The sequence below is a fragment of the Dermacentor silvarum genome, chromosome 2 (genome assembly GCF_013339745.2).
Source record: "Dermacentor silvarum isolate Dsil-2018 chromosome 2, BIME_Dsil_1.4, whole genome shotgun sequence".
NCBI lineage: Eukaryota > Metazoa > Arthropoda > Arachnida > Ixodida > Ixodidae > Dermacentor > Dermacentor silvarum.
This window is the reverse complement of record NC_051155.1, coordinates 44,704,847-44,776,935: the sequence shown is the minus strand read 5'-3', so window position 1 is coordinate 44,776,935 and position 72,089 is coordinate 44,704,847. Positions and strand designations below refer to the sequence as shown.

Sequence of the window (72,089 nt, the reverse complement as noted above, 5' to 3'; positions counted from 1 at the left end):
TGTGCTTGTGTATGTACTATCGACCAAAAAAAAAGTTTATGGACCAAGGGATCTTACAAAAGCTGAATATCTCCGCAGCCTCAAAACGCATTTACATTTCCAGCCTCTACTGGTATATGCGAACAACATTGTGATGTACGCTTTTACTGGCTACTTTTAAAGGCTGCTCGGATATTTGGCGTTTTCTGAGATCCCGTGGTACGTAAACTTTTTTGATCGATAGTACATGGAAACTAAAGATTTCCGGTGGTTGCGAACTCAGCGCTTGCGAACAATTGCCGCGCGTAGCTCGCGACCAGCAGAGACAGAAACGAAATGGAACACCGCGCGGCGTTCGCCTTCTGCGCGCGCGAGGAGTGGCTTCACTGCATAGCTGGGACATAATGGCGGAACTATGCGCAACTCTCCGCCCTGCGGGAGCATATACAGGGACACTAGCGTGCGCAGCGCGCTCCTACGTACTTTCCCCGGCGCGATTCTCTTCTCCACCTGCAGGCGCCTTCCTCCTCCGCTTCTTTCGCAGCTTCACACTGCCCCTCGAGGGCCCTCGGTGCGTCTAGCCATTTACGCTTGCGCGATATAAAATTGAGCGCGGTCAATGGCATTCATGGGGGAGTAATGCGTAATCATTAGGTTTCCCGAGTTTTGCCACTTCTGCGCATTCCCGCTTGCGCGGGATGATGAGACGTGCTAGACTCTTCATCGCATACCCGCGGCATTCTCTTGTCGACGACCTGGTACAGGATGTTTCTTACCACGCCTAGAAGGCGCGACGTCATCGCTACTATCAGCGCATATACAAAACAAACGAAACCACTAACCCGACTTTCTGAACGCAAGACAAAATTCCGGACTCACCCGGGATCGAAATGCATCGACTAGATAGTGAAACTTCGAACGGGAACAGTGTCAAAACCTAGTGGCAGAGACGCCATGTAGTGCACCACGATTAAAGCGCGACAAGAGACCAAGCGGACCCACACTGAAACAAGAAACCCTATGTGATAACAATTGCAACAATATTTACTAATGCGAAATAATTACAGTTCCGTTCTAGATAACTTTGTTCTTTGTCGTACAAAAACTGTAAATGGAAATTTTTTTTTCTGTTTTCTAATATAATAGCTGACTCTTGGTGACCTCTACCGTCCAGTACTTCTGTCACAAGAGATAAATGACCTGTGAAAGCGTGTGTACAGCTGCAGCGGAAAAAATTAGCACAAGTGACCGATGACCGGAGCAGGGAAATTGCGGTACGCGGCGCTCTTGTTCCCGTGCACACTGGTATCTAAAGTGCCACATCGTTCATGTGTGAAAGAGCGACTGCCTGGCACTCTCGTTTTAGGCGCGCTATAGGGTACAACAGCGTCGCGCACCGCAATTTATATGCTCGGGTAATCGGTCACTTGCGCTAATCATTTTCCGTTGCAGCTATAGCTATTATGTCGTGCGGAATGGCATTTCTCACTTGAGCGCGGCGGTTTCGTCCGAGATTTCTTATTTCACTTGTTTGCGCGTTTCTTCAGGGTGTGGCGTGCGCGTCACTTCAAGTTTCGCCTGAACTAGCGCACAGCATTCGTTGGCAAAAGGTGTGAGTGCAGACTGTTCGTCATCGTGCATGTTCACGCTTCTGTGTCCGACGTTCCGTTCCCCGCAGCGACTATATGAATACGGGGTGCTGCACGAAGAAATGTCGCGGTATGCTCGTTAACTCGCTATAACACAAGCTCTGAGTGCACTACAGACAGCAAAATATGTAAGTGGAAATGCTTTCTAAGTAATATTGTCACGACTAAAGAAGCTAACCGCCACGGAAGACAACGAAGTGAGGGACAAGAGAGCAAGCATATCTCTTGATACAAAGTTGGCGCAGCCAACTATTCTTCACCCTCTGAATATACGAATAGAGCTTGTGTTTGTTGTCTCGCCGTCGTCCTATGTGCTGTTCTTCGCGTCTTGCGACACTATGGTGCAACGCTGTCTTTCTTGTCTGATAGCAGTTACTTTATTTATTTATTTATTTATTTATTTATTTATTTATTTATTTATTTATTTATTTATTTATTTATTTATTTATTTATTTATTTATTTACAATACTGCCAGTCTCTACTGAGACCATAGCAGTTGGGCACTATATACATGTTCAGATACAAAGAACGCTCCTCACGTTGACGATCAAGCAATACACATGGATATGAATATATGGTGTCGCACACAATTATGAGTGCTTCAAGCTGCCTTTTAAAATATTTCGCATAAACCGCTATATTGGGACTGCGTGTTGACCATACTACTTCCATGCATCAAAACTAGTTTTTTTTTTTTTGCCATGTATATTGAGTGCGTAATTCTAGGTTAATAAATGTGAAGTGGATTTTTACACCTTTGTGCCAACGCCATTCATCGCATCCTATTCCCTCACGTTCTTAAGGAGCCTGCCGAAACAATTGTCATAATTAGCAACCTAATTATGCTAACCTTAAACACAGGACACTCTTAAAGTTTGACACGCTGACACGTCAGCGGCGGCGAAGTTCCAAGCTCAGAGATGAAAAATAGCCGCTCGCTTAGCGGGCGAAATGCCGGACCACAATAAAATTCAAATAGTGGGGCGAAGCAGCATATTATGATCTCAACCTCACCAAGACTTACGTTTGTTGCGTCATACTTCTTTCTTGAAAGGGTCTGAAGGCGAGCTCGTTGGTATGCATTCATGATTTCTTTCTATTTTTTTTTCTTGACAGAAGTTTTTACCACGACACACAGTTGCCGACGGTTGCAACATCCCACAACTTTCTAGACTGGTGGGCTTCTATGGAAGCTTCTACTAGTTTTCATCTACCTTGGTGCATCTACTGATGGCCGAGCGCCAACTGTGCTGGCCGAATTCCTGCGCGCTTAACCCTCGCCCCCTTTTCTATTTCATTGGCTACGCATCAGGTGACACGCCATTCCCCCTGGGTCCGGACAAGCATAGAGACCGTAAAGTTTGTTACGGAAAGATGCAGGGTTGTCGCAAGAAGGATAAATAGCTGGACATTCAAACGCCTGCTGCATAACGAGACTGTTTGCGTGTACGCCCTGACCAAAACGCATCTACGAAATTTGGAGCAGGCGCCTTTTATTGCCAATTTTGTCTGGCAAGGGGGAAACAGAATGACTGAGTCATGGAAAGGCAGAGCTGCAGGCATGCTAATCAGGCAAGGTATGAAGTGGCAAAGGGTGAAAGAGAAGCGTAAGGAGCATCCATAGATTAACTGCACATTGGAAGGAAAAAAACGTCTGTGCGAGCTGCTTACCTATGGGCGGGTAGTGACAGCGGAGATCAAAAAAGAGAATTGATTGACATTAGTAAGATATATGAATGCGCACATAGAAGATCTAGACGGATGTATTGATTAGAACGGTCCTTTAGTACTGGATCTGTGCAAGGACCAGAACCTTGTAGTAGTTAACCGGGAAAATAAATATCACGGTCAAGTAATAGACACTCATGTATCGACTACACCTTGGTCTCAGAACCAGTTTACGAACTACTGGACCAAATGATGAGAGATGAACACGGAACAAATAGCCTTGGTAGCGGTCATGAGTGTATAACTTTAACTTTGGGGAGAAAAACCAAGGCAAGACATGAATCAACAGCCGGAGAAAACTTAAAACTAAATGAAAAGCTCATAGCAAATATGGCGATAAGGGCAAAAAAGAAAATAGAGGCCTTCCCAATACCAGTCTAAGATCGCAAAGAACTCACACACATTTCGCAAGAGGAGATTAGACAAACACGACTAAAACATCGTTTGAATGAAAAAAGAAAACCACGCAATTGGTACAACTAAATAAAGCAAGCCATAGCGGAGCGTAAGCAGGCGTCTAGGGATGATCGAGAAGCTAAAAAGTTGGGCTTGCACGAAGAATACGTACTGCTTAGATGGAACAAATACCGGAAAAGAAAAGGCTGGTGAACGAACTCAACAGCCTTTTGCCTGAAAGACGAAGCAACGATTATGATAGCAAATTATTAGACAGGTATACGAAGTAAGGATAATAGTTTTATCGGTCGTACAAACTCCTAAGCATGGCGCGCACACTCGCTCTCAAAACGCTGGCGTGAGGAAGAGCGGCTGCAGCAGCGATCGAATCGACCTTCGTGCTGCCTCTCCCTTGACCGCGAACTAAGCGGCGCGGCAGCAGCTTTCTGCACACGAAGCTACGAGCCCTCGGCGCAACTCAACTGTGCACTCATCGCAGATCGCTTTCAAGCTCGTGCTCGTGCGGCCGTGCTCAGCCGCTGTCATTCGCATGCAGCCGTCGCCAGAGTAGAAATATTACCGGGCGCGGGCAAGTGTATAACACCTATAAGCCTATAAGCAAGTTCTTTACAAACACTGTCGATTTGATCTTTCCACTGTAGATGACAGTCTAATCTGACCTCTTGGTATTTCAAAGTGTCAACTCGCTCTAGCAAGCGATCGTCTAAGGTTAAGTTGAAGGACGTATAGTTCATTTTTTTTCTATAAGAATGAAGTAGCATATACTTTGTTTTGCCAGTGTTTAGCATTAATCGACTTTGCAAAAAACCATCCAGATACGGCTAGCAGTTGATAATGTATTTTAGCCTGTAATTCTGAAAGCGACTTGCCAGTGTTCGCTAGTGCTGTATCGTCTGCGTACATTATGACATTCGTAGATGGAAGGGTTAGGGGGAAATCATTGATATAGAGGCAAAAGAAAATGGGGCCTAACACGGACCCTTGTGGCACCCCATAGTTTACATCGATAAATTGCGAAGGATATTTATCAATTATAACTTGCTGTCCACGTGACTGGAAATAACCGGTATAAAATTGGCGCGAGCTTCAAACAATACCGTAGGATTTATCTAAAATTGGGACTTGGCAAAGCGCATCGAAAGCTTTTTTTAATATCTAAAAAATGTAAAGTACAATGTTCTGCCCATTAAGCGCTCCGTTAATTATTTTTGAAAGGGGCAGGATGGCGATGCCCGTGGATTTACCGAAGAATCTACTTCCCTAATCGCTATAGCAATAAAAATAAATGTACAAGTGAAAATTCGGCGCATGACATTCGCAAACACACACACACACACACACACACACACACAAAAGCGCACCAAAGAGATTCTGGCACCATGTATGTAAGAGCACTCGGAGCTCCACCTAAACATTTTTCAAACAGCTGTACTGGATGAAGCCGATAACATCTTAGAAGGATATGGCCAGCACCGGTGCATCAGAGACGTTATTAGGGATAACTTCGGCAGGAAAGAGAATATTGTATGAACTTAAACACATCCAGCAACAGAGAAACCTAAGAGTTCAAAATTAAGCGCAGAAATTTTTTACTGGGAAAAAGCAGATGTCCCTAATGACACGGCAGCAGGACCCGATGAAGTCGCAGTTCTGCTAATCAAACAACTGGGTCCAAAGACGCAGGCACAGCTGACTAATGCTATTCATCAAGTGATTAAAACGAAAACATTCCGTTTGGGTGGCGTGAAAGCAGAATGAACCTTTCTATAAAGACAAATGTGATAAGGATAAGACAAGCTCGTGCGAGCCAATTAGACAGACCACGGTAATATATATAATGGCAATGGAAGCTATAAAATTACAGCTGCCGAAGTGGGTGAAGAAAAACGATATAACGGGGGAACTGCAGATTGGGTTCAGACCAGGCAGACGCTTAGAGTATATCTTTATACTAACGCAGTGTATATAGATTCCAATAGATCGAAATAGACCTTTATGGATAGCGTATCTTGATCTTAAGGGGCTTACGACAACGTAGGCAGGGAATTACTGCGGAATATTCTCAAGCACGATGTATAGGCGACGATTTCGTGGAGCTGTTGATGGCGATATATAGGGGCAACCGAGTACAAATCGTATGGCAAGGCCGGAAATGCAATCAAGTTGTAGAAAATCGCCGAGGACTGACACCTGGATGTCCTCTGTCTCCATTGTTGTTCACGCGTTACTGTCAGGGCATAGAAAGACGAATGGGCAGCAGAGCTTTAGGTTTTGATGTATCTTACATCCGTAATGACAAATGGTGCAACAGACGGTTCCTGGTTTGATGTATGCAGACAGCATAGTACTACTAACAGCCAATGTAAGGGATTTACAGAGACTTGACAATAGTAGTGGCAATGCAGCGACGAAACGAGGCCTTAGGTTTAGCGTAGAGAAATCGGGAATCATAAACTTTAATAAAGAGACGAGTTGTAACGTGGTATCAATTCAACAGGATGTAATACCCTTAGTCAAGGAATAAAAATATCATGCAAATCCAATTTACAATCGTAATCGATGTAAGCGAAGCTTTCTGTGCTGTTTGCTTTGATTGACGATAATTAGCGGTAATGTTGACGGCGAATGTTTTGTTCGGCTTCCTCCCGGAGTCACAACTTCTGCATACTGCCACTTTGTGACGTTGCAGCAACTGAACAGAACGCGAAACGAAAAAAAAAAAGATCTCCGATCGCGCCCTTGGTGTTAAACGTTACCTTGCGTGCAACACTGCTGCTTGTCTCCGTAGTACACACAGACACAGCAAGACGTGTTTGCTTGAGGCGTTGTTGTGTGCCATTGTGCTCACCCCGAAGAAGCTTTGTCATTGTCTCCAATGGCACACTGCATCATGGCGTCAATATTAGACTTTATTTAATGTATGTATGGCTGTATGACAGGGGTAATTGGAGATCGCAGGGAGAGGCCTTCGTCCTGCAGTGGACATAAAATAGGATGATGATGATGATGATGATGATGATGATGATGATGATGATGATGATGATGATGATGATGATGATGATGATGATGATGATGATGATGATGATGATGGCTGTACGCGGCCAGAACCCCAATCGAATTATGAGGCATGCCGAAATGGCGGATTCCGGATGAATTTTGACCCCCTGGGGTTTTTTAACGCGTACCTAAATCAAAGTACACGAGTGTTCTTGTAGCTACCCCCGCCCTCTTCCGTCGAATTGCGACTGCCGCAGTCGGGATTGAACCTGCGACCTCGAGCAACACACTCGCCGCAAAGCTACCGTGGCGGGCACAGACGCGTTGATTTGACGTGTGGCCATTTCCGTAGTGTCACCTACACGCTACACTGCTTTAATTCGGCTTCGCGCCAACATGCTCTGTGGCACTTGTGCGCTTCACAAATAAGCATCGTGCTTATTTTTCCCAAATAGCAGAAATGTACCATACTGCTTCTTGAACTTAGATTTGTCCAGTTTGTCCGCAACCGCTGTCATGTCTAGTAGTAGCGTTTTCCTTGTTTTCTAACGTTGCGTTTTCCCTCCCTTTCCCTTTCCCTCCCCCTTCCCATGTAAGCGACCTCGGAAGAAAGAGTGGCAGCACAGGAAGTTGGGCGAGTTGGTAGGTTAACATTTTTACGTATATGTGCAGCGCTACAATGAGGAGGGACAAGGAATGTGTCAGCGCTCGTGTCGTCCATTCTTGAGCCCTTGTCTGTGGTGCACTGCTACACATACGTAAAACAAGAAGAGTGGCAAGTCTGTTTATTCACTCGTTTCGTGACTGCGTCAGTTCTACCAATGCTCTGCCTCATATCCCTACCTCATCTGTACCATAATATCTACCTCCACCCGGGAATGTTGCACGTTAGTACAAAGGTAAGCGCTGCATTTCTTCATTGCTTCTGCGGGGAGGTCACGATACTTACAGCAGAGTTGGGAGGCTGTTGTGGCTACGTTCAGGCAATACCAAAGGAAATTGTGACGACCGTCGATGGAAGGGGCAATGAGTTTCTCACAACGCCTTTCCTCTCTTCCACGCTCCTGCTATGTATATACACGCTCTGAGCTACCCCCCGACGCAGCAGGCAATACAGATACGTACAACAGCAGCAGTAGCACCACCACCAGCAGCGCCAGTGGAAAAGTTGAAAGAAGAGCCAAAACAAGCTTCGCTTTACTGCCTAGGTGTACACATAAACGAAGGAAAGACCTACTCAAACGTTTACCAAGGTAACCTAAAGGTGAAAGTTAAGCGGAATGCAGCAATAATAAAACATGGAGTACTTCAAGGCCACAATAAATATTAGTTGGTGCGAGGGATTTGGAAAAGTGCATGTGATGGTATCAATGCTAACGCTAGTAAATATATTTGTGCGCTATAAGTCAGAAATCCTGTCGGGGTCGCAGAATAACCTGAGGGAGGTGGGCCGACTGGCTTCGAGGGCCTACAATAAAACCACGAATGAGGCAATGCAGCACGACATGGTTTGGGTAGAAGCGCAGAGTAACATAAGAAGGCCGAGTAAGATTAGTTTTGAAGAGAGACTAAGCAACATAGATGAAAATAAATGGCCGGCTGAAGTGCACAAATATCTGCACCCCAAGAGCGCGGACACGGAATGTAGGAGGAGGCCAAGAAAGTTGGCAACCAAGTGGAGGATAATTGAAAGTATAAATAGACAGCCAGGGGTCTCAAAAATAAAGGGTGAGAAACACAAAGAATAAGTTGGATTTAAAATATGTAAACCAAAAAATACCATGGAGAATTATCGAAACGGCAAGGAGGAAATCAGCAGCAAAAATCTGTATGATAGCGCAAAGGGGAGTGCCTCACCAATTGAGGCCAAACACATAGCGGAAACAATATACGCCACAGCATGAGGCAGGTCGCTGCTGCAAAAAAAAGCCCCGAAATAACTCGGCACATCGTAAGGGAATGCGAAGATATTCACCCACCATGAGCCGTATGGGGTGTCCACCTTCCAGAAGGGTTGGGATTCAATGAAGATGGCACGGTTATCTGGTCAGTGGTCGAGATACGTAAAAGACAATTAGAGCATCGGTGAAAAAAATGTGGTTGATCCCTCTTATATAGGAATCGGTATAGAACACGAAAGTGAAACGTGTCTTCACAGAAGTAGTGTAATGTTTATTGCACATTGATATATAATGTCTATTGGTGTTTTGTGGCTAAAGCGCCCTTAGGCGTTGATGCACCCACGCTGACGCCTGGTGGCACGTCTCCTCCATCACGACTACCAACGTCGATGACCATGAGCAACCGTCGTGCATATGGAAGCTGCACTACGCTGCACACGCTAGCACAACGCGAAAGACGAAGCACGTAACTGACACACTAATACAACGCGCAAGACAAAGCACGTAACTGAATCGTCACCGAGTCAAATCAGCGCGTACAGCGCGTCGTAATTGCAGCCTCCGCGATCAACTTCAGAAACATTTTCAGAGCTAATTGCGGAGGCCACGCTCCGCTGTGCTGAGTACGGTGAACGCCACCTAGGTGGCGTTGGTAGTGCTTCTTGATGCCAGCGTCCCTTCGAATGCTGGCATCGAGGCGTCGTAGTGCTGAGACCACCGAAGCGTTCACTGTCGGTGCGCGTTAGTGTCATAATGCAGTACTTCTCTTTTCTGCTCGTAGGCGGCGGCACCGCCCCGAGCAAGAGCGCGGGTACACGGAGGAGTGTTAGATATATAAGGCGCGTCTGTGTAGCTCTCTGCAAATGCGTTTGTGGCGCAATGGGTTAAACGCTCGGCGATCTATCGTCGCGGACCGAGAGGTAGTGGGTTCGATTTCCAAATTTTGCATGTTTGTGGAACTTTTTCTTCTGGTTTCTTTCTTTGTATTATGTTCTATGACGTATTTCCGTGACGGAAATACGTCAGTAAAGTCTTGGTGGACCCCGGCATAAAACACTCTCGTGTTAAAAATTGGCCGCCATCCCGCCCTGCGAGCGTGAATGTCCAGTATCAAACACCACACATGGTCGAGCATTGTATTCAAGCTGCTCTTCTGGTGTCTTTAATTTACGTGGTCAACCCATGGCAATCTCAGAATGAACTGAATGAGTTGCTAGACGGGCTCCCTTCTATATATGGAATCGTGGTGACGTCACCAAGTATATATATATATAGACGCATATATATATATATATATATATATATATATATATGCGTCTGATTGCAGAGTAAGATATGTCGTTTGCCTTCAATTGTTAACCTGGAGTTTGGGGTTTACACCACGAAAATTTCCGACCAACGCTAGGTATACAGCTTGGCTGTAAAAAATCACCGCATATCCACGAAGTGAATGATGATGAGTGGGCGAAGCACCGGGGGATCATTCGGGTAACCGTGAATCCCCCGTACATTGCCCACTCGAACATGCAAATGAGTGACAACACATGCGTACAGTATATACAATGTTGTTTTATTGGTCGTATATGGTATTGAGGTGCAGACCTCGTTTTCCCTTCATTAAGACTGCGTTGTGATCAATGCAGCAGCACGGCGGCGCCAGCAAGCGGACCTAGAGCTGGCGAGAGCGCGGGAAGTTCGTCACACCGGAAGTGCGGTTTCCATCGCATGTGACGAAAATCGCAGTCGCAGTGCCAACTCTGCAATTTTCGGCTGCGACCAACCGGTTGGTCGCAGCGTCGCAACGTTGCAGCGATCGCTGCGATTTTCCGTCGAAATTCCGCCGAGAGCTATTCCGCCGAGAGGAAAATGGCTTCCGTCGCTCAACACAACATCTATAGATACTTTTTTGTCGAGAAATGTTGGCTCCACAAGCCTCGAACAGTGGCCTCGAACAGTGGAGCCGTGTATTGGGCAATCGGAACGCGCCATCCCACCGACACGCGAACAGTGCAGACAAAAACTGGTAGGTCAGATTTGGTTCTGTGATTTCGATACGTTTGTTGACACGCTACATTGCTAATCACGCGACGCTTTTGTTATGTTGGCTTCGGGTGCTGATAGTACGTACTTTTGCGTGCTTTTCCGTTATTCACACGCGCTGCGAGTTGGTAAATACTACAAGGTGTCCCTCATGGGAAGACATGACCTTCGGATATCGTCCCAATTTTCTGGCTGTACAAGCTGCTTACGAAAACGCCACGGTTGTAGCGCGGTATGCTACGGAACAATTTAAAGAATATGCAACTACGGACAAATGCTACGGTCAAATGGTCACGCTATATGCGGGACAATTTAGTTGCAGTCGGTTTGTTTGGGCTTTCGTCCGCATTTTTCTCAATGAAATTTTCATTTGAAAATTTCATTTGAACGTTCTGTTACTTCCGCTGCGAGACGTGACTGCTTATCAAGCTCGCGAAGCGAACGTGCAAAATGTATATCCTAATGAATGTTGTGCAATGCATGTGACTGGTAATAAACGGCATTAACAATTTGTTTTCGGAGCAATATTTAAACACTTGTTTCTCATTTTTCTGTTGTGTCATTTTACTCCTGCACAAAAACCAATACACCTTCAGTGTGTTGCACCCTTTGTATCTTTACTGCACCTGTATTAACCCTCACAGTAAAAGGTCATTGCATATTTCACTTACTTGAATGCATCGAATTTCTTTTGTTTATGCTGGTCATAACACATCACAGTATTCTAAGAAAATACTTCACCATAAAAATCCTTGCCTTTCCTTGCTTCCCTGTCTCTACTTCCTGTAAAACACATGCAATAATGCGAAAAGCGGTCAAACACATTGTTTTTATAAGCAGTAGATAACACATTAAACAAAAGCAGATCAAAATTGTGCAGTCAACTCAGCCGGTTGCATTCCTTCCTGTGAGTGATAGCATCTTTTCAAGTGTGGGTCGTTCTTGCATGTCCACAGCTCATAAAGTGTGCAGACTCATCACGAGGCGTACGCCTTGCCCATCACGATGGAGTCAATGTTGCTATTGAGTCTGTAATTACATGTATTACTGCATGAACTCGTACAACCATATCTCATCATTACTCAACCGAGCTTGCTCCGAGTTATATTCGCCAAAATTCTGCTTATCCGAACTTGCTCTAACTCATATTCACCAAAATTATACTCAGCTGAGCATGCTCTGACCCATGTTCACAAAAATTCTACTCAGCTGAGCTTGCTGAGTCGGGTGCCGGAAGCATCTCGCGCAGGCGCAGACGCTCGAGCCGCGTTATCTTGCGTCGAGCTGTCGACGCGGTTGGCGGCCAGCCGCGTCGAGCACTCGACGCCGGTTCTGATAACGCACCTCGAGCGTCTGCGCCTGCGCGAGCTGCTTCCGGCACCCGACTCCAGCGCTCGCCGCATCGCGATGCAATGCGCTCCGAGATTTCCCCTAAGTGTGAAACAGACTGTACACTGTCATTGTCACGGAGCGGCATATTTTCGAATGGTTTGGACGCTGATTAACGACACGCCGAATTACGAGCGTCAAACACGTGGGCTCCTGACTGTGCAGCGTATAATGCATTCGACATCGACACGCCGAATTACGAGCGTCAAACACGTGGGCTCCTGACTGTGCAGCGTATAATTCATTCGACATCGACACGCCGAATTACGAGTGTCAAAAACGTGGGCTCCTGACTGTGCAGCGTATAATGCATTCGACATCGACACGCCTAATTACGGGCGTCAAAAGCGTCGTGGCTGCTCGGGCTGCCATCTCGATTCCAGACTCGTCACGCCGATTACGGACCCCGAAGTGTGCGCGTACGGTCACGTGGTAGTGCCGGGCTCAACCTTGGCCCTTGACATTGGGAGAGAGGCTAATCTGCGGTTCTTCGTCCATAGTGAAAGGGCGCGGCCAAGATTGTTGGGAGCTAAGAGAGCTGAATTCGGAGAACGCTACATAGCGGCAGTTTCCCTACCTAGGGAACTAGGGAAAGGAGAGGCTATTTAGGCGCATGTTTTGGGCCCTGCTGATTAGTCTAGAAGCTGAACCTATGCGCTGCTGAGAAGCCGTTGGGGGCCTAGTGCCGTCCAGTATCGCCTGGGCCGCCTGGCCACGTCGGAACTCCGAGGAACTTGTTGACGTACGAGACGTCAAACCAGCGTCTGCAACGAAGCTCACGGTAGTTCACCTCAAGTTAGCTCAACCTGCTTGAGGGAAGTCGTCAGATCTAGACTCCCGGGAAACCCAGCTCAGCAATTCGCATCCACCTCGACAAGATCGGACCGCCAGCATTCTTCGGGAAAGCTTTGTGCCCCGACTTCCACGGTTTATGGACTTGCTGCTGCTGCCCGGCCATGCGTATGACACCATTCGTTTTCTTTTGAACTTTGATTTCTTTTGGACGTTGTTTTAGCGAAATGTTGTTAAGTGTATTCTTGTGTATTTGATCCTCGCACTGTTTCATTTTGATATGTTCTGTTAATTGCTCGTATTTATTGCTCTTCATCATTGTGTGATATTAAGTTCAGGTGTGTTAGTCTGTCTTGTGTTTTCTTTATTATTGTATTTTATTAATCTCTGTGTATTTATCAGCCGATAAATATCTTGTTTCTTTGATTACTCCCGACTCTGACTCTTTTCACTGTGCTCGCTTGCGTACGGAACGACCAACCAGCTTGTCTACCCCGTCGATCGACTTCGCGCCGACGACGAATCGGGGACAGCTGTGACAATCATAGTGTTTTTGATGTGTGGCAAAGCCAATGTCAAGCAGACACCATTTGCTATTTTGTTTGCTCATCAGTTTTGTCTATATGGCCACTACTTTGACACAACTGAAAGCCACTCAGTGCAATTCCATGCTAGGCATGTTGGATTGCTCCCCGAAGACAACGACGAAGATGCCAGGACAGCTCCATAAAAAATCTGTAGCGTCGACCGAAGTCTTTTGTGGTTTTGTCTGTGACAATATCAAGTACGATGTATTGCATGTGCGGTACGTTATATTGTACTCTACGTTCAAACAACAGATGTACGCGTGCCTACGGGTAAATAAGTTTCCTTGTCAAGTTGCCGGCATGTTCTCGTTTTGAGTGCCCGGATTACGGCTCTCGCTTTTTGCTTAAGGTCACTTGAAGGTCACCGACAACAGGAGCCAAAAACATTTCATACTTAAAAAGCAGGGAAGAGATTGCTAGAACAGGAGTCCTTGCAAGTGTAGGTAATGGTACAATATAGTCATGGTATAGTTTTAAATACGAAAGTTAAGATCGAGATCAGATGGGCAAAAGGTTAGATAGCGATATATGTGGTTCATCATCAGCCTATATTTATGTCCACTGCAGGACGAAGACCTCTTCGTGCGATCTCCAATCACCTCTGTCTTGCAATAGCTGATTCTACTTTGCGCCTGCGAATTTCCTAACTTCATCACCCCACCTAGTTTTCTGCCGTCCTCTACTGCGCTTCCCTTCTCTTGGTATCCATTCTGTAACTCTAATGGTCCACCGGTTAAATATGTGGTTAAACCTTATTAAATCGAGAAGGCTATGTGACATTTGGGGATGCCAATAATCACGACGTATGACGTATGACATGACTTATGACGCGCGCTTCCTCCTCTCTTCTGTAGCCGCGCAGCACTTGGTCTTCCGTCCCTGCGACGCACTTCCTCTTTCGTGACGTCAGGTTCTTCCTCTCCTTTCATCTGCGCCGGCCTCCTCTCCCCTCTTGTGCCATACACACATCTACAGAGATGTTTACGTTCGGATGAGCGCTCCAATGCTAATGCATTAAAATGTTGCAAGTGGCCCAGAGATCGCGCGCCTGCCACTCGATTCAGGGCGCAGAAAGAATTAGCCGCGTTGACAAAAAGTCAGGATGCCAGAAAAACCACACCATACCTTACGTGAAATGTGCGACTGGCGTTATATACGAGATAGCGCTGAAATGGGGGAAGTCCTACGTGGGCCAAACGGGGAGATGACTCAATGACCGGGCACGGGAGCAAGAATTGTCAATCATGAACAAAGGTAATGCGCACTTACCTGCGCATTGCAAGGTTTGCTTGGCCGGCACATGTGAGCCACTACTGCGTGACATTAAGATAATTGGCAAGAGTGGTGATACGTTAGTAGGAGAACTTTTGGAGGCCTACCACATAAAAGAGAGAGGCACGAGTTGTATTACTGATACGTCTGTGTTTCTGTTTGACAACGAGATGCAACTGTTAAAAACGTCACTGTAATCGCCTTAGACGACAACTGACACACGCATGCGCATTTGTTGAATCCCTCTTGCTCTGCTGTAAGAATGAAACCGTTGAAGTTCAGCGCCCGACCTATCATTTCCTACTTTTCTTTCCAAGTCTTTGTTTTCCTGTTAGCGCAACCATGCTTTCCTCAGATGTCAACCAACTCGCCCAGCCGCAAGTTCTACTGAAATGGTTGAGGGTGCATTTTGTGTAAGCTGATTGCTTCGGGCGGCATATTAGTCCTTTTCTATGCTCAAGTCACTAAAATACGAATAATTGAGAGTTTCTTTCATTAGACGCAAGTGCAAATTGGTTATTTATTGGGCTATAAAACCTCCCGGCAAAGTCAGCTTTCTAAAGGCAGAAGGGCCTCGTTGTCTGGGGTGGCCAGGCTTAAGGAACGGTGGAGGGCAATGTGCAAGAACGGGCCACAGAACAGCGCATCTTCCTCCTGCGGTTTCTTTACAACATTGACAAAGGCAGCACAAACCAAGCGCTCCAGTGAACTGCATTTTTTTTTTCATTGCCCCAGGCATGGCTATCTGTTTATTGCTAATATTTTGGCTCAGTAAAGCTACACAGAAAGGAAGGACCGTTATTCCTGGAGAAATGTTTTGCTACGTGGCTGACTGGTTTATTGCAAAAACGTGTTTACTGCGCAGTGATATACCTCGCTCATTTTATCGACGTATAGTGGAGTACTTGGATCTGGTAGTCTTGTAACCAGTTCGTCATGTTGGATGTTTATTCGAACCTTTTTGCACTTGCGGGTATGTATCCTGTAAGCTTCTATGCATAGCAACATTCGGAATATTCTGTATTTGTATACTGATGATTTCGGTGAAGTGTGTGGAAGCCTTGCGTGATGATTTCACTGAAGTGTGTGAAAGTTTTGCCAGTGGTTCTGTGTTCATTGCCATATTATATAGAGTGAGGTTTTCTTGCCTTCATTTCCTGTGCCGAATGACACTTTAAGAAAACTTGTGTTTTGTATTTTCAACCAGGACAATTTTGCTTCAATTAATATTTACGAACACTGGACCTGATGATAATTTTTTCTTTGTCACCCCTCTCAGCCTTTTTTTAGCTGTTTTTAGAAGCACGGACTAATTCCAACTATAATTTGTCGTGCACACCTGAAAAGTGCCTTAAGTTAATTATATAACGTTTCAGTGCGCTGCTTCCTCGAGTATTAACTTAATTTCTTTCTTTTATTTGAAAAGTATGCCGTGAAGTATTGCTAGGAGGAAATCGTCATGGTTTCTCCTTGTCTTTGTTAAGCCCTTAACGTCTTCTTTTCTGGCATTTTACTCTTCAACTTGCTTAATGGACACTTAAACGAGAGCTTAACCCACATTGAAATGCATAACGTGTAGCACTGTACACGTGTCTGCAATTGTTGATAAGCGCCTGCTTTAAAGGGTCTAAAGTATGAAACATTCTAAGGCGCTAAGCCGCAAATGCACAGGCAGTGGCGATACCAGCGGGTATCACGGACTCCAGTTTAAAATTAAAAGTAATTAAGGAGCCATATTATCGGGTGCATACTCTGAAAATGCGGTAAAATGCACACCGACTAAGCAGATAAGTCAAGAATCATGGGTATAAGTGAAATAATTTATTCCTCATAATACGTTAGTATCTGAGTGAAAAAAAAAGAAAGAAAAGCTTTTGTTTAAAAAACATGGAAATCGGGGCGTCCGTCGCAAAAACAATAATCGTCTCTCTTGTCGTACTAATTATAAGATTATCTCGGATACGGAATAACATAAGGCAAATGAGTAGTTGACGTGATTAGAACAATACTAAGCGTAAACACAAATAAAAGCAACACGTTAAACGAACGCTGACTGCGTGGAGCCACGTATGCGTCATGCAAATTTATTTATTGCACTGCAAAGGCCACTCTGGCAAAAGTCAAGTTCCAGTGACCCTAAAGCAAAAGTGCATCGGAACACGCGTTTAGCTGCTGAAGGGACATCCCTGGGAAATATGTGATCCAAAATAATTATATTCATCTCACTGCTGCACGAATTAACCAATCATCGTTACACATCTGGATTCCACCTTTGATTTTATTTGCCAAATGTCACTACAAAGATTTCGTTTTTAGAGGGAGTGAGAGGTTACAACACGCAACACAATAATGACGACCTACTACACACGCGAACAAAGGGAAGTCCGCTGTTCCTGCTAAGGACCTGCGATGCTTTGGAAAACACTGCAAGATAGTATAGCCCACTGAAAGTGTTGCGCGTGATACAGATTACAGAGTCCGCCCAGGTTACAGCTGCCCACTTCGCGCCAACAACATGGTGGTTCTTTATTGTTCGACTGAATAATTGAAAATCGGCTCTAGTTGGGACTACTGGGCCGTGTTTCAGGAAACGTCAAAGTATGAGCGATTACTCAAGCTGGCTTCTCTTCTTACGCGAATAATTATTTATGCGTGGCTCCGTCGAAGACTTGCCCAATGTAAGCTTACGTCACAAAAATGATTTGCCGACGTTTAAAGCAAACAGTGGGAAACAACACGAAACCAGGCATTCCGCGTTCGCTAGCCATTGTCGCGACCATTACGCCATAGTAACGCCACGGCACGGAGAAAAGAAATCAGTTGTGCTACTTTCTCTGTCTCGTAGCCAGAAAAATTCCGGGAGAACCCATGTCCCGATGACTGTCGACGGTTATGCGTTAGCATATAGCGACACGTCGTATATTCCCACCGTCGAAACTAGTTATCTATGAGGCGTGTGCTACAGCGCGGCTTCTCTTTCGAGCTTCCCTAAGAACACTCGGCGCCATCTAGCGTCGCCGCCGCGAAACCTGCGCGTGGTTTCCGAAATGCATGGCGCGCTGGTGCGTGCGAACCTTGAGAAACGCGCCATGCGACAACCGGGCTCTTCTCTCGAGCGAGAGAAGAGCCCGGTTGGACACACTGCGCCTTCTAGTGGCGCTGCCGAAAAGTCCTCGCGTGACCTTCGAGACGAGAAGCGTAGCGCGCCGGTGTCAGCGAGCGCTTATAATTGTTCCCTCGCTTGTCGCACACTCAGTGGCACGTACTCAGTGGCACGCATTGGCGACACCTATATACGGGCTCATGCCTTGTGACCCAAGTTGACATCAGAGGGGATCACTCTAGTCCAGCACAGACCGAATGGCGCATGTCCAATGCTCCAAGTCGGTGTTCGAAGAATCTCTTCGAACATTGATTCCTACACAGGCCCGCATCTACAGTGACCCATGTCACCGTGAAAGAGGTTCGTTGACGATCGGCGCGTATATACAGATCGGCATATTATCAGTGACCAAAGCTGGTCCGATGGTCCGTTTCCTTAGCACAGCAACCCGACGCGCTAACCATTCGACCACGGACTACCCAGTGACCCCGGTAGGGGGAAAGCGGTTAGATACAAACATAGATAGATAGATAGATAGATAGATAGATAGATAGATAGATAGATAGATAGATAGATAGATAGATAGATAGATAGATAGATAGCACCCAGAAAATGCGTGAAGTAACAAAAACACATTAAAAATGGATTCTGCTTTACGTGTACACGTAGTCGGGGGTTCAATTACCGACCGTTTCGACCGCATTATGATGGGCGCACATTGTAAGGGTTCATTTGACTGTCAAGAAACACGCACTTCTGGTAAAATTGCACCCTCTACTACGTCATCTGTCGTAGCCCTTGTGTCGCTACCGGGCGTTAAATTCAATAAAAGAATCAGGCAAACAGAAACTTGCTGATGTCTTTCAAATGTGCGGGAGCTGTGACAGAGGTTCTCTATACCTTTTTTGATCGTCACTTCGCGGGAAGCCCAACCACAGCTGGCTCCTTGGTCTAGAGCGACTACAAAACGGTCAAACGAACGAATGCGACAACCGCGCAGGAAGATCCTAGCAGCACAGGAATTGAATGTTATAATCTTCGTCAATGCACTCAAGCGTTACCCAGCCTGCAGGAATTTGGTGCGGTTACGAGTGTTTAAATGGCATTACCTAAACACGTAGATTACTCGTTTGAGCATTTCCAAACAAAGTGGCATGTGGCACCACTGTTTCCCTCGAAGATAGCCGAGAAACCTTAGTTTCAATTCACAGCACCAGAAGCAGCAAAAACGCCTTCTCCAGAGTTATTTTAAGCAAGGAAGCACTTAGAAGGCGTTCGCGAACTATACCCAGTGAAGGAGCATCGGTAGACTCCAGAGAATGGAAAGTATGGTTTCATGGCTTAAGCCACGAAACAGTAACGATGGAATAATGGTGTATCTCCTGAACGACGACCATTTTCTCGCACTGAAAAAGCTCGTGGAGCTTCATGCGAAATCTATGATGATCTCAGTCCTACGCGAGAGATTTTGTAGAATGCTCATATAAGAGTCAAAATTTAAGATAAGGTCAGAAAAACGCCTTATCAGGTGCGCGTGCACAAAAAAAAGGCGGAGCAACAGTCATCACCCTGTGTGTGTATCGTGCACGCTATGCGCCCAGCACAATATTCTGAACGCGCAGATTGAGTGATAACTCAGTGGTTAGCGCATCCGACTACCAGCCCCTTATTGCCATAGTGGTGCCAGTTAGAACCTGAGTGGCAGTGTTGGCTATTTTTTTTTTTCATTTACCATTGGCTCTGCTCTGACGGTAACTCCACATGGCATGTACATCTGCGAAGCGCACAACCAATCCGCCAGCACCTGCTGCGGCCAAGCCACCACAAAAAGCTATTCTCGTGTTCTCCGTTAAAGGTAAGGCAGTGTTGTACGGAATGGCGTTCCAAGGAACGGCATTCCTGGAACTATTTCCTTTTGGGACGAACGCCACCGTTGCATTAAGGGGAGTTGGAACTGTAACAGTAACTCGTTAGGTTTGTGAGGGAACGGCGTTCCTTCTGTCAACGTTCAACGGAATTGAACAGACGCACGCACGTACGCAGTACATCACGCAGGGCGGATGGGCGACCACGTACGTGAGGCGCAAAGAACTACCGCTTGCCTGTCACGCGACTGTGTTAATTTTTTCCGTAAGTTCTGCGTTGTATTTTCTTTTATTACTAGACTTCAAGATTGCCACGTGACGCTCCCTCCAGTAGTTTCTTTCCTCCATGCCGGCCTGCCGCAAAGGAACCATGACATCAGGATCCCAGCGCCACTCGAGGGACTTTGCGGCGCATGGAAAGACTCCAGTCTTCACGGGCACCGAACCCTTCAAGCCGAGGCACAGGATGAGCTGTCGCGGTACTTGCTGGTACCAGTTGAGCACCCGCTGTCGTAGATGAAGAACTTCGAGGGATAAACCAACTTTTCCTCAAGTAGAACACTGCAGTACCCTCAAGCGCTTCGGTTGAACGGCTCTTCAACATTTCAACGAAGTGCTGACGAAAAATTCACCAGCCCTTCCCCTGTCGGGTAAATGGGGGTAAGCGAAACTTGTGACAAGACCACGCTTTCGCAGGCATTCCGCTTCGTTTGCCCTAAGCTCAGGGTCGACGGCTCTTCGCTAACGTTTGGCCTCAACATCGCGCTTCCGCCAATCGGGGTCCGCTGCTCTTCGCTGACGTTTCGCCAGGGCTTCGGAAGCCCTCTCGCTAAAATCGGCGCGGCGAGGACGAGCCCTTTCACGACCGAGTCCGCGGCGTCATCATTCAAACGCAGCCTGCTCCTTGGCGGAACGCACCGCGCGCGGCCTTCCCATTTGGACGCCGAAACTGATCTGAGGCGAGAGAAGCCCTGCGGAGCGAGCGCCAACCCCCTTTCCTTTCCTCTCCCTCCCCGTGACACCCCAAATGACCCTGATTGGTCGAGCGCCTCCCGTGATCCGGCGCAGCTTTCCCCGCACGACCTCTACTCTGGGAGCGGCGCTGAAATGTGTGGCCCCGGTATGAGCCCCAAGTGATTTATTTCCTTCTTTCTTTCTTTCTTTCTCTCTCTCTCTTTTCGCTTTCTTCCTTCCTTTCTTTCTTGTCTCTGGCTCATACGCGCATATCCAATGTGAGTTTGCGCCACAAGAGATTTTATTATCGTTAGTCGTGACGTAACTGACGAGGATGTGATGGTATTGATGTCATGACCTATCAGTCATGTTAGTCATACATTCGTATCCTTCCATGCCAATTTTGGTATATACCAACGTAACGATACGTGAGTCTTCGACACATTTTCCATAGGGTTTTAGCGTGACACCACCACCACCGCCAACACTTGTGAAGAAATACAAGCTTCGCTTGAAAAACGGGTTCGCTTGTCAGGCACCAGTATCGAGATGCAACTCTTGTGGAGTTCAAACAAGGGACTTAACTGAGTTGCGAATATGTGTTCTGGACATCTCTTTTTCCACTCTTACTGCTAGCTAAGTTGCGAATATGTGTTCTGGACATCTCTTTTTCACAGTCATACTGCAATATTGAATTAGCATTCATTAAACGCCTATGTATTGGTTATTTCGATGTGGTTTCTTTCGGAAGAAATTTAATTATATTGGTGCATGTGAGTAACTTTCTGTTTGCACATCTGAAGCGCAGTATCCTGACCGCACATTTGAAGACCAAATTGGAAAATGCCATATGTGTTGCACTTGTAATAGACGAGCACTAAAGTTGCAGTTAGACATGTCTGTAGTATGTCCGGTGCTCCCTGAAAAAATTATTGCAGGAGCGTTTCTTTTGATTATTTTTATTTCCAGACAATCTGCGGCCAGCGATGTTCAAATTCGTATAATATACGTACTTCGATGTGAGTTTTAAACTGCTCATTTTATTTCGCCTCAAGATTATTCGACACTATATTTTAATTAAAGAATCATTATGTAGCCGCAATGTAACGACACGTTCCAATGTTCGAAGTGTAACTGAAACGCGTTCCTTTCGCATTAATACAACTTGCAACGGGAACTCGTTTTATTATTGGTAAGGAACGAGGAACGAGCTTTCGTTCCTGTTTTAGAGGAACGTGTACAACACTGGTATAAGGTCACTTGTCGCGAAATATTACAACACGAAGCTTTATATCTGCATTGCAGAAAGACCATGCGTTTAGCCTCTCTAACATCTTTTGCTGCTTTTAACACCAGACAACTCGCTTTTTCTTTACGGTTTCCTGTTAATTCCAGTTTAGTTCGGACTTTCGGGAAAAGGCGCATATAGGAGTCGATGCCCGTTTTATGAAACTTCTACCGACAAGCGCAACACACTCGAGGTCATTTGCCTTGTCACTCTTCAGCAGCAACGTGTCCGGCCGAAAGCCGCATGCTCCAATCTTAAGATCCCACAACTCGTGGCGAGCACATAAATCCAAGATGCGCCATTGCAGAACTGCATCGGCAACGCACACTGCGGCGTATTCTCTGCAATGAAAGGGCGTCTAGCCACTAAAAATGGTCGTGCAGCCACGATATATAACGCTGAGTCTGTTAAAAGCTTTTGCTTTGTTTAACTCCGTTCCACGTGCACCGGAAACGCAGATAGAGGCGCAGTTATTCCCTCTCAACCTGTGATCATAGCCGCGACCGCGTGTCGCGAGGAGGTCATTGACTTCGAGATAAATGCACGGATCTCTGTGTGCAGGAGAAACACGATTGCAGACCGAATGGATGGAAATTGGCAGTGTTCCCCTTAGCGTGTTCCTTCTATTTTGATCACAGAGGTTGGCTTTTTATCACTGCACGACTGGGACAAACGGCAGGAGTCCTTCCCAATCTTATTTTAGTTTCATTCTAAGCACCAGGGCGCCGAATACTCACCATTTGCCAGCAGGTTCCTCGTTCCCATCAATTGAAAACGGCAGCACAAAAAATTTCGTTTTCTAAGAACCTCAGGATAAAGACAATCGATTTCCACAAAGCCAGTTGTTCACTTTTTGGCTCTGACCTAGGTCATATTTCCTTTTGCTCCGGGCTGTGGCGCTCCGGCGCTGTAATGTGACGGCGGAGTTGGTGTTTTTTTGTTTTTTTTTACCATAGTGCAGTCGTGCAGAACAGAGCATTGAATAATACTTCCAGGCTGCTGAAAAAAATATTTGCCTGACCAATAAAAAAGAATAAAAAATTTTGAAACTTTCAACGGATGTCTCGTATTCTCCATGAAGCTCGACGCAATTCGCATAGCTCTACAGTTGATCGTTGAAACCACTCGAAACTTGGGAAACTATGTGATTAAGGCACTGCTCGGCCTTATTATAACCCCAAAATAACTGAAATTTTGTTCTTTCAAGCTCTTTCTTTAGGTGTGCAATCAAAACAACTGTCACATGCAGCAATATCAGGTAAGGTGGGTGGTCGATGAAATTCAACCAAAGTTTTTTTCTGTAAAGAACAATTGTTTGTGCTCCTCAGTGTGACAAAACATTGTCTTCAAAAAAAAGCGAACACTTTTCCACAACTGCGCTCTAAGTTGGCTTTTTTAAACGTCTTTTAATTGAGACAATAACTTGCAGTAGTAATTTGCGGTCACCTTACGACTCATCTTGAGTTGGCTAATCAGTAATATCTATTCTTTATCCCCAAAAGTTGTACCGATAGTCTCGCCGACTGATTTCTGGGCCCTGTCTTTCTTTGATCGCGGCCACTGCAGCGACCGCAGTGAAGTTTCAAGATTGATTCATTCTATTAAGTAGCATATATATTTGTACTAATATTGTTGGGCCTGTAGCCACCGGCTGAGGAAGGCCCATAATCAGCACATGTAGTAGCAGCGACAAGAATCAAGTAAAAGCCTAGTTTTAGCGAAACAACCATGTTAAAATATGCAACTACACAAAAATAAACAATCCACCAAAATGGTGCAATGGTCCAACTCAAATTGAAAAAATGTTTTCTCGGCGAAAACGCAAATTATTTCGATTTACATTTCTGTGGCGAAAGTTTTCAAGAAGCGCTACAATTTTCGCACTTTTACCTCGAACATAAGGATTGCAAAACATACAAGCATTTTCTGAAACTCTTATAATGAAAGCAAAATGTTCAAGCAACGCAAAAATGTAATGTGTGAAAGAATCCGATAAACGGTCGATGTTTGGCAAACTTTTGTTTCGCACCTGGTTTTCCACCGTTTCGTCAAATTCAAATGACCCTCAAGGGGGCGATATCTTTTTTTCCCCTAAAAATGTTTTGGGCAAATACTGTGCACGTAATGCTTATACACGTGCAATTTTTTGTAATTTCTTTAGAGAAATGGATATTGCTAGAGCGCCACTGTCGGCACAGTTGGCGTGGAAGGACCGTATTTAAGTTATTTGGTATGAAAACACATAAGCAATAGATAGAAAGGGAAATAAGTGAAGCACGCTAGAAACTGTTACTGGAGGCAACACAGCGTTTGCCCACTCTTCAGCAAGGAGAGCATATAAACGAAAACAGGAAAAGTAGCAGTTTCACCGCAGAGCTGCAAAGTATTAGACAGAGTAAGGATCGTCGTTTCATGGGCCTCATAAATTGCGGTAAACATCCGGTTACTAATAACACAACAAGCACAGTACCACGCGCGCACACGCGAACACGAACAGATTTCGCTCGATGCCCTCAAACATTCGCTTTTACAACACTGGCGTGATGAAGAGCACCAGCAACAGGGAGCGAACACTTGGTGCTTCCTCTTGCTTCACCGCGTCTCGGAAACTTGACGGAAACACTAGGCGCGCGGGAACCTAGCGCGCATCAAGGCACCAGCCATCTCGTATCACCCTTTTGGTACCCGCCGTAGATTACCTCCAAGATACGGCGCTCGGCTCGCATATGCGCCCAGCCGCGCGGACAGCCAAGCACAGCCACGGCTGGGATAGAGGAGGAGACGCGTGCTCACATGCTCCTAGTAGCCCGCCGTTCATCGCGCGATCTCCAACACTGAGCGCCCGGAAACACGGCGTGCAACGAGCCGCAATCGTTCGCGGCTCACCATCGCACACTTTCGATCACACCGGCAGCATACGGCGCACGGGGCGTGTTAGGATTTTACCGCACTAGTACTTTATACGGAAAATCACGCCAACGGCGAAAAGAAGCCTGTAGTGCCCATATATTTGGTGTGGGAAAAAATGAGTAGTAGGAAAGAACTAAAACAAACCACAAATACAAATGCAAAACCATAACAAAGAAGAAAATACAGTATATCAAATCCCCTTACATTTTCCACTCACACATCATTGAAGCTATTGAAGCAGCGTCATAAAAGTTCAACTAGAAACACATGCGTAGAATAGGTGTAAAAAATCGATATTTAAGATTTAAAATTACGTATAATCACTGACAAGAAAGGTGTCATTCAGTATATACCAAACGCAAATAAATACATAAATAGTTAAATAAATAAATAAATACATAAATAAATAAATAGAATATTCACTCTTGAATCTCTTTGTCAACGTGCCTTCACTATGACTGCACCGCAATCAGGTCAGCTACTAACAAGTACGTGAAAGTGCACCCGTAACAACATCATGAAAGTGTCATCGTCAGGCCGTCTCCTGATTTCTTATTTCGGCGTATGGCGAAGGAAAAAAATTGTCCCGAACTTCCCCACTATTGCTTGCACTGAAGACAATCCAGGTCCCAGAAAGAATAATTTTTTTAGATAAGGTTAGTTTGATTACATAGAAGTCCAGTACCTGGTGAACGTGGACCGTCAATTGCAGTAGACGGTCCGAAGTCATTTGCTATGTTTACGATTAAAACCGATTCAAGAGCGCTGATAATTCAATGAACGAAATGCAGGGGGAAGGGCGCTCTTAAAAAAGTGCGCAAAAAGTATTGATTTGCGTATTTGAGTTTAACTTATACACTTAATTCTTTTAACGATCCAATACGAACACTTTCCCGTAAAATGGCGCTGTTGCAAGAACATTTCCGTCACACGCGAGGCACTATGAGAGGTCAACTCATATCACCAGTAGTGTTAGCCTGCGCGAATCCCCGCATCTTCATCGCTCTCACTGTAGCGTGCCAGCTTCTTTGGCAACGCAGCACACAGAGCGAAGGACACGTAAACAGCAGACTTTAATTTAATGCATATCCGCGGGCAAACTCTAGGATTCCCATGAAACTTGGAGCGGGCTCTTGCTATACAGATTGAATCAAACGCAAATCCGGCCTCAACGAGGCCACTTGGTTGCATCTCTCGATGCAACCGCAGGCGACGTCCTGCGATAACGGAACGCCAGTGGCCGACATTTACATCGCAAGCGCCCGTACGAAGAAGCCAGCGCGTTGTCTGCCGGCCTACATCGCAATAGGGGCTTAGTGTTCCTGATCGATGGTCTGGAAAAGAGCGGAAGAGTTTGCGGAACGCATATATACACGGCCTATGCAATGCCTTTATATATGCTTCCCGAATCACTAGCTTGCTTTTCTCGGAATGCTGGTTATATATATATATATATATTCAAATCGCCTTCGAAAATCCTGGCGAGATGACCGGGAACAGGAGCACACTGATAGCAGCGTGCGTATCTCGCCAAACTATAAAGAGCTCCAGCAGACAGAGACCTATGCACGCAATAAACCAGAAAACAGGCCACAAGAACGCTCAGTTACCGTCACTCAGATGTGCTCAGCAACGAGTCTTGGTTCGTTTGTCGTAACCACAATAAAAGAGAAAGTCAGCCTCCCCACCTGTTCGGAAACCGGGCACGTATACATGCCTAACTTACATGATACATTTAGACATGCTCGACTTCAAGACTTCGATACTGGGAACAAACGTACCTCGCCGTCAAAGAGAACCTGAAGGATGTGAAGGGTCCTCTTTATCGGAAGCGCGCATACACCGCTACGTCAATGTAGAATTCGATCACTTCGTTTGTCTCATAGGGGAAGGGGGGGGGGGGGGGAGCGCATCTTACTTATGCGCTTTTCAGTAAAACAGCTGGAATGGCGGAATGGGCGGATTTCACTTACTGGGGAGCATATAAAAACGATAAATGTGCCGATGAATAATTTTCAGTAATAAAGACTTGTGAGCATCAGTCTTGGTCTATATCGAACAACCCACGTATTTATACTGAACAACAGAAGGAGGGAAACACTTGTTGCATTTATGTGTTTCCATCATAGAAAACATTCGGGGATACACGTTTAAAGCGCGTTTTCAAATAGAGGAAGGCAATTATTCTTATATATGCATTTAGGGCAACTGTAATTTAAAACAGATTATAGTGACCGGAAAATTAGGATTGCCGACTACACTTTTCTATGAACAAACCGACCAGTGTTTTGATACAATGACGCTCATCGGCGCCTTAAATGTGATTTGTTTATTGCGCACTTTTTCGAATGCTGCTTTTGTATCTCGTTATAAAGGATACATTTCACCCTTGTCATCTCCACCCCAAAAAGACGCATAACGCCGTGTAAAGGCACTCGCTCTAATTTCTTCTAGACATAACGCGACGGTTGTTGTGCAGCCGCTGTGAACTACTTAATGGACAGGTATATCTGGGGGTTTCCTCTGTAGGAACCCCTTACAGAACACACACTTTGTTGCGTTGTTGTGACCTTGGCAACTGGGAGCAATTGGCAAATGTTCCCAGTTGCCGGCGAGGTTTAAAGCACGGTTATGTGTAGCGAGTTGCTTGGCCGATAATAGTGTCTCTAGTTTGGCACGGGATGTTCTGTATTCGCAATGCGGTTGTGGCATCGAGTCCACTCCCCCTGTTCGGCTGATTGGAATAATTTCTTCGTTGTCATTCGCGAGTGCCTTGACGTAATAGTCCGCGCAGGGAAGCGATTGCAACTCTGTTCATCGGGTGAATTAAATTGTACATTTCCTGTCGTTGCAAGAATGTTTCCCTCTGTTTCATAATAGCATTTGTAATGATGCTAGAGACATGCATGACACGCTTAAATCTTCAGCAGAGGCGATTATATTCAGACTGTACAAATTACACAAAAAATTACCGATTACACTTGCAGTTACTTTCAAAAATTAGCAATTAACAGTTAGCAGTTGTTTGCCTTTATTTCCATAAACGTTCAATTTATGGGGGATTTAAAGAAAAAGTTGCGTACCGCAACTTGACGGGCCTTAAAACCCAGTCTGAGGGCAGCAGCGGCAGGCACAGGCGCTAATTCAGGACTGACAACAAAAATATATTTGAATACAATGCAATGTTGGCTTAAACTTACGCCATAAAAATCAATATAAGAAAAGCACTACTAACAGAAAATATAAGTTTTATACATGACCAAACAAAAGCGGTGGAAAAAATTGATCATGATCAAATATCACTGAAAAACTCAAACAAACGCGAAACAGGACAAGAAATGGCGTCAATGTTATTGCGCATGAGTGTGTTTAAAAAGCGTGGTAAGCGATGATGTAACATTTGAAAAGCATAATTAGTGCGAGGACGTAGTACATGCCAGTGTTCAGGTGACCGTGTGCTGTAGTCTGTTGTCTGATTTTGTCTCACGTCTTTTCGATAGGCTAACGATAGTCTAAAGTCTAACAGAGAGTGCTGCGGCGTAAGTAGACCGACATGAAGAGAGGCTCGATGACCACGAGAAGGCGCTTGTGGAAGGCGCAAATACAGTCTGTTGTATTTCTAATTAACTGCGTTAAGGACGTAATGTACGACTGATTTTGTCTCACGTCTTTTCGATAGGCTAACGATAGTCTAAAGTCTAACAGAGAGTGCAGCGCGAGTAATTTAAGTTGTTTGAAGAGAGGTGCAGTATGAGCATCTGCTGGAGCATTGATAATAGTACAAATTACCTTTTTTTGCAGCAGGAACAATCGGTTTATGTTGGTAGCAGACGTTGTACTCCACACCAGACCGCAGTAGTGTATGTGACTCAGAAAAAGAGCATTATATAAGAGAAGTTTGGCTTTGCGTAGTAGCGGTTTTAAACTGAACAGTATTCCAGCAACTTGGGCAAGTTTACCTGCAAGGAAGTATATGTCATCATTCCATGACATATGGCTATCAAAAAACACACCAAGCGTTTTCGCAGACCGGACAAGCTGAATTCTTGAAGGGCCTATAAAAATGTCTGGCTCTAAGTTCAACTATTCTTGGCTTGAAATAAAATAACTTTGGTTTTGTCAGTATTATTTTTTAAGCCATTATCCTGTGACCATCTATGTATTTTAGCAAGGACCGAATTTGCAGTTGAAGTTAAACTTGCAATATTCTTCGACGAAAAAAGCACAGTAATATCGTCTGCGTAGATTATATATTTTGGCTCACTACCCACGAGAACAAGGTCGTTAACATTGACGTTGAAAAAAAGGGGGCCTAGTATGCTCCCTTGGGGAAACCCAACTTTTACTTGTTTGATTTGGGAGCAGATGCCATTAATTTCAACAAGTTGACTCCGCTGCTTTAAATAAGATTTGACTATATCTAGAGCAATACCGCGAATAGCGTAGTACTCTAGCTTCTTTAATAAAATTCATCATCAACAGAGTCAACCTTTTACTGAAGTCGATTAGTATACCGAGCATCAGTTGCTTTAATTCAATGTTTCTCAATATCAATTCCTTTTGCTCTAGTAAGGCAAGCTGGGTTGACCTTCCACTTCGGAAAGCATACTGACAGTGTGTTAGCAGGCTGTGTTTTTCTAAGAAATCTGAGATACGCCGAAATATTATTTTCTCAAGTCTCTTTGAAATAGTTGGAAGTATAGAAATAGGTCTGTAATTAGATATTTTAGTTTTATTACCCTTTTTAAACAGTGCTATTACTTTAGCGATCTGCATTTTTGCAGGAAATACCCCAGATACCAGACAGAGAATGTGAACGTATACCAAAACAGGTGCGATAACGTCTAAGACGTGTTTTACACGTGTAATCTGTATGCCGTCAACGTCACACGATGTAGTGTTACGTAACTCGGAAAATAAGTGAATTAACTCAGATTCAGTAGTGGGATATAAAAAATGCTATCGGGGCACCGGACCTGAATATAGCGGTCGGCATTTTGATCTCCACATATGCCAGCTGCACTGATAAAATAATTATTAAAACAATCGGGTAGTACTTTGTTCGGAATACTAATTCCGTCTCTCAAAATCTCAATACTTGCATATGAGGACGATGCAAGATTTAGCAGATTTTTTTTATTTTTTCCAAGTTTTGCGACTATTATTTTGACAACACGTGAAATATTCAAATTCATAAGAGGTTTTAGCTTTCCGAAGCTCATTTGTTAGCTTATTACAGTAGCGTTTAAATATGTGCAGATCCGTTATATTATGCGACTTAACAAACTTATTGAAGAGGATGTTCTTGAACTTTATTTTGCGAAACAGGTCATCTGTGATCCATGGTTTACGAATATGCGAAGATCGTTTGCGTTTCGTTAGCAGAGGAAAGTTAGTTAGTTAGCAGTTAGCAATCACTGCCCTGATAAAGTAACTGAGCAATTGCTAAAAAGTGATCGGTTACCTTACCCGTACTTTCCTCACTACTTTGATTAACATTCCCCAATTATAATAAATAGAGCGAGCAGACCTGGCCCTTCCCGTGCGCCTCCTGCAACCATTCACACGTTGTTTTTCTTCACTAAAAATTGCTTTTCAAAAGTTCCTTCGAAAAGGTTCCCTCGTTTTCTTTTCAAAATATCTGCAGCGACACCGAAATCTCGATGAATGTGCACGCTGGCGAGAAGGGCTGTGTTGTAACGTACGAACACCATGCTCACAAGACTGCGGTTACTCAAAATCCCGCGATATATAGGTCTGGGCTCTCTATGAATCTATGACGTGTAGCGCTTCATCATTTCTGGGACTAGTGGAAGGCGCTCCCTAAAGGGCCAATGAAAAACTGAAAAATAGTCTACTATAAGTAATTCCCTCGCAAAAAAACGTTCGAACCGGTCAACGCTATTGAGGCATAGAAGCACCGTTTCAATGTGTCGGCCAAGGTGCACCTCCTCCTTACGCCCATCACTTCTTAGCCATTTAGATTGAAACAACTAATTGTCAAAGACGCCAGCAAGCATTCACGTTCCTTGAAAAGATGGCGAAATCTGTAGTGTAATTTAATAAAATCGGCATATTATTCAGCCCGAAAAATATTGTTCGTGTGTTACAGTCACAGAAATAGGTGTATATATGTCATGCATTTACCAAACAGACAGAAACAAAGCGAAGAATTGAGCACTAGCTCTGCCACCTACGAACGCCGCCTAAACGGGCCTCCAGGAGAGAGAAATTTCAGAGCTCAGAGGTCGGACTTCCAAGATAAGTGTGCAAAATTGCGAGCCTGCCATGTTCGGGTGAAGGAGGCGTATACCTGCAACACGCTGAATGCGGAAAAAAGGTAACCCCTGCACAAGGTTCAATCCCTTTAGACTACGTAGTTCCCGCCAAATTTTATTGTTCAAAGCTGCGTCGCCTGTTATAGCTTGTTTCGTCAAAATGTCACGGGTTTCAGGCAACCGGTTGCTGTAAAACGTAATCGAATTACAGTGAGCGTCCCCGATTCAACAGAGTGAGTGTTAAATTACAATATTATGAAAAAAGTATTTGATTAAAAAGGATCAGTTACATGTAATTCGTTAAGTACAAGTCTGATTATTTCGAACATAATTGCGTTAGAAGGCACGTACTCTTCGGCGTGGCTGGTACGAACGATGTGGTGCAGGCGAAGTTGTCGAAAAGGGCAAGGTCCTCAGGTGCTAGAAGGGTACGCATTTCGGGCGCACAAATTTTTTTAAACACGTTCCTTCAGAAAACAGCCCCCACCCTCGTAACGTGGGGGTTTCAAGAAGCAACAAGCTGACAGATGTCGGGTAAACTGACCTATTCCCGGGAGACGGCTTCCTTATTTAAAACATTATTTCACGTAACACCTAAATGTTTAGGCAAACGGGAAGTGCTCTATTTTAGGCTTGTCAAATAGAGAACATAAGTTGTTTATAACAGCTTCACTTCATTTTAGGGTTCAAACATCTGCCGTGCATGACGGAACAAGACGGCATTGTTGTCTTTAAATCATGAGGATTTTTCGTGTAACAAACAAAATTATTTAGGTCCCACAGTATCGTTAAAACACCATAACTTACTGCGAAGAGCACTTGATTTGTCTGTACAGACAACGTGGCAGCACTTTATAATTGCATTAGCCTTACATTGACGCATGTACAACACAATCAATATTTTATTCCACAACGACGACATTAGACAATCGCTTATCACGCAGAACTCACCTCAATGTGACAGTGAACTTTTTATTTCCCATTGCACAGATATGGGTCATACACAACGTACCTTGACGGCCCGCAAAGCAAATGAAATGCAAAAAAGCAGAGTGATTCAATCTTGTTCTCTTGACCAGCTTTGACCCACAGTTCACAGCCTGAAAAAGAACGTAATTTAAGGGAAAATTACTTAGTATTTATGTACTATCACAAAGCAGATTTAAGCAAACTAGTGTTTTTTTATTTATAATTAATTTCTTACCATTTTTGCGGTGTGGTACTCTCAAGATTTCGCAGTTGTTGTACTCCGTGAAAGCAACTGGGAACTCTACAATGCGTTTCCTGTCTGAAGAGAGACATTAAAAATACTCGTACCTTTTTTTTCAGTTAACACGCGGTCAATGTGTGCCATGTATTTAAAAAATGGTGTGTGCTGCGGAATGCTCACACGACTACAGTATAGTAATAACAACCGTACGGATCTCATGCGTTAATGTTTCCTTACTTTTTCGAATTTGTGATGAATCGCCACCACTACACGATTTCCTGGTTGCAGCAGCAAGATTCTGTACGCTTCGTTGTTGTGTGGTACCGTGCATTCGCACATTATCAGTCAATATTTTCAATCAATATTTCTTCACAACAGCGATACTGCGAGAAAAACCACGTCAAGACCCCCCGTACCCTGGCCTCCTCTAAAATGCATGGTACAGAACTACAGTTGCCGTGGTGTAATAGGCGCAATTATGCATATTGCAACGCAACAAAATATTTGAATATTACAAAACTGTTATTTAAATGCAGTGGGCACTCTAGAGAAAAGTCCGAATTACGGAATTACATGTGTTCCTTAGTCCTTTGCAGTAGCAGCAATAACATCAAGGCTTTTCTCCCCAAAATGTTTTCAAGACTGCCGCAGAATATGACTTACCACCTGTTCTTTGTAGCTGGTACCAAAACAACAATGTTTTCGCAAAGTTAACTTCAGAAGTGCGAATACATTACGGTGTGGGGTCTCTTGTGCACCACTATACACAAGTACTTGACACCTGATTTAAATCACTCACGAGGAGCATATTTGCGCCCATGGTGACTTGCTTTTTTTTTCATTTTTATTTGTTGCAAAATGATATTCAACAGCTTGTTGAGGTCCCGTTTCTGTGACTCGTGATCTCATAATAAGAACAGGGCTTAACTACTCACGCATTCGAGTATACTAGCAAACTTACCAAGCGTGAAAGATGACTGGATCACATTGGGAAGAGGATAACCTTCGGAAGCTCGAACCCAGGCATAGGCTGTCTGATTGCTCCTGGTAACGAAAGACGTTTGCCAATACATGTTTATGAAGTGGAAAGAAAACTAAACACTCCTAAATTGCATTTCTCGAGACTAAAGTGCACTTTTATACATCTTATTTTTCGTATTCATAGGTGTTGAGAGACAGCCGTGGCGTAAGTAAATCAGAAATAAGCAGTTTTTTTTTAGCAGATGATTTGCCTATTTTTTTCAGTGAGGACAGTTTTCACAAAATGGAATGAAACTTTTTCGCAATACCTATATGGTACTTAAAAGCGTTACTTATGAATCTACCGTTGGCCTTCTTAATCTACTGGACGTCACCGATATTGCGACATAAATTAATACGAACGCACGAGGAACATTCACACCATCGGTGCGGCCACCCCCGTTGTGCTGCCCCGCTTAGCACGACGCATGCGCTGCTCACGTTCGGAGGATTACGGTCACCAAAGACGTGGGATGTGTTCGCCTGCAAAAACAACGAAGCTCAGCCGTCAACGCTGCGCGCAATCCCCACGGTGCCGCAGCAAGGGCCGGGTTGTGCGCCCGCACGCTATAATCACACTAACGCTCCTGCGTAGCTGCTGTGCGCATGGCTGAGCAGTAAACTTCAAATTATCTAATATTTCACTGGGCGCTCACTAACGCTGATGGTTTCCTGTCGGTTTCATCACGTGCAATAAGATCCCCCTCAGTATGGCCCCCTCACTACATTTATTTAAAGGGACACTAAAGAAAAACAATAAATCAACTTAGACTGATAAAGTATTCTTCGAAATCTCTGCTGTCGTTAATTACACTGAAATTGGGCAATTATTACAAGAGAAAATGTAGCTCAAAGTAAACTTCTTGGAATTTCGCGCGGAATCCCCGACGTCAGCACTTCAGTGTGACGTCACGACCTCTGTAGTTATATTTCGTATTTGGGCCACGTTGGCTCAGTAAAAGTTCGCGAAACGTGACATATTCAGTCTTGGGCTCCTTTAGAACACAATGGAGTCAACCTTTACCGCTAAAGTATTAACTGAGACCTAGAAGACACTGCCAAAATCCATCACGTCACGGTGAGCTGGTGCGGGAATTTCAAGGTGGCATCGCCACTCGCCTGCTGTGTTTTTCGTTTCTTTCTGGCTTACAAAGCGGCTTCTCGCGGTAAGAGTGGTAATTTCGGTATTGTGGAAGGGTAATTCCACTGATAGAGAAGAAATCATTTTTCTATTTAGTGTCCCTTTAACCACTATGCTATAATAGTAACGAATAGAGCGTCTCCATTCATCTCACTAAAAACAACTACAACGCAAGCGTAACGCAAATTACCAATTATCATTTCCTTCTTTGAACACTCGTCATGATGTGGCACTCTCATCGACGTTTCCCAATTACGCTCAAGGACCAAGGTCATCACTTAGTCGCTCTGCGAGTCGCTCCATTCTTCTCACGAAGATTCCATAATCACCTTTATTTCACGCGCATCTAGGTAAAACAGACGCATCTAGCTCATCTGCTCTTCCACGTGCCATCCGCTTGTGGAGCAACCTTCCCGATATCCTGGTTTCTGAAGCTAAAAAAGACAAATTCCGGCACGACATAAACAAGCATTTCTTACTTTAATTAACTTCTTGTCTGATTTGCTTCTTGTCTGCATCTATTGTCTTTTTTGCTTTGAGATCTTGGACATTGTGTCCACTTAATACTTCTTTGTATCATTATGAACAAAGTGTCCTTATGATTTGTCTAATTGTATGCTCCATTACCATGTACAATCTTGAAGCTCCCCTTACCCAATGCCTATTCTTCTGTAATGTATTTTGAATAAATTAATAAATATGGTGGTGCGACTTCTGCAAACCCGCTGGAGGCGCTAATTGTGCCCGCATTGTGTTGGCGCGAGGAGCGCCAGCACACACATACAAAAAAGACAGGCAAGACATTAGGCAAAAATAAGAAAAAGAGCTTCTTAGCGCCACCCACCACCCCGTTTCAAGGGGACGCTCATAGCAACCATCCATCAATCCACCCATTGTGCGACGCCTAGTAGCTGTCAGGGCACTGTTTCTGCTGACCAGCAAGCGTTGCTGACGTGCTGCGTCGCGCCAACTTGTCCCACCCAGGTAAACAGCGTCCGATCAGTTCAAGTATAGCGCTACATCTTTATATCGCTGTTTATGCATCGCCCTTCGGGCAAAACTGCCACTTTTTTCGCTAACAAGAAAGTACTCATTTTGCTACCAGTTAGGCACGAAGTCATTAAGCATGCCAAGTAGAACAACACTCAAAACGACCACTTTTTAAAGAAATTAATGTACACGTTCGGGTTTCTTGCGGCATAAAAGAAGATCTCAATATGCCTTCAAACTTTTTGTTATGGTATATACTATAGCTGCAACAGAATTAAGAAAGGGCGCAAATTAAAGCAGATGAGGAAGAGCCCCCATACGGTGGCATTTCTCCGCACAATTCATTTGTACTCATTCATAACCTCCAAAAATTGGTATACGAACTCGAACCTAGGCTTGCTGATTCTACCAATACGGCCAGTGGACGGGAAATGTCAGTGGTTTAAGTAGAAATACTTACGTGGCACAGACAGGGACACTGACCTGCAACCACGAAACGTACACAAAGGTTGTAATTGACCCAGGTGCGCCATGCCGCATGTGAAAATTTAGTGCGCCTTCGACAATTTCTAGATGAAGACACAAATTCTCAAATGAGAAGCTTCGCGCAGTATGATCACCTCCGCATTGCCTTTTTGGCAAGTGTTTGCCTGTCTTGTATGTTTTTACTTATGGCTTCATGTCCATTAATATGCTATCACATATTTTATGGCTGCACCATTGTGCACACGTGTTCTTTTACTATGTCCAATGTATGCATCTATGACGAGCGTCAGGGCAACATGATTAAACAGTACTGCTAGTTCGAGCGTGTACCACTTAAGCAGCGCAGCTTACTCCATACAGTCATGCCATACCAAACAGCCATTGTCGAAGCACTTCTGAACGGAAGTAGACACACAGGAGCACGAAGCACACATGGACCATTAGACAGATGAATGAAATAACGACGATTCGTCTTTAAAACATGACACGTTTCCACAATAGTACATGGTAGAAGAATTGGGTGGCTGAACGCACAGTTCCTAAGAAAAATGAACCCGGAAAGACAAATCTGCGCTTGATTTTTGTGTAACGTAGTAGAGAGACCAGTTCAACGGACAGTTTAATCAGAAAAAAAGGGAAAAGAAGATTCATTGCACCATTCAGGATGAAGGTGCTTAGAAACATTAAAATAGGACAATGCTAGATCAAAGTCGTTCTCGTGCACTTCGTGCTTCTATGTCTCTATTTCCACTTGCCGGTCGCACTCGTAGAACATAAAAGCGTGCCTTCAGCCCCTACACCATACAGCCAGCACGCGCAAGAAGGGTATCGTGCAAGTCTGCGCGATCCCCTTCTCCTCATTTGCCTTCGATGGTGCGCGAACAGTCTTGCTCATGCCACTATCCTAAAGGCGTGGCATATACCACGCTTCTGTATTTAGATTTTGGTTTGCTGGGAGAAATTATTATTCAGTGCACTTGAAAACTATCAGCGGCAACCTTTTCCAACTCATCGAGCGTTTGTGAATGCTCCGAACGACGGTCTTCAAGTCTGACTTTATTATCTGCCATTTCCAATTGAAATGTCAATATTCTAATTGTTATAAAAATTAATAATTTTAACTGACCAAACAAGAATAATGAACGATAGGCAGTAGTCGAGCGGTTGGAAGTAGTTGACATATTAATTGTATGTCCACATATTACACCACAAATATAGACACACTTGTACGAATTATACAAATCGCATATGCGTCTACACTCCACCTTTATTTCAGGAAAAAATTCACATGTGCCCATATGGGACGTTATGAAGTTTTTAGACAACACTGTATCTTTATATACGTATTACAGTAACGTAACCATCGTTTGTGTTAGTTTTCATGGATATTTGTCATTTTCTGGTTCGCACAGAATTTGCCTTTGGTGTGAGTATTAAACCTTATTTAACTAACCAAGATCGCGTTTTCTTTGCTACCTTGAACAAACTCAATATCTTTGACCCTGTGGTAAAAGAAACCCAAGCACTCCGTCCAAGACCTTGCCAATTTTTAGAAATGTCGGGTGTAATTGGAGTCTCTCTTCGGCATGACAGATTCTTCAAGCAGAGCGGTGAAGGCCAGACATAAAGCGCCAAGAAAGCAATACAACTGAAGACACCATGGGAGAACGCAGCAAACCTGGGTTGTGACCAAGATGTATTTCCTTATTCTAGCACACTAACTGAAGATTTCATTAGCCTACCTTGTATCTTCACCCGGTATAGATGTGTGAGAGTAGCTGTAGGCATAGGTTGGGAAAATAAACGGAACTCACTCAGATTCAAATAAAGCTGTATTTTTTGCTCGAGGCTCACTCGGGTTGAGACTGATAAGAATTCCACTAATCTGAGCTCACTCGTACTCAGATTCGGCAAAATTATATTCATCTGGACACTCGGATTGAAAATTACCGAAATTCTACTGAACCGTGTTCACTCTTACTCCGACTCACCGAAATTCTACTCAGCTGGGTCTCCCCTAAGTTGAACTCCCACTAACCAAAATCCCACTTAGCTGGACTCACTCATAGTGGGGAACTCCGGAACAGTTTTGACCAGCTGAGGTTCTTTAACACCCACCTAAACCAAGTATGCGGACCGTTATTGCACCCGCATTGAAATGCGGCCGCCGTGGCAGGCAATCCAACCCCCCACCTCCTGCTTAGCAGCGCCACGCCATAGGCACTACGCCACCATGGCGGGTAAATTTATAAATCACAGACAACGAACAACTGTTATGTCGCACGCTACAGCAATTACACAGGCGTCGAAACTTCCTGGGCAGACAACATCGTAACTCTGGACGGTTACAGAGAGATTGCCGCAAGGCACCATTTCCAGACTCTAATTGAGCTACACCGGACACCTTCTGCGGAAACCGCGTCTGCAGTGCAATTCTGATTCCCTTCTGTTACTTCACCGGTAGTTCACCGGCACTTCACGTGCGCGGTGGCGGGAATCATTATGACATAATTGTGACTTATAACTCTCTTTATTCAGCGCAGATGCTTTATTGCGCTGTATGCGAATTGCCTAGCGACGCTTTTGCGACATTCGAAAGCAAAACTATCGCCTTTCTATACGTTACGTCGCAGCGTAAGAAGATAGGAATAAAAACGCGCTTTTGTATAGTAGCGCAATTGTGATCTGTCGTAGTAGCGCTTTGAGACGCTCTATGACATTGTTTCACCGTCGGTATCGGCCCAGGTCGCATTGCGACATGTTGTAACCGTCTCTTAGCCAGAGTACAATGATGCAGCCGTAGTTCCGTCGCAATTCCACTATCGCCGTGGCCTAGATGCTGTCGTCAAACACGCATAATTACTGTCATTAACCGCGTTGGTTAATCTGACAACGGTTTTCAGAATGTCCGATGCTGTATAGCCGCCTATTTGCAAGATGTTTCGCAAAACATCGATTGCTGTAGTGCGTGTTATCGACATAACTTCGTTTTCATCTTAACAGCAAAGCTGTTTCCGCCAGCGGTAATTTGCGGTTCGTATCAAGAAACTACCATCATCAGCAATGAAGAAAAAAATGCAATAAAGTAAACTTTATTGCCGAGGTGGGATTCGACCCCGCGTACCCACGGTCCCTAGGCGAGCTTCGTAACCACTATAGGCTATGCAGCAACACTAGCAAAACATGCATTTATGCAAACCATATGATTGCGTTCGAGCGTCGTCGTCTTCATCCACAGCTGGCGCGTTCGCACGCGCTCGTGCCAATGCTCTGCGAGGTGAAGAAGAGGTTTTGCGCGCTATGCTCGGGAGAGAGATCAAGAAAATGAGAGCGAGAGAGAGAGACGCATTCACGGAGCGGGTCTGCTGGAACGCGTTGTCGGCATTTTAACGTGGTGTCGATGTTGCAAGCTGCACTATGCAACGCGCATTGACGGCCGTAAGTCCTAGACGCACGAAACAAATTATCATCACCATGAATAATAAGATGAAAAGTTCGCGCGCACTTCCGGAAAATGCTGGGCTACGATCGCCCAGCTTCGCTGTTTCAAGCGTTGCGCAGCCGAGTGCAAGGTTAAGCGTCTTTTTTTTGATTATGGCTTTATTTTTCTTCACCATAGACTTCAGTCTCGGTTTAGACTAGCGTAAACACTTTCCATATAAAAAGGGGGCAAAAACGAAAAAAAAAAGGAGATCCTAGCGCGTTTATTTGAAGCCCCTGTATTCAAAGGGAAGGTTGGAGGTTTAAAAGCGGTTGGGGTACCTTCTTCAGGACGAACATTTCTATTATTCTGTGGTCTATCTCTATGTCGTCTATTCTGACCACATTATTATGATCATTGTTATTGGGGACAAAATAACGTTGGACAGAATGCAGTATCACAATTTTTGTGTGGTGTGCGTCATGGGGGTCTGTTCGCCATAAAGCTTGAGATATGTTCTCCCTACTCCACAGAAAATGCGGGCACACAATTGTCCTTTGCGATGAATATGAATCCAAAACCACTGGCAAAATCTTTACGTTATTACAGTATTTTTATTGTTCTCTTTTATTGTCCCTTGGATTGGTCTTAATTACTTCAATATGTAGAGCCACACATTTCTCCTCGTTCTGCCCGTTGAGTCAGTTATTGGCAGCCATGCAAGTTAGCATTCATGTTTTCCATGTCTTTCCATCCCGTATGCTTCGCGCTAGTTTAACTTTTTAATTGCCAGTATTCTAAATTCGACCTGAGAGTAAGTGCTGGTCTCCTAAAGAGGTCTACATTTTTCACTAGTTGGGGACAGTGTTCGCGCAAGTTATGAAGTCGTTTTAACGTTTTTGTTTCTTGTTACCCTTTATGCTCACTCCGCGTGAATAATTCAGCCGCTCAATTCATGACGCTTGTAAATCTGTCGCGCATAGGAACTGCGACAATGCGCGCCCGCGGGTGCTAAGTACTTGGTAGGACACTCAGAGGTTAGCGCATCAAATTTGCATTTCGGAAGTGAGTGAATGGCAGCAGCGGCCTCCTAGCAACGGGTCGCAGCTGTCAGTTGAGGCCAAGGGACGACCGGCGAGCATGACATGGTCTTTTCAAAGGATTGCATCAAGTGCTGCCCCCTTGTGCCTACGCAATGCCGCGCAAAGCTCCCATTGCGCTGAGTGAAATATTGCGTTTCCGATGCAGCAGCTAAGTCTGGTTACGGAGTGGAATGCGGTGGGTAATGTCAACGTTTCAACAGCATTTGGTGGAACCCGGAGTTATTCCTGTAAAATACGGTGCCCAGAGTATAGTATCTTCTAAGGCATAGCATGCGTCAGCACAGAAGAGCAGTGCTTCGAGTGCAGAGAAGAGAGTCTTGTGAAATATTACGTAAGGCAACAGTGTTAACGCCTAGGACGCGTGTGCAGAAAGATTTTACGATTCCTAGCATTCGTGCGATTAATGAATGACATTGCTGCTGAGACGATGCCTTCATGCATTGTTTAGATGATTCGAAAGCGCAATGTATTGCGGTGTCCACGTGGCCGCATCCTTAAATAAATGCCCACCTTCTTGACGTCACGTAAAGCGCCACTTGACGGGTTAAACGTAATCTTCATTGGGCGAAAATATCGGCACGTTCGACATTATTGCAAAGCACTCGCATATTACGAAAATGGCTTGATTAGCGCAGTCAAAATATTGGAACATAGCACGCCAGCGCCCGTTGCTCCACCGGTAACGTATTTAATGGTTGTCATTCCTTCTTGTGACTTTCGAACAATGGAAAGGCTGTTTGTTTTTTTTTTCCTTTTTGTTCTTGCACTATTTAAAGTTATTGATAAATGATGAATGCAGTGGTAGAAAATGGTCTTAAATATTTTATTGTTCCCTGTGGCTGAGTTGTTTTTGTTGCTTACTGCACAACGTCTACGTAGAGCGCTTGATGGTTTTAATGTTACAACAAATTCATCGTTACGTAATTTCCAGTATAATCAGCTGGGCGGTTTTGAGTAGGCAATCATTAACCAGGGCGATATTTGAACAGTTACCCGCACGGGGCATGAATATTCTTGATTTTTCAGGAGTTTTATATCAAAACAGTACGTTCGTGGCAAGCAGACTGGGTTTATCGATTTCAAAAGACTGATTTGCTAACAATGCTAATCGCATGCTTGGGTACTTACGGCGTAACTTTTCGAAAACACCACCTACTTTAAAACTACAGCTTTATAAGACTCTAATACGCCCGAAACTTGAATATGCATCTGCAATATGGGATCCCAGTCACGTTAATCTCATTACCTTACTTGAACTAGTACAAAATAACTCTACCCGTTTCATTCTTTCTAACTATAACCGTACCGCGAGTATAACCTCAATGAAAACTAACCTAGCACTTATTCCGTTAGCTAACCGCCGCAAAGTCGCCCGACTTTCGCTATTTCATAAAATTTTCCATCACACCACGCTTCACGACGACTTGATAAAGCGGCCTCAATACATTTCAAACCGCGTCGATCATCGCAGTAAGGTGGGAATTGATTCATGTCACACGAAGTCTTTTTTACAGTCTTTCATCCCCCGTACATCGCAGGAATGGAACCACCTTCCCTCAAGTATCGTAGCCATCACCGATAACAAACTTTTTTCGCGAAACATTGGCTAACATTGTATAATCAGGAGAATTATTGTATTACCAGAACTCACTGCACTGGTTTGTTTGATTTGTCTTTCTTTACTACTCTGTAACCACTCCCCTCTTTAATGCCATATGGCCCTGAGGGTATTTTTAAATAAATAAATAAGAAACTTGAAGATAGTTCGAAGACGAAAAGAAGGAAGGCGTGCTAATCCCATCTATTTACTGCTCATCACTCCCACGCTAGAAAAAGTATTGCCTAAGGTTGAAGCACCTAAAGTACTTGTAGGGCGAAATGCTATTTGGAAAACAGGTCTGAGCCAGAGCCCTACTCAAATGAGGGAAGGGCGTCGAAGCACACTTGGCACGTTCATGCCGCGCAAAACGACAATTTGCACAGCTGTTCTACCTGCGGATATATTCCAGCAGAATCGCTGGAATTTTTTATGGAATTGTATTGTCTTGAAATTATTGTCTGAGTTCTACTTAAACGCGAACTCTTAATGTCATGACAAATACCAATCCGCCTTTTATCACCGCTTAGTTAATTCATCTTATTTGTATTTTTTGAGTAAGCTATGCTCACCTATTTATATATTCCATACTTATTAGCAATAGAGCTCCCAAGTTATTGGTGCAGAACGTAGGCATTGTTGCAGAACGTATGAGGGGGGAGGGAGCAGATGTTTTTTGCAATTTCTTGTATGCAAATTGTGAAACACTGTGTGATTCTCCTCAATCTGGTAAAGGTGCAGTTACTTGACTCGCTCAAGTTCGCTTTGACTTCAGGATTCCCACATAATCTTCTACACCGTTTCAATTGGTCGTCTCTGAGACTTGAGAATATTTAATACCATTTGACAGTCCCTCAAGATCTCAAATGGTTCGCAACTGTTTATTTGAGACGGCGAAAGTATATTATCTAGTGCAATTGGTGTCCTGAAATTATACTCGGCATGGCAAAAAAAGGAAAAGAAATACAGAAGAACTCGGTGGCCTTCAAGCCCTATTCGAGTGACGGTAAAATTACAGCAATACAAGACCCCATAAATTAATTATTATGCGCTGTCATACGCGCATAAATTCTGCTACGTCATGGTCATCGTCATGGTCATCAGTCATTATTACAATGTTTGCGCATTTCTGCTTACTATTGTTGGTTACATATGTACAACGTCATTTGCGGTCCACACATCGAAAGACTGCTTCACGTTTGTTGGCCCTAAAAACGACGGATATACTCCATTGCCATCCCGATATAACGTGCCATACAGCTATCGCAGAACACAATACTGCGCACTAACGATACCAATCACTGTATAACCACTCCCACTTACATTCATGAGCATATGTGAACCGCGACTATCGTTTTCTAGAGTCGACACCATGCAGAGTAGCGTGGCGGAAAGCATCGCGTAATCCAGTGCGGCTGACCCAAATCCACGCAGCTGCTACCGCTCCTCTTGTCAGGTGATTCTGTGGCTGCTTCAGTGGATTCACGTGACAAGAATCACGCGACGGGAAGAAAATCCGAGAAGGCTCCTTGAGCGTTCCGTTAATCCCATCGCGTTAGTTTCTCCGACGTGGACATGCCTCCCTAAATTGCCGAAAGCCAAGTTTTGATCAGTATAATGCCATCGCATTAAACCACTGTGGAGGTTGCATGTTGTGTACTGATATCAGGATCCGCCCACCCACAATTAAACTGCTTCCGCGATGGCTTAATGTTACAGATCTGCGTACAACGCCAACGGCCATCTTTGACCTTTTGACGCTATCCCACTTCAAATAGAAAACGAAAAAGAAAACAAAAAAAGGACGTCCAGTATGCAAGATTCAGCCGCGTCGCTGCTCTTTCAACGTATGTATTTCAAGTTCGTCCGTGCCTTATGTATTGAGAAACGCGCACTCAGCTGTCAGAGAGTAAAAAGAGGAGGAGAGAGTGCAGGCCAAGCAGTGAAGCGATAGGCGGGAGAACGCCGCAAGTTGCATTCCTGACTAGTCCCTGTCGTGAGCACCAAGAAGAGCAGAGGCATTCAAACGTCGGCGAATGTGGGAGGATAGGTGGTGACGACGAGGACCTCTAAGTGATGCTCCGGCGAAAAAAAAATGAAAGAAACCAGTCTTCTGCTTCGCACAGGCGCCAAGACGAGTGTTCGCAGGGCGTCTGCTGTAGAAAGCAAGCATGCTGCTTTCACCTACTCCCAGGCGGAAAACGGTGATGCATAAAAATCTGGCAAGAAGAGAGCCTCGAACGTCAAAAACATGCGCGACAAACACTGACAAACATGCGCGACAAACACCGGCTCAGCTGCCGCTGACAGCGGAGCCGGCGAGCTCAAAGCATCAGCACGAAGTGTCGGCACGACCAGCCCAGCTTTATGCAGTCCAGCCGAATTTCGGCTTGGTGCGTGCGTCGAGTCCCCTGTTCAGTATTTTTCTCGCAATTTCCTTGGCCTAACTTCCGAGGACTTTCGACACCTGGATGGCAACGTTGTGCTAATATGATGTCGTGCGAGGGCGTGGTATAACTTCCAAGTAGTCTGAATTAGAGTATGCACTGGCATTCGTAATTCTACGATATAAAGACAGCAACTATCCTCCAAAAGCCCCTTGTACAATGCATTGCACATTGCCGTCTACATATTTATAAATTCACTTGCAAGTGATCACGCAAAATAATCATTCTGGTTATGAAGTACGGAGCATGTGTAACTGTAAAGAAGTGTTTTACTCATATTGTTGTCATCCGCTCTCGAGGAATTTGACACTCAATTGATCTAGACTTCCGTGTCGCCCCGGACAGCCGAAAGCAAACTTGAGGTGTGTTTCGAAATCACTGAGATTGCGTGAAAATACTTGACGCGCCAGCAACATGGCAATGTACTGCACGTACGTAGTTCCATCTTCCTCTCTGCGTTTAAGCAATAAAATGCAGTTTTTGCCATAGCAAACATGAGGAGATGAGATGTTCACCTGCATGGAGACGCAGTTTATGGCATGTAACCGTTGTACGTGAATTTAAAAAAATTGTTTTTGAAGTTCATAACAGGAGTAAATGAAAACCACGTTGAAGAGAGATTATATCCCATAGTTATGTTCGCGTCTCAAGAGGATATATATTTATATTATATATATTGATGATTATATGGTCATTTGGTGATTTAGGGCAGCTCCATCAAAACGGGACACTGACAAATAGTCACCTAGCCTGCTTGAGCTGACCAGGTAATCTAGAAATGCTTATCATTCTATAATTCTGCCTATCCCTCCTTCTTCATTTCTCTCTTCCATAAAACCTTTATATCTACCTTGTACACTCGTGAGCAAAAGCATGCGGACCACGGTGAAATTTGGCACGCACCCCACTGGTCTGTATACTTTTGCTCACGGGTATACATTTACCTATGCCTGTAACCGATCTTGCACTATCAATCTCTTCTCGGCTTTTTTTCGTCAATATATTAAAGGCCTCTTGCTTAGCTCGACTGCCAACCGGGTAATGGTTCCACCCACTTTGAATCCTAGCACTTCTGAAAATCCGACGTTACCTTCGGGTCACGCTGGCTGATTACCTTCGCTTTCCATTAGGATGTGCAGAGTTTTCTCGGGAATTTTACAGCTGCAGGCACTTGTTTCATCATGTTCGCTCTGGCCACCCTACGCCATCTAGTGGCACCACCACGAAGTCCCCCCGGGGCGCGTGTGGGAATATATACTCAGACAAGCTTGCATGAATATACGTACTATATGGCGCAGTTTCGATTGCGGCCGGCATCAATAACTTTCAGACGATTGTTTTTGGCATTGAAAAGCCGCAAATACCCAGTGGCCCGTATCCAGTGGCCCAAGTGGGTCCGGCAGTTGCTTTAGAACACGATTTCTCCAGCACCGCATCACAATGCACTGCACATTAGACCATACACTAACCAGTCAACCAAGTTGGCGGCAAAACAGTTCGACATAGAAACATATGAACATTTCTGAACGTGCGTGAAGTGTCCTAAGAATGCTAATAATACCGGAGAAAATATTTGCAACAGAATGAGGCATGTTTCTGCTACAGCAAAGGTCCGGAAACAACTCGGCACATCGTAATGGCATGCGAACATCTAGCCCCGTAGGAAACGTCCTCCTTCCAGAACCACTGTCACTGAAAGCGGATGGGAGCGTTCACTGGTGATCAGTCGAGATGAGCAAAAGACGCTTACAGTATTGCTGCGAAAAAAATCGCAGTTTCACCTTAAAGGCAAAGCAATGAATGCGATAGCAACATGACATAATATTACATGAAGTGTAAAGCTCGTAGTTGTAATGGCAGTATGAGTTAATGTAAACGTAAGCCGACTCAGTAAACACGCGTGGTGTGGCTTGTGTGGACACATGAACAGGAAACACTCGATGACCGCGAGCAGTATCGGTTAGAACTACAAGGTCTAGTCGGCTTTGCCGCCTTATGCTGACCTCGCATTCCCGAACTGCGGCATGCTCACGGCGGGCACGGCGTGCGCGTCCGCTTCGCACTTTTGAACTGCAGGGTTTTGAACATGCCTAAACATATTTCGCCACCCAGCGTTAGAATTGTGACGCAAAGGAAAATCGTACAGTTAGTAATGTTAGTAGTGGGTAATGTTAGTAATGCTCTTCAGAAAATATACTAAAACTAAAGGAATCAGTTTTTTTATGTTTAATTATTGATGACAGTGAAAAATCGCGCTGCGTGTTCACAAAACGCGCCAAGCGTCTCATCGCGCTGGCTTGCACGCGGGCCATACTTGAGTTTACTGAGGCATGCGACCGTGCCCTAATGGTTAGAGGATCGCACTGTTGTGTTAGGGGTCGTCGGTTTGAAACCTGCCATCGGTCAGTTTCATTTATGTTTATTAATTAAAGACAACGTCTTTAGCGACTTTACCGCCACGTTTTCGTATCGGGTATGTTTCAAACCTCTTTCGTGGGCCGATTCCGGAGATTATGCAGCTTTTCGCGCCAGTAAAATTATATTACTTTCACGTTTGAGCCTTGATATTGATTCGCACTTTTAATAAGAATAAAGATAAAAGGCATGCGCTGTCAGTGTTGTGTTTCATGACATCTGCTTGTGTGCTACCATTAACAAAACTCTGAGGAATAATTTTGTCAAGGATCTAAGACATGCTAAGAGCAACTCTAGTGCTAGAATGGCGTGGCAATATAACCCGCATATACCGCATGTCATATTGACCCTTTTCACGGCGATCCCGTGGGCGCCGCCATGTTTGATCACGTCGTGACGCGTCCATGGCTTGCCTCAGCTGCCTCCTCCGTTGCCTCTTTGTTTACAGTGGATGTGCATGACGCCCCAGTGCGGCTCAGCAACCTTCTGTTTCGGCGGATATCTTAGACGGTGACTGGGTGGACGACACGATGCTTTGGCCACAGCCTCAGAACACTCAGAATGTTGCCGACTCTGTAATGTTCCTCGGTGTGGTCGCTATCTGGTTGGGTATTTTCTGCTTAGTCGCTCGTGGATGCGCTCAGTTCCAGTAGATTTGTTCTTGATGCGCACAAGGGCTTCGAACATGTGTTCTGTACCGTCGGAGTAATAACTAAAAAGGTATCATCGACTTTGATCTGTTTGAGGCAATTCAACAAAAAACGGCTAACCTCGAGTTGCCAAGTGCCACGTTCACGGACGATAGTCCTAAAAGAGGTATACGGATTGTGCGTTTTTTGCACTAAAAAACACAGCAAGCCATCACCGTCACCATCACTTTATTTCCTTAAAGACCCCTCAAGGGTCAGTTTTGCTTTTTTCTATGCTTTTTTGCAAGTTCTTTAGGTTGTTATCTTCGCAGAAACAAATAAATTTTTTCTTCACGCGTGATGTCCGGACTTTTTGGGGGCTCGTCTCTGTACTTCCCTCTCGCCTCTCACTGTTATCTTTTATTTCGAGTTTTTGCGCTACTAAGTATCATGTGTTCTGTACTTCGTAATAACTGGTAGCAAAGACGTATTATTGCCAGACACTCAAGGAGTGTGCTGGTCTGGGCTGGTTGGTACATCATTAGGACGGGAACAAACTGTCTGTCTACTCACTCCTAGCGCTGTTTGTTCCCGTGCTAGACACTTGCTTACTTTGTGGACCGTCACGAAACGTTCAGCTTCGAACATCCATGTGCTGTCGGTGTAGTCGCCGTCACCCACGCTCCGGCGGATTGATTCAAGTGTGCTCCCATTAACTTATTCTTGATACATTGCAGATAGTGTATGTTCGTGTGTGAGTTAGGGTGGACATATGTAGATAACGTTCGAGAAACTAAGTATACCAGAAAGCGACGCTACTCCTTCTGTCACACTGTAATGAGCAGTACTCACTCCTGCCGACGTTCCGGAGCTGAAGCTCTTTCTTTGAAGGTTAGCGGTACATCGTTGGCGGATAAGCCAATTCCTGTATCGCGATGTGCCGGTAACACGGAGAGTTGCAGCAGCGGTCCGTGAACTTGGCCACACAGGTTCATTCCGTTCGTTAATATGACAGTCACTATTTTTGCAGCCAACTACTGCATATGTCTTCCCTCTACCGTTCCACATTTTGCAGCATTAATGGAGCACAGTGCATTAGCGAACACCCAGTTGCATTTCCGACAGCTGATCGCACAGCAGCAGGGCAGAAGCGGTAATGGTTTCGTATTCGTGTGATTTCGCTGAGGCAACGTGCGACGTGCCGCTGAAAATGCCATCTCGTGCCTCTAGAGCACACTGCTCCATGAAAAGCGTCAATAGCATGGCATGGCATATAGTGTGCATGTACCTAAATATATGCGGAGCATCACGGTGACGGCGACGACGACGGGGGAAATTCACTTGGAGTGTCCATATAATACCTATCTCAATAAAGGACAGCTAACATATTTATATAACCGGAGTAGTTGCAGCTGTAACTTACAGGTTTACTCAAAGTTTGAATTACGTTACAGCTTTTACTAGGTCATGCCTGTACAGTTACAGTTTCAAATATAGATAAAGGCTTTAATGAAGAAAGGTAAGATCAAGCAGAGCTACATTGCGACATATGTAATAAAACCTGTTTAGATCAAGCAGGCTAAGTGACTATTTGTCGCCGTTTCGTTCGAAATGGTATTGCAATAATAATCATCATAAACAAATTTTTAACTTTAAAAGCGCATACAAAAGTCGAAACTAAAATCTGCCTGTCGAAAAGCTTCCTCACACGCATTCTACTGTTGTTTCCACAAAAGTTACGGACGCTGCACTAAATGTGTTGTAATAATTCGTCGACCGAAACGCGTACAACACGCTATGGAGCATAGCGAAAACTACTTACGCACAAAAACTGGAAGTATAAAGCCATGTTGATATGATCTCCCGAGTACGTGGCTAGAAATCAAAGCTGACGTCCACCTAACAATTGCAGCTTCTCAGCCGAATGCGTCTGGCTGCAACGTTTGGTCTGGCGACTCGATAAATTTAATAATAGTCTTAAATAGACTAAGCCACACACTTTGTGTAGTTTGTGTGTTCAACAGATTATACTTTACAGTGCAAGTCTTCACTCACACAATCGGTCAAAATACACAGGTATAAATACACCTAAACTTCTACAGCCGAGCAGAAAGTTATCCATATAAGCGAAAGCGATTCGGCGGAAAGTTTATCTCTTTCCGGCATTATTTCCTACTCTTAAAATACGATGGCCCATATGGTTCTCACCATAGCAGCAAAGAATAAAAGTTATCTTGTGGTGTGAATTCGTTCACTAACTTTATTTATTTATTTATTTATTTATTTATTTTTCTTGGCCAGCGCCCACGCATTGCAAACTCTTGTAGCCAGGTTTAGACGCGGAAATTGAGAGCAATATATCACACCTGGCCCGTCAGAATGCCATCTCTGCTTATTTTAATAGATGCATTTATAAAACGCCTATGGCATGGATCAGACTGTGCATCACCTGTATATTTAAAATCACAGACCGTACGGTCATGCGAAATCGCAATGATGAATCAGTCAGGTTTAACCTTTAAAATCTGGAATTCTGTCATCGCAGCAAAAATTGTTGCTGCGAAACCGCAGTAGCCCTATCATCTAATGTTCTTTGCAGGCACCCAAAAATTATAGCGCCACGTTGGAGATGTCCATCCTCAAAATGTGCCGCTAAATTCTCAGGCGTTATACTGAGTTTGGATCCAGCGTGCCCGGAGACTCTTGGGGAAAATATCCGGCGCGCCAAACTATCGTAGCACGGTGTGCTGACGTATTTTGCGAACTACAGCTTTAAAATTTCTGCGAAAGGGCTATAATTCCATGCTTCCCAAGCTGAACACTATGTCAGACACATCTGCGCGATATTGTAAATAAATACTGCACAAAAGAAACCAAGTTTATTAACTAATAAAAAATTGCTACTAGTTGTCCGCCCATCCATTTAATCCAACTGATCTGTAACAGATACACAATTCACCACAGGCAATTTCCCCAAACTTCGCCCAAAACAGTTAAAGCAACAAACAGGCGGCATGTTACATTCGTAACAGCGGGTTAAAGCCAAGACTTCATGTCTGCATTCCGCGGCTTACCTCCAACTAGTCACTGGCATTCTAGTTGTTGACTAAGTACACACTGTTAACCTGAAGGTCCCCGTTACCCCTTCTAGCGTTCATTTCAGTCAGCTATGGCTCTGTGAGTCAGCTATAGTCAGCTCAGTCAGCTATAGCGCATTCCAATGGGGCGGGTGACAAAAAAACTAGCGCGTTGCTTCCACTGGAGGCGCAATGCAAAAGAGACAGCGGAGCTGATGGGCACCTGGCTAGTCCTGGCTTTTGGGCTAGGCTAAGCAGCTACCAAGTCATCCCCAGCCTTTTCCAGAATTTCTAGATTATTGATCGATTAGCTATTCATTGGCTATTGATTGGCTAGCGATTGGCTATCGCAAGGTATTGGCTACGTATTTGGGCTAGGCTAAGCACTATCAAGTCATCCCCAGCATTTTCCCGAATCTATTGATTATTGATAGATTATCGATTAGCTATCGATTGGCTATCGCAACGTTTTGGCTACGTATTTGGGCTAGCCTAAGCACTACCAAGTCATCTCCAGCATTTTCCGTAATTTATTGATTAATAATCGATAATCTATTAGCTATTGATTGGCCATTCATTGGCTATCGATGACTGGCTAAGCTTAAGTAGTCCCAACCATGCTTAGCTAGACTTAGCTAGGCTCAGCTTCACTAGTTCACAGGGGTATGTGCCATTGCGCTTGGACCCTTTCTGCACTACTGCCAGGATCGGCCCTCATTTTATTGCGATAGCAATTATATGGACACTTCAACCGGATTTCTGCCGTCGGCGTCGCCGTCGTCGTCGCCGTCGGGTTCCCTATAGATAAAATCTTCGCCGCGCGCCATATGCCCCAGCGGAAGCGTGCGGGGACGCGCGCTATCACGGAGAGCGAACGCACTCGCACTCAATCTCCCACGCGCAAGCAAGGAAGCGGGAAGCCAGCGCCGGAGGAAGCTGGGGGGGGGGGGGGGGGGGGCGCACTTCTATTCTGCCAGCAACCGCGCTCGTCGCTCGCTCGCACCGTCGCTTATCTCCACACGGCTCTGACCTTTATGCGCCGTGCATTCGCCGCTCAGTTTACGTTGAAGCGATAGACCGCACGTACCTTCGCCCGCTGCTTGCTGCCAGCGTTTTGACAGTCGTTGTCTGCAGTCATTCAGAGTGATCTATTCATGTTTGTTTGTGCGCGCTCACACCACGCTTGTTCATTCAGTTAGTAATAGTCGGGCCACATTTTCCAACGCACGCTACACATGCAATGCTGCCCGGATCGGCAGTGCAGCGCTACAGGTGTGTCCCTTCGCACGCGCTGCCCACGGGAAGCGCTTCTCATGAACACCAACCGTTTCACAGGCGCCTTCTCGTGGTCATCGAGTCTCTCTTCATGTCGGTCTACTTATGCCGCAGCACACCTGCTTACTTAATCAGCTCATGTTTACTACAATTCATATTGCTACCAAAGCCGCTCACCTTACTTCGTATGGCATTGCTGTGTTGCTATCGCATTCATTGCTTCGCCCTTAGGGCGAAACTGTTACATTTTTTGTGGGTGACTAACGGAATAACGGCCGGCCTAAACAGCGCAGCTGTTAAACCTCTCGTGTAGCTACAGATGTATTCGTAAGTTATGAAATCTAGGTAATCACTAGTTAGGCGGAGCCTTTTGTTAAATCGTATTTCATAGCGAAAGTGTTGCTATGCCACACCAAATCAATGAATTTCAGTCAACTAGAAGGAGAGTATCTCTTTACCGCAGCTGGTTGGTAAAATGCGCTGCACTTTCCTTTGCCTGTTCTGCTTTATGGGTACTTGAAGAAACCACTTGGGATTTCCGTCTACTTTTCTGTGTCCGTCTCTCTCTCTATGTCAATGTGCGCGTGTGCGTTCGTCCAGTATATACAGGGCTATGAAAATTCTGCCCTTTACCTTGATTGCTCAAAAGTAACTGAGACGTTTAATTGATTAATGGGGTTTTACGTGCCAAAATCACTTGTAATTATTAGGCAAGCCGTAGCGGAGGGCTCCGCATTAATTATGACCACCTGCGGTTCTTTAACGTGCAAGCTAAATCAGTGCGCCCTTCGGTGTCCTACTGCAGATTGTGCGATAGCGCACCGAAGGGGCCTGCTACATGCATGGGGGCGAATCGCTCAATTGTTGAAAATATTAATTTTACTTACCGTCATCTTTTGCTCACTGAAAGGTTCAACAAGTTTGTTTGACTAGTACGTAGTTGCTGCTAACGTTTTTTTTTTAATATTGTTATCAATACACCAGGATATGACTGTTATTTGCGTATTGAGACCTTCTAGGCACACCGCTTAAATCAGTTTATAGTTTTTTGTATCACTTTCAGATAACAAAAATCAAGGGTGGCGAGAAAAATGTTGTGCTAACCCCTGCCTTACTAGCCTCGTCAGTCCGCATATTAGGACAATGTCAACGCATGATACGCGTATATGTAGAACAGTCATTGCGCATCCTATACAGCAAACTGCGAAACGATATGCACTTTTCCAAAACAAAACTTTTTTTTTTTTACTATGAAGTAGGGCGGAATAAATAAAAAAAACTCTTACTGCGTCCCGTCATTAGGATCGGTGGCTCCAATAATATTCACGGTGTACTGCTCCTCTTCGTTAACAGATACCAGTTCGTTGAAAACGCATTTCTTGTGTTTGTAGAAGGGCTCCTTCTCGTAGGACCGCATGAATAGGTAATACCTTCCGGGTACTTTTAACGCCTGCAACAAAAATATATATAAACTTATGGATCACCATGTTGTGGCAGAACGGCTTCACCGGCCAGATAACCAGGAATGAAAAATAGAGTGCAAAAGGAAACCAAAACAGCAAGCACTCTTTCATCGGCACCGCTTCCTATGTCGATTCTAGAATTCTGACAATTCGAGCTCTAGCTTACCTACAGAGAAATATAGTAGAATTACTCGCAGTGGCAGAATATTTTCTTGAATCACGGGAAAAAGTTTATTGACCACATTTATGCACAAAAGTATTCAGCTTGACAAGACACAGACAAGAAACCCACAAGTGAAGAGAAAAGACTAATGTGAACCAATTAATGCTCCAAGTACCACTGGCACAAACGAATGCATCTTAATGAAGTAATTAAAACTACGTCTCCAAATTCAGTGATGTCAGAAAACGACGAGCAAATCACAAATTAAGCAACTTTTGTACAATTATTATTAGGCCAAGTATGGTATTATTTTTGGAATTTGTGAAAGAAATATATTAAGGACTGAAAAGGAAAGTCACAGGAAGAGTCAGTGGAGTCTGGTAACAAAGCTGACGTAGCTATGCAGAACAGGGTTCCTTTGGATGTAGTGCCATTCTTGCAATAATTGCCGCAGAACTGAAACAAAGTTGCCAGGAAACGTGCGGACAAAGGTTCGTTTCCTACGACATGCAAGTTGCCCCATGCATGTGTATAAAAGCGCTGGAAAACTTCGACCATAGAAATGCTGTGCATCGGAGCATGAGAATCCGCGTGACCTCGGAGCATGAGAACCTGTGTTCTATAGCGATTGTCGCTAAGTTGCGATCGTATTAATGTGGGAGCGGGCCAGTGTCTTAATAACAGGCTCCGGCAGCATTTTAGATAGGCGTCAGTATTCCTGGCGCGACTCTTTTTAACTAAATTAGCATCTTTCATGCATTTGTATGCTGTTACGGAAGTTTATTCGTGCCAGCGGCTTGGTTAGCGCTTGTCCAGTTTCACACTTGTGAACGACTGTTGTCATGGTTTCTATACGTGGTTGATAACTACGGAGCATTTCAGCGAAGTGTGCAAGCTCTGTCAATCACAATTTGGCGCCAATGTATCTGAGATCCTTTAATCATGTATGCTTTTGTCTATTGTGTGAAATGTTAGGAATGAATTTTTTATAGTCCTGTCATGTGATTTTCGCGGCCAGCCGAAACATTACTAAATGCCCACGTAATATACTGGATGTTGCACGAAATACATTGGAAATTGCTTACGAATAGGGAAGATGAGAGAATTAAATTATTTCTTCATATATTACTTTTACGACACGGGCATACATTTGAAAAGGGCTGGATGTAGTAATTTTTCAAGTAATTATGCAACTTAGACTAATTAACATTACAAACAAGAGAGCCTTGGGATTTATTCGAATGGAAGACTTGAAGCGCTTCATCTAGACAGCTTATTATCTTTCCAAAATTGCAAGAACATTTCGCCGTTAACTTTTACACCGTAATTAATTCGCCCCATTTCACACATAAACGTGAAGCTGAATAGTCGAACAGCGCAACTGCCACGCCCTTAGTAGATGCTCATGACTGAAGTCACAGCTTGCACCTGACTGGTAGGCGAGGATCAAGTCAGCGTCCTTGTTAAGCTGTGATCTCGCACGCTTCATGCTTGCCCCACGGTGAGACGCAGACAGTTACGTCACTCATGGACGTCTACTGAGAGGGTGACAGTTGTACTCACCGGCTTTTCAGTTTCGTTGTTCAACGCTGCAATTTGCGTAACTAGCTTATTTTGCGCAATTACGAGCAATTTCCAATTACATTCTTTGGTGGTAAACGCATTTCAGACGGCATAGCTTAAACATCTCATCTTTCATATTTTTAAGGAATTTCAAACTCATTTCGTCAAACAGCGGGTATAAAACCACGAGGATAAACAAGAACTACAGTTACGACACCATCCTTAACGCAGTTGGCTGCGCCAGTAAGGAAACAGATCACCAAATATAATGACTCGGTGATGAGAAATTACATAACACGCTGAAATCCCATAACATCGCGATTACATAATAACGTCAACACCGTACAGCGGTAAACATTCCAGCTTCCTTCTGCAATTTGCGTTATAGTTTATGGAAGTTTTCTGTGTACGTTTCGCCCATTCCTGAGGTTTATTTTGGCCCCCGTTTGCATTTCAGAAGTAATAAAGGCAGTGGTATTTTGTTTAAACGAAGGGTGAAATGAAGGATAAGCACGCGTACTGGCATGTGTAACTTATGCGGAATTTATTATAATGTGTTAGGCGACAGCCTTGTAGGTCTTCAAACAGGCCAACTTGCCAAGCACGAGCGATACTAAACATTGCATTTTTAGCCACGATATAAGCTTCGTATTCCCTATCCTGTTTGCGCTCCTGACCTGCGAGAGAAAAAAAAACACTTGGTCTCAACGCGGCACGACATATAGGCGCATCTTAACTCAATCACTACACGAGACCATGGGTGATGAAAGGGTGTTGACGAGTGCTGCGCGTTCCCACAGCGGTGAACGACTGCAGGTGCGATAACATCTTGTGACGAAAGTAGTGAATTAGGCCTCTCACCTTTCCGACAGTGCGAAATCACTGTCAGCGACAGGTTGCGGCTGCAAAGCGTTCGCGCATTTGTAGACCCATCGGTTGTGCTTCTTCTTACATCATACATTTTGGCTACATGTTTTTCACTGGACTTACTCAGCATATTTCATTTAATTGCGGTTTCCTGCCCGTTCAGCACGTGTACTACCGTGCTCACGACGACTGCATCTTCGTCAAGCATGACCACTGTTTATGGTCGCACATTGTCATTGTACCGCTGGCACAATGGGTCGCAACCTAACATTTCACAGGACACGACCTGAACTTAATTACAGGAGGAGGTGCCTTCACTTCAGCCTCTTTTGGCTATCCGCACACCAACAGGATGACGATCGTTAGCGCGGCGCAGCTGTGGTCTCAATATCTGGGATCCAAAATGTGCATTATATCTGCATAATTTTGTGACAAGTAGTTGTTGCTGTAGCTACTTAAGAACCAGCGAATATTTTTACTTACTGACACATTTTATTTCTTTTATGAGATGTCGTTTAACACCTTTAATTTGATTATGGGCGTCAACGCGTACACTACAACGGCTAGTTGGTTCCTGTAGAGATGTGAAACGTCTTACCAACTTGATGATGTCAGTTTCGTGCATCCAGTCATGCTGCACTGATAACATGTCTCGAACAGTGTTGCCATATTTTTTTTATTGCGATAGCAATTATATGGACACTTCAACCGGATTTCTGCCGTCGGCGTCGCCGTCGCCGTGAGGTTCCGTATAGATAAAATCTTCACCGCGCGCCGTATGCCCGAGCGCAAGCGTGCTGGGACGCACGCACTCAATCCCCCACGCGCAAGCAACGAAGCGGGAAGCCAGCGCCGGAGGGAGCGGGGGGGGGGGGGGGGGAGCACTTCTACTGTGCCAACAACCGCGCTCGTCGCTCGGCCGCACGGTCTCTTATCTCTCCCGCGCGCAAGCAAGGAAGCGGGAAGCCAGCGCCGGAGGAAGCGGGGGGGGGGGGGGGGGGGCGCACTTTTCTTTTGCCAACAACCGCGCGCGTCGCTCGCCGCACCGTCTCTTATCTCCACACGGCTCTGACCTTTATGAGCCTTGCATTCGCGGCTCAGTTCCTGTTGAAGCGATAGACCGCACGTACCTTCGCCCGCAGCGGCGTATGCTTGCTGCCAGCGTTTTGACAGGCGTTGTCTGCAGTCATTCAGTGTGATCTCTTCATGTTTGTTTGTACGCGCTCACACCACGCTTGTTCATTCAGTTAGTAATAGTCGGGTCACATTTTCCAACGCACGCTACACATGTAATGCTGCCCGGATCGGCAGTGCAGCGCTACAGGTGTGTCCCTTCGCACGCGCGCTGCCCACGGGAAGCGCTTCTCATCAACACCACCGTTTCACACGCGCCTTCTCGTGGTCATCGAGTCTCTCTTCATGTCGGTCTACTTACGCCGCAGCACACCTGCTTACTTAATCAGCTCATGTTTACTACAATTCATATTGTTACCAAAGCCGCTCACCTTACTTCGTATGACATTGCTGTGTTGCTATCGCATTCATTGCTTCGCCGTTAGGGCGAAACTGTGACATTTTTTTTTTACGTTCGTTATTCTGGGACAAAAAGTTGCGAAGTTTCCTCAAACGTTTGTTCCAATGTCGCTAAAATTGTCGCACGAACTATTAAGTGAACTTTAAATAGCGTAAGCGTATTTGAACCATATAACATTAGCTAACGTGGCGCAATTGTCTACCGAAGCATTTCAGGTTTGTCTAGTGTTCGTGCAGGTGAATAATAAGCAGTACATTTAACAGCAGAATGTATAGGGTTTTTATTTTTCTAAAAAATCTGCATAGCAACAGATCAGACAACCTACAATTTTGTGTTTACCTTGACATTGTAAGTTTACAAATCTAGGGCTATGAAAAAAAAACAGCAACCTGTTTTTTTCTAAGCACGGTAATTGAGGCGATTGGACCATATCACTCCTGCAAATTTTGTAGTTTTGCCGAAATACAAAATGCTTGTAAGGATATTATACCCAAAACAAATTGCGTTATGTTTTAGCTGCTGAGCCCCTGTGTTTAAGGTTGTTGCAGTTATCAGTTTCAACTGTGATGAAGCATCGAGTCTGATTGCCCAGATTTATATCGTACAATTCTACAACCCCACGTGGTTATTGTTACTGCACTGGAGACATCTGCATATATTAGCAAGAACTCGGCTTTGCAGAAACACATGTTGTGCTCGCCAACCATTTTTCATATGTTCATGTACTTTATTCTCTTTATCATTTCTTGATGACAGTCAATCGGTATTTTGAACGTGTTTGCCCCAGTGACCTGGGATGCAGTATGAAAAAGAAAGGCTTGTTCTCAGCGTTGCATCTAAACATTCACTCAATGAGACATAAACACGAGCAACTGGATCAGCTCATATATAATCTTCCGGTATCTTTTGATTGTTTCATGTTTACTGAAACATGGTGCACACAAGAAAATGATCTCATCTCGATAGAATCATTCTCGCGCTTTTTCTTGAACAGAGAGACGCGAGGGGGTGGCCTGGCAGTCTATATTAAATCTTGTTACGCATTCGAGCTTGTTGATGAATTTTCAGTTATAACAAATGACTATGAAATCCTCACATTACGTCATAACAATCAAATCTTATCGGTAGTTTATAGACCTCCGAGTGGAAACAGTGACCAGTTTCTTAAATATACTAACAAATTTCTAGAGTTTTGTTCCATTAACCGTTATATTGTAGTCTTAGGTGGTGATTTCAATATAAATGTAGCTGAAGATAATTGCACGTCACTTAGTCTTGCCAACATAATTGAATCGAATGGTTTTACAAACGTGATAGCGTCTCCCACAAGAATTACTGCTTCCAGTCAGACAACTATAGATTTATACGTCGTGAACGCAGACACTACTGTGAATGTGCTGGTACATTGTCATCCGACCTTAGCGACCACTGTCCAATTTTTGTGTCGGTTGTACAAAGGCTTTCAACTTTCACTAGAAAAGGCCTTACTACCTATCAGTCAATTAATGATACAAATCTTAATAAATTCAGAGAAATGATAAACAGTGCTGACTGGTCCAAAATTTATACTTATAGCAGTGTAGATGAAGCGTACAATATTTTTATAAATAAATTTCGTGAAATATATGATGCATGTTCCCCGTGGTCCACAAAGCGCCAATCTAAAAAAATTTGAAAACCATGGATTAGGCCGTCTCTTTATAAACAGATAAAAAAGAAAGACAAGATGTAACAAAACTTTTTATCCAGCCGAGATTTGGCCGACCTGGCTGCATTCAAACAGTTGAGAAATAAATTAAACAGTGAGTTGCGTAAGGCGCGTAAGGAATATTATACGAATATATTTGAAAAAGACGGGCGCTGTGATGCGAAATTAGTTTGGAAAACAATAAACGCAGTCATTAACACGCCCAAGCCATCAAATTTTATAGGAAGTCTTACAATAAACGGTGTAACCTTAATGGGTACTGAACCAGCGGATAGCTTTAATAAACACTTTATTGGTCTCCCTAAAACAGACTACAACAAAGATGCTACCTGCCTAATTTCTGTAAAGACACCCGACTCCTTTTTTCTCCCCCCTACACACCCATTCGAAGTTTTTGCGACACTAATGGCTTTGAAGAATAGCTCCAGCCTTGACGCAGAGGGTCTGTCAGTAAAACCAATTAAATTTGTAGCTGACCTTCTTGCGCCTCACCTGTCGTATATATTTAACCTATCGATATCCTGCTCTGCCTTCCCAGACAGACTAAGACTAGCCAAAGTGATTGTTATCCATAAATCTGGGGCGACACAAGACATGGGTAACTATCGACCACTATCGATTCTGCTGCTTTTCTCGAAACCACTAGAAAAAATCTTGCTCAAGCGTTTGGAAAATTACTTCAATGATAACCGCCTGTTTCCAGATTCCCAATTTGGTTTTAGACAAGGCTTATCTATAGAATCTGCGCTACTTAAACAAAAAGAACTAATTTTGCAAAACATTGAAAATAAACTTTTAACACTGGGCATTTTGTTGATTTCAGCAAAGCATTTGACTGTATTAATCATGACATTCTTTTAGATAAACTTTATGCATACGGTATAAGAGGCAATCCGTTTAAGCTGATAAGGTCATACCTTGAAGAGCGGCAGCAATCTGTATATGTCGATGGTTGTAGTTCCAGTTTTCAATACATACGATGCGGAGCACCGTAGGGCAGCATCTTAGGTCCGTTCCTTTTTAACGTGTTTATAAATGATCTCATCCATATCTCTAAGAAAGCTAAATTTATAATATATGCTGACGGCACTAGTTTATTTTTATCTGGAAACTCATCGAATGAGCTCCTGCTTGAAGCTAACGTCATATTAGAAAGCCTCCTTAACTGGTCACATGTAAACAGCTTAATGATTAATTATAATAAAACAAAGGCGGTCATTTTTCTTTGAATAAATCGGAATGTTACGGTATCAATCCCACTGCTTATTGGAGACTACGTCATGGAAATCGTAAATAAATATAAATCTCTTGGCGTAATATTTGACGAACATCTTAAATGGGCTGATCACTTTCGTTATCTTTCTTTAAACTTGTCAAAATCTGTAGGAGATCTTTCACGAGGGCGCGACTTGTTTCCCACGAAAGAAAAAAAATTAATATATCATTCGCTATTTCATTCTCAAATAAGTTACTGTCATCTTGTGTGGGGAACTGCAGCTCGCATGCATCTAACCCAACTACTACTTCTGCAAAAAAAAGCTATCCGCATAGTTTCTGGCTCAGACTACCTAGCTCATACCAGATCATTGTTTATTAAACATAGAATACCTCCCATCCATCATCTAGTGTCATTTACCATACTTCGCGCCTTGAATAACTTGATCTTACCTCGGGCTAAGTTCATAATCCAACTATCATCGGTGACACAATCGCACACTCATACTAGCACCAGACGCAAAGAGAAATGGCATCTACCCCGACTTCGCACAACGTATGGCTCCCAAATGTTGCATTTCGTGGTTCCGAACACCCTAAACACAAACAAATGGTACATAGAAAATATGAACCTAAGCAAAAAAACATTTGTTCAGCAATTTTTTGAGCATGTGGTGTGCTCAAACTCAAATTAGAGATTCTTTTTATGTTTTTGCCACGGTATAAAGGGAAAATACTGCTATGTATTGTGTTTTAAACATTGTTTCTGCTATACCACTGTTTTTCTTTAATTTTTTACTATCAGTGCATTGTATATTTGAATTTTACTTTTGTCTTGGATTTAGTTTAATTGTAATTCTATATTGTGTACGGTTCCTTGATTCATGATATATGTGAAATTGTATTTTTCCGCTTCACTGCTGCCATTTTGTAAATGGGCCCCGGACCCCGTCAAGCTGTTTCAAGGCAGCTTTTTGTCCCGGGCCTTTTTCTCTTGGAGAAATAAAATGAATCTTGAATCTTGAATCAACAAAATTCTTCAAACCGCGCTCGGATTATGTTCTTAACACGGCAATTACAATTACGGCATGTTATTGAAGGTCAAACTCTGCGCTTATACCCCTTGATCACCTGAAATCTTCGTGCAGTATTGTTTACCCGAACGGCCGTAAGAAACGGGAGCGGCGCGTTTGGATTATCCTGAATAAGGCCAGTTGCTCCGATAGGTACGCCGTTCTGTAGTTTATCTCTCTGATTATGCAATTGCTGGGCTCTAAACCTCACTATGCACTGTTTAGCTTCGGAATATTAATTTGCTGCTATTGTTGCGAACGTTCACCAATATAAAGCATTTACTGAAACTACAGAACATGTAGCACTGAGCCACTCAAACTGGTCTTGCAAAAAAAAAGAAAATTTTCTGAGCAGAACGTGAAGCCTGTTTGGGCCGCCTTGCTGTGAAGTTCAAGCGTCGATGTGAACAACGCTGATGTGAAGACGACCATTGATTCATCATTATCACAGAGAAATTCGCCGTACAGCCAATTTGGACCACCTACTTGTTTTTTTTGTTATTATTATAATGTGCGTCCTAGAAAGTCATTTATGAAGCAAGTTTTCTGACTTCAATTACGATAATATGCCGCGAAGACATTCGGTCATGCCGCTGAAAAACTCACCTGTCACTGACTAGAAAACGTTTTCTCTCAACAGACAAAAAGTCGCTAAATCTAGATACAATATCGCTAAACTGGCAACGTTGATCTCGATGTTCTAGCATGAAGTACCAGGTCATTCTGCGCGTAACGACTTCGTGAAAAACTACACAATACTTCCCGCGATGCACCTTCGACGACAACACCACAAGTTCTTGTATCCCCACCTTCATAAAAAATGCAACACTCCTCTCAAGACTGTCGTTCTGACATGTCCACCTCGCTGCAGAAAACTGCTGTGATAGTGTAGCGTCGGAATGCCGGAACATTTATTTGCCAGCATTCGTTCGATAACGAAACTCTTGCCATCCTAATCATAGACAGCCTTGTCTTCCCTAATGTCGCGCGAAGGTCCTTCCATAGTTCATTCCAATACTTTGTTTACTCTGACATGATGTCATCTAAAAATGTGGATAAACTTGACTTACATCAAGAATTTGCATTTCGTTTACCACATGATGAAAACATTGTTTTAATTCTGAGCTTACCTTCCATGCATCTTGATACTGCGCCAGTTCTGGCTTTCGTTCTAGAAGTTCCTCTTGACTGAGGGCAAACGCGGCCACAAAAATAAGAGCGCACAGCTCCAATTTCCGACTTCCTGGTGCTGGTGTCATGACACTTATAAATCGGTTCCTAAAGAAAGCAATGAAAGCAGACTTTAAGGACACCTAAGAATGCTGCCTTGTATGGTTTAAATATCATGGCGCTCGCGCATAGTGAAGATATCCCAAAACCAAACTACAAGAAAGACCCAAACATGACCACATCAAAAAGGAAACATTAAAGAAGGTAAAAATGATCGACTGCGATTGTGAGGTGTTCCTCCGAAAGAAATACATGTTAGCTTTGTTTTTCAACAAACAGCAAGCGCTGCGCCATTGATGGCCGAATCGTTTTCTATTTTACCGATCCTCTCCACTGAGCTGAACTTCACAAATAAATGTGACATGAGTGAATATGAGCGGTCAGTGGCAAGCCTTGTGACTTTCTAATAGAAGATAGCTGTTTTTTTTCACAACGAGCACATCGATGTAAGGATAAAAGAAGGCGCACTAAACCCTAGTCACATTTTTCCTTACGCAAAACCCGCGACAAAACTACAAAAGCACCCTGCCTATTTTCAATATAAAGCATGCACTTAATCAACTATCTCGCGCATACAATGATCACTGTCAATGAACGTGGACGCTGCTAATTTCCGGGTGGACGGCACTGCCTGCTTTCACTTACCGACAGCCAAGAGTGCAGGGAGCCTTCGTATACGATCACGACGATTACTTGGATACACCGAGACGTGCGACAAAAAGCGCCTGTTTCTCGAAGGCTTAAGTGAAGAAAATAAAAACAGCGCCCCCTCCCCGCCCTTCCTCCCTGTTAACGATCTGAGAAGGAAGTCACGTGACAACGAGGAACCGGTCGCTGCCGCCGGTCGAGGAATCGTCTCAATCGCTCACCTTCACCGCTTTCGCAAGCAAAACAACGGCTCGCTCTTCTTCGACTTTCGCGCCTCTCTGATAACTGGCGCTTTACTTCACCGCGGAGCTTTGCCTCATAAAACGGATATACTTTGAGAGCGTGCCAGATTTGGTCTTTTTTTATTTTTCGTCGCACCCAAGGACAAGTGTTGAGAGGTGCCGTTTGCTCATTCGTATCATCAGTCATTCAGGACCTCCACTTTTGGAAGGAAATGAGTCATGGTGAAATAAATATGTGAAGGGCGGCCAAGTACCTTTCTCTGTCACTTTCCGACTACCGATCATGAACTAAAGAACGGCACTTTTGTCGTAGACGCGTATATATATATATATATATATATATATATATATATATATAAGTTTGCTCCAAAGGGTAAAGGTGACGCTTACTTAGCTTCCCATCGTTGACGGCACTGACCTTGCGTATCTGAATAAAAAAAGATAGCTCACACATTTCATTTTTTTCACCGCATTTTTTTTTTGCCCAAGGACTATATGTCGTAACTTATGGGCGCGTGTTCCGCTTTAGCACCGGAAATACATGAAATTTCTTTTACCGTAGATTTGCGTTTCGACGTTCAGGATAACAATTCCCTAAGTGCATTACTACGAGAACTATAGCGCAATAAAACACAAGGATGACACAAAGAAACGACCAGGACGCGCTTGTCCTGGTCGTTTAAGAAACTGCTTACTTAGAACAATCTGCTTACTTAGATTCATTTGCACGTGGGTAGCCACCTTAGGCTTTATTATTTTTCTTGCGGACGTGTGGCAGTTTTGATTACCTGCACTAGTATCTGTGGTTGTGATCAGGTGCGCGAGGTTATATATTCAATGTTTTTGTTATAAACGCCAGTTGGAAGTCAGCGCTTGTCCTCATCGCCTCTTCTTGTGTTTTGTGTTTGATGTTGCGCTGTTAGTGTCTATATGAAAAATGACATTATGGGGAGCAAGCAAAGTAAAATTGCTCAAATGGAATGTCCACAAAAGGGCGTCGTATTAGGCGCATGCGATGTCATCTCCACATGTAACGTCAGTATGGTCAACATCGTGAGCCGATCCATTTATTCTTTTAGTCTTCTTGAACGACACTGCAAAACGGTGTCCATCATAAAATGTGCGCGAGGAAAAAAACTAAATTTAAAGAAAAGCGATTCATTGCCAGTTTTCAAGCGAGAAATGCTGTCATAAAGGATAACACTAACGGCCACATTGCTCCTGTGATTAGTTGTTTTCACAAAGAACGCCCGAAGGTGAGTCGCAGTTACGACACGTTCAACAATATTGACATGGCTCCTGCGTTGACTGGCGCAATATTATTGGCTAATACATCTTTGGGGTCAGCTATGTTAAAACAAAATGAAGAGTATTGCAAGCAAATTTGTTGCATTTAGACTGAAGACCATTCACTCTAGAAAAGATACTTGGTCCATGGCCAAGAAGACGGCTTTCGGGATAACACTAACACTTACACTATGAAGAGGGACTTCAGAAGATAGCACTGCTTGCTTTGAAAAAGTTTTTTGAAGACACAAACATTTTGGAGAAACAATAAATTTCAGATTATTCTAATAAGCTAAATGAGTGATATAATTATTGTTCTTTGTTGAATATTGATTTATGAGGTGATCGTGTTTTTTACGCTATGTGTAATTACTTGTGCTCTGTGTTTTGGCCATTCGAAATATATGACTTTATATATGCGCATGTGTACTGAACTCATACACAAAACTTTGTGATTCATGCACTGTTGGACGGTATTGTGTTTATGCATCTGGTGTTCTATTGGGTGTCATATTCAGCATGGTGCTCTACCTGGCTCATGGAACCTAACCTTTCTAAAACAAAATCAATGTCTTTCACTAACCGAAGTCGCGCATTCTAACCGCTTATACCTTAAATAAGAATCCAGTTGAGTGGGTATTCACTTATAGGTACCTCGGTGTTCACATTCATCCCAACTTAACATGGAACCATCATATTAACCTTACTGTTGCATCCATTAGTCGATCATTAGGTCCTTTAAAACATTTAAAGGATGCCCCTTCCCACCTCCGATCACGTGCTTATACCGCCATAATCCGACCTAAAATCGAATATGCTTCGGCAATTTGGGACCCCCATCAATCATATATAATAAATAGCATTGAATCACTGCAGAACCGCGCCAGTTCGCTTCGTCTACTCTGATTATTCACGTCATACCACCATCACAGCATTGAAGAAACGTGCGGGCTTTCAAGAACTATCTCTCCGCCATAAATTTTACGTTAATCACTTTTTCATATATTGTATCATCACTCAACTCTTCATAACAACTTTTTCTTTTATTTCCCACCTGCTATTTTTGATAGACGCGACCATCCTTTCAAAGTCAAGTACTTGTCATGTCGTTCATTTAACTACGCACATTCATTCATTCCACGCACTATAAGTGACTGGAACACTTTGCCTCCACGTGTTGCTACTACCACAGATCATGATAAATTTTTAAATCTACTGTCTGCCAGTACCACAGCGTAATCCTTGTGTAAACTGTTATCTATATGTGCATTGGGTTTGTTTTATTCCCTATATTTCTGTGATGATTCTCGTAGTTTATTTAATACATTTGTTGGTAGGTTGTATAGCTGTTATTAATTTGCATAGTGTTGCATAGTGTTGTGACTGTATAACGCAACTCTAACTTGTTAGTATAGTGTGACATGTGTTTCTTTTGTCGTTGTATTTGTGGGGTTTTTTTTTCGTTTTCTTAAATTGCCTTAGACAACGCCTTAGCTGACTGAGCCACCCCGGCGGGTCCCCCCCCCCCCTATGTAATACCCTCGGTTGCGAGGGCCTTAAGGGTATTTTGTATAAATAGAGGAATAAATAATTTGTGACATTAGGCACTCGTTTAGTGCCTATTGGTTTCCTTTTCTAATTGAGAAGGAGTAGACGGTGCCGCCATAAAAGCGCCAACATCTGCTATTACTCATTTCAATAAACAAAATGTCGTAGAGAGAAGTCCTGATAATTTTGCGGTGTAGCTTCAAATAAATTAAATTCTGGGGTCCGCCGATATGACTATGAAGCCCGCCGTAGTGTGGGGCGACTCCGGGTAAATTTCGGCAACTTTCTGTTCTTTACCGTGTACCTAAGGCATGATCCACGAGCGTTTCTTGCGTTCCGCTCCCATCGGACTGCGGCCACTGCGGCCGGGTTTGAAACCGCGACCCCGTAAAAAGTAGCGCGCGCCATAGCCACTGGGCTAGCACGGTGGGTGCTGTGTAATTTGGGACCACTTCAAGATTAACGTATCCTTCCGTTAGTAAATAACATCACTCAATTAGTTCCTCGCCACGGTATCTGCAACGCAAAAAGGTTCCTTTACTCGCTTCCTCTATATGCACAGCTTCAACCAAAATTTCGAGGAGCTTTTCGTTCAAACTCCACTGACTAGCGACTGGGAGAAAAGTGTAAAGTCAAGTTAACGTGGGGTATAAAATTTCCGAGTCCCTGTTATTAATAAAAATCAAATCATGTGCTTTAACTCCTAAAACTTACACACGGGTACGAATAACAGCATAATTTGATCACGCATCCTTTCAAATGCGCACCTAAGCTAAATACGGAAGCGTTGTTTTTTTTTTTATTTCATTCTCACCCTATCGAAATGCAGCCGTGATTCTTATCTCGCCACCTCGTGCTAAGCAGCGAAAGGCCAGTTTTCTTAACTTCTTTTGACTTTTCCGTGAGGCTCAACATGTTAATTCACTCCATTTGTGTAGCAAGATTGTGGATCAGAGATAGTTAGGAGTGCCTATTAATTGTAATCTAACTGCGTTGAAAAGTTTAACGCGTACTCTTTTCATGAGAATTACCTAGCACATCTTTGTCCCAGGGCACGTCCAAAATATGTATAAATGGCGTACATCCGCTGCAGACGCAGGAGTGAACCACTTCGGTCAGTGAACAATGCTTTATCCCAGTGCCCTGGGACAAAGACAATTCGCCAAAGTGTATTTAAAGGTGTGAAACCCAACAGTGATCAAGCTGAAAACTATGAAATCTGCATTATGGACAACACACTTTATAAGTCATTGTTGCAGTATCTCTATGAAACGCATATTTAGCTCCATTATGACATTATGCCGTGTGGCAACCCAAGCGAAAAAAAAAGCTAGCATAACTTTATTTTCAACGACCGAAACTGCATGCAGGTTTGTGTATGCGTACATCAGACTCGCCTCCAGCCTCGATTTGAGGGATCACTTGTACTAATTCGGATACTTGAATTTTGGGCATGTGGCTATCCTAATTATGATGATCACAGCACAAGTCCGTGATCCCATTTTGATACTAACAGCAGTTCCTCTTTCATTTAAGTTAGGCACGCAACAACCTTTACGCCACAGTTCAGTGGCTGACATATATAAAAATAATTGCTTTTATTTGCTCTCACAAAGTCTTCCTTCGACCTTCTCATAGTGGCGAAGAATCGTAATGGACAGTGGCTCGCAATGATGGTCGAGAATACGTGATTCACAGGACGCATCTGCATCGAAAACTGCAAATCCCGTGACTGAAGAGAAAGATCACGAGGACACGTCTGAATGATGAGGCCCCACCACGAAGAAGGCTCGCGAACTCCAGGGAACAACAGCCACCAAACGTGATGCGCATGCGTCGCGACGGGAGCGCTTCTCGCGACACCACCTGCTGCGAGGAATCATGCAAAGCCACGACGAAGCGCCTGGCGATTCTTGCGCTGCCAGGGAACGGCGCCTTATCATTATTTTTTTTCCTTCCCGTAAGGCATCGTTCATTCCACGCGGCGATCCGAGCAGCCCTGTCGTTATCATAGTGGATCGTGAGCACCGTGTCTACGGCATATGGACCACGTTTCTTCCAAGGCTCTGAGGCTATTCCACGCGTGTCTCGCATTCGCACGGCGACTGAACGCGACAAACCTGAGGGAAACGAACCAAAAATGGGTCCGTGTTTGCTCGTCACTGTTTCTGGGCTGTGTTCAACAAACGACGGGTGAAGAAAATACTCGCACGTGAAGAACAAAACCGGTGAGCCAATGATCTCAAAGACGTGAGAACACCAAAGCCACTGCACGTGACCAGCGTATAGTGATTAGGAGCGGCATTCCTCGTACGCGAGAACTTATATGACACCATGCGTGCGGAGCGTTATGATCGCGGGCCGCTTGGCGACATCCTCGGCTGCCCCCTTTCGCTTGAGTGAAAAGTGTTGCCTGAGCGGAGAGTGAATTCCTCACTTTCAGGGTTTGCTCGCGCCGAAACATTGCGGGGAAGGAGCGAAAGTGTTTACGAAAAACAAACAAGGATAAATGCCCGCCCTTTTTCTGCTGTCTTCTCACGTATCGATCCAAACTGTGGCAAACTACCATCTTCAAGAAATCTGAGCGCGCTTTCAATGTGTGCGCACGGAGTATGCACGCAAATACAAGTAACTACCGCTACAACTGCCGCATTGCATAAAACACACGCTTTAGGAAGCGAGAATTCACTGTAGCACGATTTCTACGTGTTCTTTGTTTTTTTCTTGACTCCCTTCACCCTTCTTATTCATTGATTGTTTTTCCCCTGTTTGAGGACCAAGCAAAATGCAAGCAGGCGTTGTGCTCCTAGCGGTAGCGTTGTCAGATGGTTCGTTGTATTTTATTTGTTTTGTGTTAAGTTTATGTGGATGTCTATATTTGCATAACTAATAAGTGTTAAAATTATGGGCATCCCGCAACCATTTCTTCATTGCTACTTATGATCCCGCTAGTGTAGTTGTTGCTAACTTTTGCAACTGAAGTAAAGAAAGAACGGAAGCCGAGACCCCAGACAAATGGAACTTCGTCTGATAACGCGGTACAACTAATGTCCTGCCGATTCGCAGAGGAGTGAGTGGCACACGGACGGCCGTTAAAATTTCTTTTTCTTTCGTACCCCGTAACAGCCGCGCAGAGCTACACCCCTGCATATTGGCAATGCCGACACGCCGACGACCCCATGGGCTCTCAAAGCACAACAAAAGGCATATCGCGCCATCTCCCAGCCAGAAATGATGGCGGAGACGCTTCGATTACACGCATTTCACGCGACGGCTGGAAGCCCACAACAGTTCTTGCGATGTTTGCATGGTCCGTATGTCTGATGGGCCCCCTTCGTTCTCGCACACGCGCCGATTTTAATTTTGTCCCTGTAATCGTGGTGGCGTTAACATTTAGCGTTAAATGCTAGTGAAAGGCAGGCAAGATTTCAAGTTACAACAGCACGATGGAAAGGGACAGACAGCGGAGAAAAAAATTGTAGTAGAAAGCTAGGCGTGGCTCGTCGACAAGACATTAGTCGGGAGCGCGAAATGCATTTTTTATCCCTTTTATTACATGGTGCTAACTGATTACACCGACACTGTGGGTTATTCAATGCTTGACGCTGCTCATTAACCACCGTGCCGCATTCTCATTGAACACGAAATACCCACTGAAGTTCCTGAACACATTTAGACCGCTCTTAAAACGATAATCAACGTTCCTTCGCGTTTCGGTGATAACAATAAGTCACTGTTTTTTTTTTTTTTTTTGTTGTTGTTGTTGTTGGTGTTCTTTGTTCGTTTTCTTTCTTTTTTTTTTGGGGGGGGGGGGGGGGGGACTTACTCTTCGAGATAACGCTACATATATCTTGGATAATGCCCGTTCAGGGAGGTTCCGCAAATTTTTTCACGAGAGCATTGCACAATTAGCGCCCCAGTTTAACTGCCTCCAACTGACGATGATGTATGGGTTTTTTTTTTGGCGCAAGGGCCAGATTATGGGTTATGAGTTTTCAATGAATCGCTTATGAAATCGAAAAATGTTCTGATAATGGTGGATGTAGCGTGGCTGTAAATAGGCCTAAAATCAGTCGCTGTAACTTGCGTAAAATATACATGTATAAAAACGATGGCCAGAAATGTGAGCTACGACCATAAATGTTTTGTAACGCAGGGATGATGTAATAAAACGTACAGGTGAACGTAGCACTACTGCCTCATCAGGGCCCTTGAATGCAAGGGCCTGGGGACCTTGCATTCAAATTTGTGTGCGGTAAAATATGAAGTCAGCCCTGCGCCCATCCCAGAGAGTGACGACGGGTGAAAGTGGTAGTATCGGTCTTACAGCAGTGACTCATACCGCAGTTTAGAAGCGTGTCGCTAGTTTGATATTTAATGCGATTATCATTCTCAGGATACTTAACGCACTTTCTGGTGTCTATGCGTCTATCTATCTGCCTATCTCTCAAGCTTCTGTCACACCAACTTGGGTAGTTCATCGTCTAATGAGTAGAGCGTCGATTTTCTGTGCCGAGGGAACCGGGTTGGCCATTTTGGTCAATGGGTTTGAGACACAGTGTATGTGCCGCTCTGCAATGAAAGTCTACGACGCCAAGTTGAGTCCCTGGGTATGTTCCAGTAGGCATGCGAGGCTCTTCAACGACCAAAAACGTTTCACCTGTGCTTGGCGGAATAAAACCCGGCCGGGCGACAGTATTCGGACAAACTCATTTGAATATATTCTAACTTATGCACCACACGCGGGCTTCATGCGATGCCGCTAGATTGCGTAGCGTCTCTACAGGGAAATTCGACAGAGGATAATCGGCTGGATACACGCATCATACATCGTCTCTGCGGTGGTAATACGGCTTGTCGCTACACTGTTTTGCTTCAATGCTAATCGCATTCTCGTCGGCAGAGTCTGCCGGACTTCTTTTTTTTCTACAACGTGTTTCTGTATTCATAAAACCACGATTCCGTTTAATCCATTTTACTTGTTCTTTCGCACATTTAAGCAGCTGGTAGAAGGGCTGATGTCTTTGTGATGGCTTAAAAGGCCTGGTGTAGCCTTTAAATGCTTGGCAGTTGCGCCAACGTCCACTTAAGTACATTTACGGGACAAGCGGCAAGAATGTTTCTTTTGTGAGAGTAAATGCAGGCACGTTTGAAGCTACAGGGGCTTAGGTAATTTTACTTGTTGTATGCTCCATAAAAAATTTTCAGTTTACAAGGTTCAGAAATTCAGGTTACAAAGTTCGCACGGGTTGTGTTACTGATATGTCGCGCGCCTAGACGATAAGGCGTCACAGCTAGGCATGCGCTGTGATGGCGGCGCAGCGTTATCACCTTTTGGTTGTGCTTAAAAGCGCCGGCATTCAAGCTGGCGCGTGCTTTCATTCCTGTAACATTGAACCAGGCAGTTCGCCCGTTGCTGTTAAGTTGATGGCTAACTAAAGCCGTATTGTTTTCGCTCCACCGTTGCGCTGTCCTTCCGTCAGACACGACAGTTATGCTTTGCAGGCACTGTGAAACAAGGACAAGATCATTTATGACAGGTTTTATTGCTGCTTTCATGCGAACAGAAGTCGGCGACTATTCGATG

The 72,089-nt window shown here is 44.2% G+C and overlaps 1 protein-coding gene across 3 annotated transcripts; it reads right to left on the bottom strand.

Moving 5' to 3' along the window:
- Positions 1-32,036: 32,036 nt before the first annotated feature.
- On the bottom strand, positions 32,037-63,511 carry LOC119441439 (male-specific histamine-binding salivary protein-like). Of its 3 annotated transcripts, none has more exons than XM_037706057.2 (6): positions 63,423-63,511; positions 62,678-62,825; positions 53,248-53,411; positions 33,322-33,404; positions 32,355-32,438; positions 32,037-32,250 (listed from the first exon to the last, which is right to left on the bottom strand). In XM_037706057.2, the coding sequence occupies exons 2-6, from the start codon at positions 62,804-62,806 to the stop codon at positions 32,123-32,125; spliced, it is 588 nt and encodes a 195-aa protein (XP_037561985.1). In that variant the 5' UTR covers positions 62,807-62,825; positions 63,423-63,511; the 3' UTR covers positions 32,037-32,122. The 3 variants fall into 3 exon arrangements, with proteins under 3 accessions (XP_037561985.1, XP_049517240.1, XP_049517239.1); XM_049661283.1 differs by lacking the exon at positions 63,423-63,511 and adding an exon at positions 63,354-63,370; XM_049661282.1 differs by lacking the exon at positions 63,423-63,511 and adding an exon at positions 63,272-63,343.
- Between the last annotated feature and the right edge of the window lie 8,578 nt (positions 63,512-72,089).

What these genes read in the sequence shown, in the direction of transcription:
- LOC119441439 (XM_037706057.2), bottom strand. Translation starts at nt 62,806, where the DNA reads ATGACACCAGCACCAGGAAGTCGGAAATTGGAGCTGTGCGCTCTTATT. An exon ending in GATCCTAATGACGGGACGCA is followed by an intron (nt 33,405 to 53,247) that starts GTAAGAGTTTTT and finishes TTTCGTTACCAG; the next exon opens with GAGCAATCAGACAGCCTATG. An exon ending in CCAGTCATCTTTCACGCTTG is followed by an intron (nt 32,439 to 33,321) that starts GTAAGTTTGCTA and finishes GTCTCTCTTCAG; the next exon opens with ACAGGAAACGCATTGTAGAG.